The 52,927-nt window shown below is 45.9% G+C and overlaps 1 protein-coding gene across 1 annotated transcript; it reads left to right on the top strand.

Moving 5' to 3' along the window:
* Nucleotides 1–3,179: 3,179 nt before the first annotated feature.
* On the top strand, nucleotides 3,180–48,257 carry LOC121834690 (ubiquitin recognition factor in ER-associated degradation protein 1-like). The gene is made up of 12 exons (XM_042288418.1): nucleotides 3,180–3,265; nucleotides 5,939–6,056; nucleotides 6,160–6,192; nucleotides 6,649–6,770; nucleotides 7,725–7,855; nucleotides 8,586–8,658; nucleotides 9,351–9,419; nucleotides 9,952–10,029; nucleotides 10,117–10,158; nucleotides 11,502–11,590; nucleotides 43,611–43,689; nucleotides 48,067–48,257. Exons 1-12 carry the CDS (start codon nucleotides 3,263–3,265, stop codon nucleotides 48,139–48,141), a joined length of 912 nt encoding a protein of 303 aa, XP_042144352.1. The 5' UTR covers nucleotides 3,180–3,262; the 3' UTR covers nucleotides 48,142–48,257.
* Nucleotides 48,258–52,927: the final 4,670 nt, after the last annotated feature.

Here is a 52,927-nt window from a genome sequence, read left to right as displayed (position 1 = left end):
AAAAAAAAAAACGGTTTTTATTGCGGCATATTTTCCGAGGGAGGTTACAATTCCAGAAGGCGACATCACACCGGACTCCGATTTTTGGTATTTCAAAAAAAAAAAAAAAAAAAAAAAAAAAGGGCCGTAGTGCGTTCGAAATTGCGTTAAAAAACATGTTTTACGATTGCCGTTATTAAATGTTATAGAAATGTCGCCTACAAAGCTTCCGAATTTTATGATTTTTGATGTCAGGAATCAAAAGAAGCAAGGAGGCGAGGAGCGGGAGAGAAAAACGCCAAAAACAAAAAGGCGCGCGTGCGCGTAAGAATTTTTTTAAAATTATTTTTTGCGTGTTTATGACTACGACTTGCATCGTTTTAGACAATAAAAAAAAATACGACCCTTGGGGTCTCAGTGCCTTTCCCGAGTCGGCTGGACGGTTTTTCTGATCCAAGACGCCAGCAGGAAAAAAAAAAAAAAAAAAAAGAACATAATGGTGCTTCGGAACGTAAAACAACGACTATATATATGTGCACTCCCTCAACCGTTACATTGTACGTACCTGCCACGCCGAAAATGTCGTCGATCTCGTTCCAGTCCTGCAGCTTTTTATCCCGATCCTTGTGGTCGGGCTGTTGTAAAGTTGCCGCCGCCGCAGTGCCGGATGTAAACAAACGCACGCATCACTTCCGATGAGACTGTGATTGGCTCCGCCCTCCAGCGACTCGTTTTTGCGACTTGGAAAAATCGCTCAGGGAGCGACTGCCGAAAACCGGTCGCTAGCGACCTGCTTTAGTCGCTCCGCGACCCAGAAAAAAAAAAACCAGTTGCTAGTCGCTGGTCGCTCCAGCGACTGTCGCAAGTGTGAACGGGCCTTAAGAAATTTTATTTAGAGGTTTCAACAGGTCTTGTCTCTCTCGGTTGTACTCGGTTGCAAGTGTGTGAACGGGCCTTTACCCCAAACACACCTTTTAGCAAATTTATACCAACGTAAATTTACACACATTTAAAGAAAAAAAAAAAAGCTTTTAGGCCGCCGTTTCGTTGCTGATGATGGTGCAAATAGCGCGATCTCGCGCCCCCTATCAGCTAGAAAGTTTCTGTCACTCTCTTGGACTGTGATAACCTGCTCAGCACGATTCTCCACCTATGTGTTGCGGTTTTGCATTCCAAGTTTTTCGACTTCTTTGAAAGTTTCCACTTCATTTTTCTTATGCATGCTGTGTAACCGTCTTGTGTTTTCTTCCACTGTGATAAATAGAGGCCAGGGTTTAAAAGTGCCTGGCATTCAATCGTTTCTGCTTGATGTTCACGGGAAACGAAGGAAGGAAAGAACCTCAAACGGCCCTCGACGCGATTTTGTGAACAATAAAAACTGCTCTCCTCCCTTGGAAGAGATAATCCGCATAGTCATTAGTCAACACCAAAAATAGCATCTATTCCTTTGCCTTGGTGCTGGTGTGGTTAAAAAGAAAGCTACCCAAAACGTGCCCCAAAACGAGGCCCTCTTGTATTCCTTCCGTTCGTCAAGATGTCGTCGTTGACACTGTATAGTCCTGTGGTATCTGAGAACTTTTTCAATTAAATCTTTTTCGGACAACGCTGCACCGTGTGGTGCGTACAATGTATAGTACGAATGCTGTCACTGGCTAAATTTTATGTTCTATTCGTGTCCCGTACGCATACATCGGTAGACATGTTATTTGTGCTCGTGAAATAGGCATGGCATTCGGTTATCTTTTGTTGGAAATCTCTTTCGACTTTGGCGGCTGACATGGCTGAGCGGGCGGCGTTGTCGAAACTCAACGTAAAATAAAATAAGCATTTCAGTCGCATCGTTCTATCACGCGCATACCCCCCCCCCCCCCCCCCCCCCACACACACACACAAGAAAAAAAAGAAAAAAAATTCAGAATGCTTTTTTAACGTCACAACAAAATGGCGGACCAGGAAAGTAGCAGGACAGCTATGGGTTCGCTTATATTGTACTTCTACAATTAAAAAGTATTGAAAAAGGTTCTGGGAAGATTTACTTGCGGCTCTCGGCTCAGTTTGTTGCACTCTTTCAGAAATTATGATTAGCTGAAAACGTTCAAATTGACGCCGGATGTGCAGCCCCGTGATGCGTAGTGGTGCAGCCCCGCGCAGCATGCTGCGGCTGTGGCTACGTTTACATGAATGCGATCGTAGCGCATCGAATCGAGCAGGGACCAATCGCACGCAGCCTGTCTTCCTACTTCTTCCTCTTATATCTATCTGGTACCAATCAAAATAATCAAATCTCGATTCGATGCGCAGCGGTCGCATCCATGTAAACGCAGCATGTGTGGCCTTGCCGCGGGGACGAACATGTTATACTCTGTTTCACCTTGTGTTGTACCGCAGGAAAGGCTACAAGCACGAGCTCCTTGCTCTAGGGCGCATCTCGGCGGCACAAGCTCTCGTCCACCAAGGGCAGCTGCCAACGCTATGAGCTCGCGCTTCTAGCCTTCGCTGCGGTACAACATAAGGTGAAACGGAGTATAGCAAATTGATGTTAGCTTGAACAAACGTTGCTTGAACGAAGCTTTCACGTATTTTCTTTCACTTCCCGTCCCCGAGCGCGCGTGCACAGCCAGCACAGCAGGCCTGCTCAAGCTTCGGGCTCGTCTCTTGTAGCTTCTCATTCTCTTGCTCTAGGGCAACTTCGTCTGCTTCTCTTTCTGGTGACGTCAGAATGCCGAGTTCTGATTCGTTCTGATTGAAGCATATTGGGTGCACCTCAAAGCAAGCTTCCTCGTAGGGGCTTGCTTTGCCTATCCTTCAATCAGAGCCAATCAGAGCTCGGCGTCCTGACGTCACCGCAACCCCTGCGAAAGAAACAGACGAACTTGCTGTCCGCATAGCCCAACGTTGGCATAGCCTCACGTCGCACAAAATAGGTCACGTCTCGTGCATATTTTGTGCAAGAAGAAGCAGTTGGTTTATTCCCACTCTAGATTTAAAAAAAAAAGCGATTGAGCGCATAGTTTGAGTAGTTTCGGTTCTGATTTTGCTACTCTAGTTTACACATCTTTAAAAGTTAGCATAAAAGCTTTTTATAAATTACATTTTATATTGGTATAAATAGGTAACTAAAACCGTATTCAACACAAATAAATTCTTTAAGAAAGCCATTTTTGTTAGTTTTAGTTGGTTTTGGTGAAAACAAGATATCGTTTCAGCAACACTGTGTCCACTCGCTCCGTGGATAAATTTGTGCGTGAATGAATGATATTGCAATATTTAGATCGTTCTCAAAATGGTAAGTGTTTGCTTTTATTGCCTATTTCTAGGGAAGTTAGCTCACACACAGTGCCGCGAACGTACGTTCTTTATACATTCGTACGGAGCGACTGAACGAGGAACTTGACGCTGCGACAACGTCGATCCTGTTTGACGGGAACGTTGCAACCTTTATTAGAGTTTCAAACCATCCTTTATTCAGTTCGCGTGGAAGTGCCGTGCAGGCGTGATAACGTTTCGTTTTCCTACTTTTGAACATACTGAACACTAACTTTGTAACTGATACTGGACTGTGAAGATCCGTGTATTTGTTTGCATATGCTGTCCCGCGGAACGCATCCGTGGTACAGGCTGCTGTCTTTCAGCTGTACCGCGGCTCTACTGAGCCAGTAAAGATTATTACAAACATGACATCATTATTGTCCCATTCCTGTACGCTATGAGAACGTCGCCGATGAATGTGTCAAGGCGAGAGCTATCACTCTAAAACACGTTTGCGAGTGCACTGTCCTGCAGAACACAAGGAGCAAGCGAAACATCACGCTCATTGTCCCTGCGCATATCGCATCTTTTAGATCTAACCGTATTCTGAGCTTCGTCATTCGCTGAATTTTTTTTCTTGTTCGCCGTGATTGACTACCGCGGTGCTCCGCAAAAAAACGCACTCGCAGACATTTTTTTTTTTTTTAGTAAAGTTGTTTAGCATTGAATAGCATGTATATCACAATGTTATGATCATGTTACACATGTTCCTTCGCTTCACCAAAAGCGGGTTTTGTGACGTACTGGATGTCTTGTCAAGATGCGGAGCTTCAAGAGGAGACATCCGAGAAATTCGCAACTTCCAGCGATGGTGGCACCACGGTTTGAGAATCGCGCTCCCTAGTTCCTAGACGATCGGCTTCACAATAGAGGTGCTTGCTTACACTTTCCTGACAGGAAAAAAAAAATAATTAAGGCTCTATCTCGTATATATAAAAAACCAGAATAACTTATGCGTCGCAGTCCCAGCCTTGTACTTCCATTCTACGAGGATCATTCAGATGGCAGCCATTTTGTCATAAAGCCCCTCTATACTGAAAGTAGCGCCACTGATTGATCCTCTGACACACTCTCACCCTCGAGAAAAATCTGCCTCCTCTTCAAAGTTCCCCTTGCCACTACCTCTGATTGACCGACCATCTGTTCAGTTTCGGTTTGCCACTTCCGTCCGCCTTTTGTGCCCTCCCGTGTCGCAGCCTCACATTCTCCGGCCGCGTGCATACATACTACGTTGCTGGCCGCCCATCGAAGCTTTTTTTTATCCGTAGAGCGTACGTTGCGTGTTTTGCTTTTAGAAACGACATCGAACTGCCGCTATGATGTAATGTGACTAAATCGCTTGCACGTGTTTTACAAAACGCTCGTTCGCATTTCTCACTTCGGCATGTAAAGGCGGATACAAAAACTTCGCTCCGTTCACATCGTAAGATGGCGGCTTCGCATTCCATAACACAGACGTGTGCTATTTCGTGCTTATCTTATTGGCCCCCTGTCTGCTGAAGAGGAGATTGGGGCAATCTGTCTAACAGTTCAGTTTTATTGTGTGAATGTTTATAAAACGGAAGATATTGCATCTGATATCGAACCGAATGATCTGAGCAGACGCACAGCCGAAGCCTCGGAAAAGCTTGCGTGCCTGCTCCAGACGTGATGCAATTAAAACACATACCCCCTGTAGCCCAGACGATAAAGACACCAGTAACTCATATCTTAGCAAAAGCACGAAAGCTGTGAGTCGAAATCGCGCAAAAAACACTGATCTAGGGAGGGTTGGCGAGCAGTCACCTGTCGCAGCTCTTGGCAGAAGTGCAGCCTAGGTGGCGCTAGCGTCGAAATGAAAGAGGGAGAGACTCACGTAGAGTATGAAAGAGCGAGAGATTCTCAAGAGAAAAGGGCAAGGTGCTAGTTTCAATATAGAGGGGCTTATTTTGACAGGTGCCACTGCACCCCCTATAGGTCGGGAAAGTTGCCCATAAACTCTTAGCTCTGTTTGGAGAGGATGTGACGTCTGTGCGTCCCTCGCCGATACCACTACACACGTCTAAAGTAGAATATAGTGCTTTGTATCCAAAGCATTGCTTGCCCTTTGAATCACATTGAATGAATGTTCCCAGAATTGCTGTAAGTAGGGTTCCGTGTTTTCTGAGTTAGTTTTTCTTCCAATTTTAAAGCTGTTTTTTTTTTTTTTTTTTTTTTTTTTTTTTTTTCGGAATTTATTATTATTTTTTTTTATATTCTGTGTTTTTCGGCATCAATATCCAGTGCTGGACACAAGGTTGGTGTTTGTCTGGGGTTCATGTTGGTGCAAATAGGACATGAGCCTTCCCTAACCTCCAGTAAACATGTGCGTGACCCAAACACTTGCCAATTGTTTCGGTACCATTAAGAGTAAAAAAAAACTAGGTATGTTGTTCCCGAAGAAGCAGCCTAGCCAACAGTTCACAGGGGCCGTGTTCAGGGTTGACTCAGAATAACTCCATAAGTAAAAATTTTCTTCCCGCGAAGCTTGGGTTTTTTTCCCATAAGGACAGCTCCAATTCGGGGCTCTTCAGTCTTCTCTGATTTTGATGAAACAGGCTCGGAAGTTGCTTATCGAGTTTTATCGGTATTTATCTAAAGCACAAAACCCACATTTGTGTTCTCCTTTCAGTTCCCGTTCAACATGTTCCACGAGCACCTCACACGGCCCTTCAATACCCAGTACAGGTCCTACTCCGTCTCCATGCTTCCCGGAAACGAGAGACAAGACGTTGAACGAGGCGGCAAAAGTGAGCTTAGCATGGCTTTTGGCTCGTGCAATGTGTCGGTCATTGAGACTGCCAACGTCGTAACTCGACACTTGCGCTGCAAATTACTCTTCTTGTATTTCAGTTATAATGCCCCCATCTGCACTCGACCATTTAAGTAAGTCCCGATTCATAATGTCTCTATTCATTCCTTTGGGGTTTTTGTGTTCATGGCTTGCCAAACTGTTTCACTCCAAAACTGATTGTGTGAGTAAGGTAATCGAACTCCAACTTTGACTCACAATTTTAACTATGAACTTTTGCCATCGTGCAGTGTAGGCTGCATGGTAAAGCTACCCTTGACATATGCTTGAATGTCGAGCAGAATATGTTGTTGCTTAGACTACAACAAAGTTACCAGTTGTAATTTTGTTGGAGCCAGTTTGATGGGAAGTCACCTAGAAGGATGTTCAAAACAAAATAAACGCAAGTACTCGAGCAGCGTGTGGCTGGTAGGAGGACGTCCTTGCAACACATCATTTGCTTTTGAAAAAGATAGCTGGGGATACTCGGTACGTACAAATCTGTACTGCATTGGGCATCTGAATGTCCGGCTTTTGTGTTATTTTTCTAGCACGGCTCAACATTGTCTACCCAATGCTCTTCAAGCTCACAAACAAAAAGTCCAACAGGGAAACACACTGCGGAGTCTTGGAGTTTGTTGCAGACGAGGGAAAAGTGTACTTGCCATACTGGGTGAGTGGGGATCATTCTTGCGTATTTATTCAGAGTTTGCAGAGTATTTAAAATGTGAGACACTATGCAGCCATTATGCTAATGCTCTTTGACCCTTAGTATGGCTCAGAGATTACATTGACATAATCTTTGTCAAGGGAAAATTTGTTAAGTGCTGTTATTTTTTGCTGATATGATTGAATTCCTGGTATTACAGCTAAGTATGTACTCAAGATGTACACCCCCAGACAATATGAGCTAGATCTGCACTCTTACTACTCTTACAGTTCCCACGGGCTCTGTATTTTCTCAAATTGTGAAAAATTCAAAGATTGAGGCCTAAGCTGTGCATTCCAACACATGTTTACACCAAAGGTTCTTTAAAAACTGAGAGGTAAGCCAAAGAAGTAAGGAGGGCTGTTTCAGCTAATACTGTCCAGGGTAATCCGTATGCGGTATGATCGAGACAGAGAACTTACTTCACTGGCTCAGTTTTTCTGTTAGCCACTTTACAAAGCTTGTAGACACTTGATTATTGAACATGAGGGTAGGAAGAAAAGGAAGCGTCATACCGGATCAAGCCAGCCAGACGAGTAAATTCCAATAGAAGCCGGAAGTAGAGGTCGCGGTTGGCAAAAACGCCCCCGAGGGCAGCCAAAAAAAATTGTTGGCACCAAATCAGCTCACCTTTCCGTCCATAGCGCCTTTCGGTTTTGTTCGTTCTTGGTCATCGTTGAGGGCATGTCCCTCCAAACCTGAAGTCTCCCCTGGCTTCAGCTCTGGTGGCGTCATGTCACCTCCAGAAGATTCCTGCCTTCATGTTATTGAAGGCCTTGAAGATTGTACAGTTCACTTGTGTTTGCCATAGTTATGAGGGAATCCAGCACTCTGCATAACACCCTTCCGGTGGCTATGCTGGAGCAGGCATCTGTGTAGGTCGGGTTGTGAACTTGCCACGTTTTGCGTGCTTCACAGATGCAGAGAAATTTACTGCTCGACGAAGGGGATCTTGTCCAAGTTGAGAGTGCCACACTCCCAGTTGCAACCTTCTCCAAGTTTCAACCTCTCTCGGTTGATTTCCTCGACATCACCAACCCCAAGGCTGTGTATCCTTTCTAGTGACGCTTGTTTCAAAGGCGGGGAAAAAATGCAATGGGACAAGGAGTAAAAGCCTCTACCTGAGCAAAACACCACAGCCCCGAACATTATGCAAGGTGGACACTTTTTGTGCTTGACTGATTTTCATCACATTTTACTGTCCCGTTTAGGTTTTAGTACCTCCTTGCTGTAACAGCTGGCTGCTCGGTGATTGTGTCTGTTGTTCTCAGAATCTTGCACTTCTTTTTTTTGGCATCTGTAACTTTAGATTGTGGATATTTACGAATAGAAACAGAGGAACATATTAAAAATAGTGTCCCTGACTTGTTATGGTTATCTTTGTCCTTAACCTTTTGAGTTTGTTTGTTCAGCCATGTTCGATAGTTTGTCGTAGGTTTAGTACAACAATATAGAAGGCAGTCTATCAGGAGGTCCAACCACTCTTATAAAAAAGTGAAAAAATATATTGGTTACAAATTATGGGCAGGGGGGGGGGGGGAGTGGACAATGATTTGAAGCTTTCAGTGACGACTGGCAAGAAATTACTATACCTTGTTGAATCAGTCTATTTTGTCACCCTCCAGGACCAGCAGCAAGGGATTTAACCACTGGGGTTCAACGTGGGGCCAGTGTTGAAACTTTGTTATTAGGTTTTAGCTGCGTTCTATTAATGCAGGCTCACCTGCGCTCTCATTCTTTTATCATTTCCATTTTTCTGAGCCTTTGTCCCAACTTCAGGCTCGAGAACGCACTGCGAAACTTTGCCTGCCTTTCAACGGGCGACAGCATTGCCATCGAGTACAATAACAAGGTATTTTCGTAATTCTCATTACCGTAAAATCTTGTAAGGGCACCCACCCAAAATGAAGAGATAAATGTTGCAAAACATGAGGTGGGCTGTCTTTGGGGATAAGACAGCATAACTTTATAAAACGTTATGATAAACGCGGGCACCCGATACAAGCCACGTGACACGGGAACTAATATTGCAGATTGCGGTATCACAACGCTGTAAACACAACGGCATTCGCTACAAACTCCTGTGTCATGGGGAAGGATACTGCGGACCATGGATGCAACAGATATGTGCGTTTCACGGTGCGATCAACACGTGGAAACCGCTTGCGTGCCACTGGAACCAATATCACTCGCGCAGTTCACGGACAGAAAATGAGAACTTGCTACAAACTCGCACGGCACAAGAATCGATATTGAGCACGCAGATCGCAGACGAAAACGCAGGAACCCGCTGCAAACTCGCTTGTCACAAGTACCGGCACTGCAGATTGCCCGGTTGATGTGATTCCCGTCGAACATCGCATGATGTCTGAAGGAAATTGGGGAGTGGGCAATGTTTCGGAATATTTATATTACGAATATTTAACCAGAAAAACGGGATGGGCAATCTCTCAGGAGAGGGTGTCCTTAAAAAATTTTACGGTAAAAAAATTAATAAAATTTCCATACTTTTATATTTTTTGTTTTTCTTGCTTTTTTCTTTAGATCTACGAGTTGTGTGTCCTTGAAACCCGTCCAGGAAAGGCGGTGTCCATTATCGAATGTGACATGAATGTAAGTGCCTTTTGTCTTTCTAGAATGAAACTTGCACCTGATTTTGAAGTCTGACATTTGGTGATGCCTAGATTTTGATTAGGTTATAAAAGTTTTCAATTTCGCTGTCCGGCACATAATGAACGCACCCTTGATTTTGGCTTCACGAGCGTTGAATTTCATTTGCTCCGTTCGCTGGCTCATGCACCTGGGCATTCTGTCCCAACGCCTTCATCGAAAGTCAACTCTCGATAGTGTGGTCACTTCACCCAGATTTTTGCATACTAATTCGAAGCACGGGTGTGGTCCTGACAGTCATACTTACGAGTCTGCGGGAAAAGGTGTGCAATAATTCGAAGTCTTCCGAGTCTGGTTAATTCCAAGGAGTTTTGGGCACTCCAGAAGTCTGGCAACTCCGGGAGGACGAATGAGACCCGCGATTATGCCGACCACAACTGCTCGGCATAAGGAGAGGTCCCTTCTTTCAGTTCTCGGACAATTGTGTGTGAAGAAGATGTGTTTGTGCTAGTAGTATATTTTTCTTTGTTCGCAGGTTGAATTTGCCCCGCCCGTGGGCTACAAGGAACCTGAGCACCACTCCGCACCCAAGAAGCAAGAGAAGGAGGCCGAGGTATGTGGTATCACGTCCGTGCAGCGGTCTTTCTTTCAGGCAGTCCTGTGCTAGACTTGTCTCAGCACACGTTTTGCTTTGGTCTAGATGGACCTGTCTGCCTACGACGCCGAGGCTGCAGGATTCGTGGTGAGTCATTGCAAGATTTGTTTCAGTGAATCAGTCAAATCAGTAGTAGTAGTACTAAAAATATTCTCTAAACAACTTTATTTTTGTGGAGTCAATATGTGTCTTGCAAATCTTGCTAATTGGAGCTTTTTGGGAATATTTCGTGGTTATCAAATTTTGTGTCTGAGAGTGGTATGCTATACATTTCCTTACCTTGGGGAAATATATTTGTGAGATCTATTGTTCGCAATATCATTCAAATCATATAATGCACAAAAATTAGGTCCTTTCAAGAATTAAATCAATTACAGAATCCTGAGTGACTTAGTGGGATTTGAAAGTTCCCTGGAGTTTTTCTTTCTTATTTTTACTGTTTGCTCTTTCTTGTTTGTGCTACAAAATAAAAAAGATCAATGGGTTTAAACATCTTAAACATTTTTATCGAGGTGATTTGATGGCTTTTTTTGGTGAACATTACGAAACACAAATTGTGCAAAAAATGAGAATGAGCAGAAGCACACAGGGCTGGTGCTAACTAGCTTTAGAACATCAGTTGCTGGTTAGCACTTGTCCTGCCTGCTTCTTGCACTCCATAGAATGAAAAGTTGGTCGAACTGGTGGGTGTTAATAGTGAAGACAGCGTGAATAGAAATGCCGACGAGGGAGAAGAAAGGACAGTACCGAACTCGGAGTTCTTCTTATCCTCATTCATTATCCTATTTGCTTTTAGGAAAATGTTTACTAATGATGCAAATGCTGGTTGCACATTTTGACTTGACCTTGCGGGGGAGGGAATCGTACGACTGCAGCACTCCCCATTTTTTACATTCAAGTTGAATAGTTTGTCCAGTAACACAATACCGTAAAGTTCCTAGAGAACGCCTGCCCCCGAGAGATCGTCCATTCCGTTTTTCTGGCTAAATATCTGTAACATAAAAATTCTGATACGTCGCACACCTCCCGATTTCCGTCGGATGTCACGTGATGTCCGATGGGAATCGCATCGACTGTGCGATTTGCTGTACCGGCACGTCTGACAAGCGAGTTCATAGCGAGTTACCGCATGTATGTTGCAACGTGAAATGCGAATCTGCTGCGTCCGCAATCTGCAGTATTTGTTCCAATGACATAAAATCTTAATTTTTGATTAAGGTTTTATGTCTTAATCAAATTTTGATAAAGTTTTCCTGTGGCATCCCCAAAGATAGCCCACCCCATGTTTTTCACCCTTTACCTCTTCATTTTCGGCGGGCATTCTTTCGGAACTTTACGGTAAGTGTTTGATCAGCAAGGTTCAAACTCCTGAGCAGTCTTATCTTTTGTGTACACTTCAATTGGCATTTCACATCATTTGTTTTATATAGGCCTTTAGTGGGAAAGGGACCAGACTTGACGGAAAAGCACGCTCCCAGGAATCCACCTCGAATGACGTCGTCAAGCTGCCTCCCCGAAGGTGAGCTATGATTCTTTTACCACTCGAGGCTTTCTATGACAACACCGAAACAGTCCTAGGGTAGTTTGCTTATCTCTGAAGGTATCTAAGTTTTTGCGGCTAAAATAGCCCAAAGAGCGATTTTCTGATCACATGACAGGCTGTATGGGGACAAGAAGCCAAAGGTACCTAGCATTGCAGGGGAATGACTGCATTAAGTCCGTCCTCGCTTCGATTAATATTAAAGGATTATTCCGGGCACAAGAAAAGGGTGAAGAGCCCTGAAATGTAAGTGGAATCAACCCAGTTTGTGTACACTGGGAAGGAATCGGCATACAAAGTTATTTTTTTGGAAAAGTCGTGTTAAAGCCAGACGTTAATCCTAAAACTGAATTTTTTATTTATGCACGGATTGTAATGATAATTACAGTGTCTATGTGTTTTTTCCACCCTCTTTCCAAATTTGCAGTTAAATTCAAGACATCAATTATTTTTCGAGTTACGTAGAAAATAATAAAGCCTAATTACGTAGTTTTTTTACAGAGCTTTAAAGTCCTTTCTATTAAGTCTTTCTTTTTTATGTAAGTAATATGGATTTTTAGCTCAAGACCCTCAAGCAGACCTATGCTATTTATATTTTGTAAAAAAAGTTTATTTGATCAACTAAGCAATCATGTCAAGTACCCTATTTATAAAATGCACATTATCCCTAATAAAATTAGTTTGAGTGCATTCAGCCATACAAAAATACCATGGCTCTACAGTTCACTTTGTTCTGAATTAAGCGCTATAAAGCGCTTAATTCAGAACAAAGTGAACTGTTGATATGAAGACCCAGGAGCAGCGGCAGCTTCACAAAACTGAAGAACTTTAATTCCGACGTGCGTTCGATGCGAAAAAAGAAATGGTAGTAGAAAAAAAGTGAACGAGCTCCACACTCGCCGTCCACGAGCGCAGGCCCCGATCTCGTGTGCAAGCTTGCCATTGTGCTGCTCAACACTGCTTCGCTGGTATTCGACCAGTTTGATCTATTTTCAACACAATCCCGACCGCGAAATGAGTCACGCGCTGACCTCCAGGGGATAAAGGCGTTGAACTGGTCGGTCGGTAATCAATCCATTTTGCAGTTTTACCTGACAGGACCGTATGTTACCGTCTCTTCCTCTGTGGGTCTTCAGCACTCTTCCCATTTGCCACAATTGTCTCGGTGCATTACTATCGTGCACGAGAACAACGTCGTCTACACTTAGGGTTGACGCAAAAGCTGGTTGCATATGGTGCTCTGATCGAAGCTGCAACAAGTATTCGTGCTGCCAGCGTTTCCAAAAGTTGTCCGTTAAGCACCGTCGGTACTTGATCCTCTTGAGTAGGTCTGTTCTTTTGGATTGGTGCTCCGTCTCCGTTGTTGGGTCGGGCAAGCACGCCAATCTTTTCCCAAGCAATACATCTCCTGGGGTTATCGGCCTGGGCTCCGTGGCGTCTGTGCTGTCCATTGTTAGAGGTCGGGAGTTGACTATTCCTTCAACCTCGGCCAAAACAGTGGATAATTCTTCAGAGGTTAGGCATGCCCTCCCTAGCACTTTCCGTAGGGTGGTCTTTACCGTTCGCACGAGCCTCTCCCACCAGCCTCCCCACCATGGGGCACTGGGAACAATGAACTTCCGTGTTACTCGGTTCTTGGCAAGATGAGACGTAAAATCTTCTTCTTGCATCGCTCTAAACAACGCATATAGGTCCTTTGATGCCTTCTTGAATGTTGGTGCGTTGTCAGAATAGATCGTTGTTGGCAACCCTCTCCGTGCCGTGAAACGTCGAAAGGCCATTAGAAAAGCTTCTGTAGACATTACAGAAACAAGCTCGAGATGAACGGCGCGAGACACTGCACAAGTGAAAAGTGCAATGTAGGACTTCACACTGCCGCTTGCTGCCTTGACATACAAAGGACCTGCAAAATCTACGCCTACAACATCAAAGGGCGCGCCTTGCTTCAGTCGGTCAAGGGGAAGTGGAGCCGTTGGGGCAGTGTCAGCCGTGAGGCGGAACCTCTTGCATGAACAGCAGCTGAAGATCACTTTCTTCACCAATCTTCTCCCTCCTATAATCCAAAATCATTCTCGGAGTTGCGCCAACGTGTCTCGTGCACCTCCGTGAAGTACCTTGCAGTGGGCGTTCTGTACGACCAGGGTTGTAAAATAGTGCTCACTCGGTAATATGATTGGGTGTTTCACATTGTCCGATGCTGGCAGCATCTGAAGCCGGCCTCCAACCCGTATGATATTGTCTTTATCCAAAAATGGACTCATCTCTGCTAGAGACGATTGTTTGTGAACATTTTCTTTCTTCGAGAGACATTTTATCTCGTCTGAGTAAGTACTGTTCTGAACGTTGTTGATCCAGTATAGTTCGGCCACAGTGGTTTCCTCGGCACTCAGTGGTCCATTTGACGGTTTGCCATTTCGGCAGTTCCTCAGAAATCGAAGGCACCACGCCGTCACTCTTAAAGCCCGATGAAGTTTGCTGTACCTTGTCAGATCCAACAGCGGTTCGGGTGGTGTTGTTTGCAATATCACATGAACTGCTTTTCTCTCTTCTCTCAACAAGTCAGTCTCCGCTTCGTTACTCGACCTCAAATCAGGCCATTCATTTTCGTGTTCAGTCAACCATTTTGGTCCTGACCACCATAAATCACTCGACACCAGACGAGAACTTGTGATGCCACGGGTAAACAAATCCGCTGGATTGTCACTTCCCGGACAGTACCTCCAATGAGAAGGATCGGTGTCCCTTCGTATTTCTGCAACTCGGTTGGACACGAAAGTCTTCCACTTGCTGGGGTCGCTCTTTATCCATGCCAGTGTGATGAGAGAATCCGTCCACAACGTATAGTCATACGTAATGCATGGGATGGTCTTCTCAAGATATTTGTGGAGTCTCGATGCGATGACGGCTCCCATAAGTTCCAGGCGAGGAAGAGTTTGTTTCTTGATTGGAGCAACCCGTGCTTTTGCCAATAAAAGTGTAGGTTGTTCAGGTGGCGAGGACTTCGTTGTTACATACACTGTAGCTCCATAGGCAGTTGGGCTTGCGTCGCAGAAAATATGAATCCGGGTGTCCTTGCCCTGTCCTGCTTGGAATACGAATCTAGGGATGACGAGTGCATCCATCTTTGGCAGGTCACCACACCATTCGTGCCATTCGTTGTTCAGATCCTCGGGTAGAGCACTGTCCCAAGTGATTCCTCTCGCCCATAGTTTCTGAAACAGTGTCTTCACACGGATTGTGAAGGGCGACAAGACTCCCAGGGGATCGAAAATCCTAGACGCTGCTTGTAGAACAAATCGCTTAGTGCCATCATGCAGCTCTAGGAATTTTTGTAAAATTGACAACGCAAACTTCAAGACATCCTTCTCTGGATCCCAGACAATTCCCAGAACCTTCATTGTTCTTTGTTCAAGGATAGGCGTAGTGTTTTCTGGATTTGCCTCTTCTTGAAGTAGCACATCTCTCAGCGCTTGTGAATTCGTCGTCCACTTTCGGAGAGTCATTCCTGCGTTCTGCATAATAGATTTGGTGTCATGGTACAACTTGATGGCTTCCTCCTCGGTAGCTGTGCCAGTAACCAAGTCGTCCACGTAGAAGGAGTTACGAAGTACGTTAGCCACTTCCTCCTTTTCAGTCGGCAGATTTTTTAGGTGTTGGAATATCGTAGCCGTAAGAAGAAATGGACCACAGGTTGCACCAAAAGGAACCCTCTTCATCCTCGATGTCTGTACCTCTTCATCTTTAAAGGTCGAAGATGGTAGATCTTGAAACCAGAGAAAACGCAATGCATCTCTGTCCTTTTCTGCTACAGATATTTGCAGAAATGCCTTCTGGATGTCGGAGGTTATGGCGAAGCGGCTCACCCGAAATCGCAGCAATATTCCAAGAAGGTCTTGATACAGGTTGTCTCCTTTCTCTAAACATTCATTTAGAGACTTGCACCCAGCTGCGTGTGAGGATGCATCGAAAACAACTCGAAGTCGTGTCGTCAGCGCATTTTCTCTGATGACTTCGCGATGTGGCATGTAAAATAGTCTGCCTTCTTCACCAGTTGTCTCGTTCGGTACCACTTCAGCGTGACCCGCTATCAGATACTCTCTGATTGCTTCGTCGTAATGAAGTACTAGAGAGTCAGTTCTGTAGAGTCGACCTACTAGTTTCCTCAGTCTCGTCATCGCTACTTGCCTGTTGTCCTTAAGGACACCTATATTGTCCTTCCACGGTAGTGCCACTTCGTACTGTGTGCCAGACCGGCGAATGTTCTGCTCGAAATGGCGCATCACTTGGCTTTTTTCGGACATCTGGTCTTGTGAATCTGTGATTCCCAGGCTTTCTAACTCCCAGAATGATCGGAGAGCGCCTTCAACCTGTTCTGTACCGGTGATCTGCAGGATACAGACGACCAAGTTCGAGTGGGTTTTTTTGTGACTTCAGGATGGATGTCCGTCCTTGAAAGGTCCAACCAAGCTTGGTGTTTAATGCAACAAGGGTGCTGCAGGTCTTACTCCGAGTGACTTCGCCAGTCATAAAGCCCCACATTTGGTCAGAGCCAATCAAAATACTGATGCCTGTTTGTGCGACAACCGCTGGAAACATGAGGCGATCGGCAATAAACTTTCCATTTTTCTCCATGTCAGCTACGAAGACTGAATCCGTCGTTAAGGTAGCTATGTCTTAACATATCACTGAAATTTCGATCGCTTCGATCTTGCATCCGTCCATGTTGAATTGGCTTCTAAGTTCAAGCTCCACTACACGACGCTTCTTGCACTGTTGAGTTGAAGCACAAGCAAACGTGTTGAGTGCCATCTTGGTGTAGCCAACGCACTTAAGCTGAAGGTGTCTTGACAGATCCTCGGTGACAAACGTCTGTTGGCTGCCTCTGTCGATAACACCTCTAACATACCTACATGAGGTACCGCTGACAGCCCATGCCCGGAAGGTTTGCAGAAGTACCGCTCCGGACTCTCTGAATTCTCGGTGAATTGATGTAGTACAAACCGTCACGCTGTTTTGTGTGTCCGATTTACCTTCTTTAGCTTTGATCCGCGTCGGGTCACACATGAACTTAGCGTGTCTTCTACCGCATGTGGCACAGCTGATCTTTCGTCTGCAGTTTCTTGTTCGATGGCCACTTTGAGTGCATCTGAAGCATCTCATCTCTTTTGTCAAACGCTGTTTCTTCTGGTCCAGGGGAAGAGAGGAAGAACAGTCTGCACAACTATGGCTTGTTTCGTTGCAGAAACAGCATCTCGTTTTATGTGGTGAGGGTCTGTTGTAGAGCACCGATGAGGTCGGTCTAGACGATTCACGTCGAGCTATGTTGTCCTCATATCTTGTGGTCTTTGTGTTCTTCGTTTCTGGGATCTTAAACTCGCTTTTCTCCCGACTTTCGACTTCGATAGCTAGAAAATCAAGTAGTCGATCCAGTTCTGAGCAGTCAGGCTGGCTGCTTGGGCCAGGCATGGCAGTTGCCGCAGACAAATGAGCGGTTCTGTGGTAGTTCACGACGATGTCACGTGGAAGAGCTCGCATCAAAATATCGCAGAGCATCGACGAAAAACTTGACTTATTTACACCCAATGTCTGGAGGCCTCTTATATTGATTTGCACCTGGTCGAACATCGTTCGTAGAGCTGAGGTATCGTTGGCTGACTTGACAGGTGAAATCAGCCTCAGACTGGAGAAATATTCCTGCTCCAATCGTTTCTTGTCTCCAAAACGGCGATTGAGGATCTCAATTGCATCCGCGTAGCAAGTCTCTGTCCTTGGTAATCCAGCCACAGCTGCTTCCGCTTCTCCGCCCGAGTACATTCGAAGGTAGCCAAACTTTTCACTGGTGGACAGACTGGCGTTCTTGTGAATTGTTTCATCGAACTGTTCCCAGAACGCTGACCACTTTGATATTTCACTTTTGAATGGCGTAATGGTGAGCTTCGGCAACCTAGTTCCAGCTTGTCTGCTGCCTTGGGTGTCGTTCGGGTGACGACTAGGTTCCCTAGGGGTCCCTCGAGACGATATCTGATCTAGGAGATCTTTTCTGCATTGGAGGGCACTGATGGTGGCAGTCGCTTCATCTTCGTATTGGACGACTGCCTGAAAGTCGGTTTCGAACGAACCATCTGGTATGTGTCCCTCAAACTCTTCGTTCAACCTCCTGAGCTCATCGTTATTGGCGCGCAATCTTTCGGCCACGGTGGTAATCTGGCTAATCGTTGAATCTTGATTTTTTAAGAGAGCACTTGCCTCGTTGATGAGTCTTGTGTTTTGCGTGCGTCGGGTCGTTCTTTTAGTCTTCAGCCTTTCCATGGGGATCCACTGCGCTGCTGAGTCTTGTCGTGTGATGTCCCGAACCTTGACTCCCGGGTTTCGGCACCAAATTGTTAATATGAAGACTCAGGAACAGCGGCAGCTTCACAAAACTGAAGAGCTTTAATTCCGACGTGCGTTCGATGCGAAAAAAGAAATGGTAGTAGAAAAAAAGTGAACGAGCTCCATGCTCGCCGTCCACGAGCGCAGGCCCCGATCTCGTGTGCAAGCTTGCCATTGTGCTGCTCAACACTGCTTCGCTGGTACTCGACCAGTTTGATCTATTTTCAACAGAACTGTAGAGCTGGCTGCTGGATAAGGCTGCTGGACATTCGCATTCTTGGACGTCTGCAGCGAGATGACCGAATGTAGGCTCTCACTGCCGTTCTTGGTCTTGCCCTCGCTGCATTCTGCCAGCAGATCTTCATTGCCGAGCCTCGCAAACACGGGCTCAAGTGCAGCTCGAGCACAATCCGGAAGTGGGCTGTTGTGCAGTGGAGGAGGCTCACTGTTTGACAAGGCTCTGTCGAACCTGCACCAGGGCTCGACTCTGTTGGAGCACTTGCCATGGTCTGGACATTGTGTGTAGGAGGGCGGCCTCCACTGCCCTCTTCATCCCCGGAACATTGTTCCTGTTGCTCCTGAGAGCATAGCCATAGTAGTTCTGGATCTTTTTGATCTTATCCCGAGTCAGCTTGCCCCTTCCACCGAGTGCTTCGTTTTGAGCTTTCTTCTTGTCCACAATGTTTCACAAAGCGGCCCCCATCTACTTTCGGACATGATTGACACAGTCCTTTTCTTAACTTTGTTGAAGCCATACACTTCTGCCTCTGTCAACGCATGAAAGGTCTGACTGTCGCCATCTGAGGGAACGGTGGTGTAGCGCAGTCCATTCTTAGTCAGGGAGCTTTTAATTAAACATGGTCAATGCAGCTTCAACCTCCATGCAACCAGCATTACAGTCCATATTCTTTTCACACTCATGGGCTGCTTACCAGTCGCCGTGCCCCTCTTCCTCCGGGCCCGGTGCCAGGGCACAACCGTGGGAAAAGTTTGAAATCTAGGCTCAAATACAGTTCTACAATGCAGCCCACGGCAATGTGGGAAATGCATCCTCTGGGCCCGTTTTCTCGAACGCGAACCGTGGGTTAAAGTTAACTATTGTCCCTAGAAGAGGGAATTCTAGGTCACGTGACTGGGAGAGCAGGGGCGCCGAGGGAGGTGCAGGACCTACAAGCAAAATGGCTGCGACGTCGCTTAATCAGGGCTAATAGTTCTTCTTGGTTCTGCTGAACATTCATTTCGATCCGGCTGTTACATTAATGATGCACCATCAACCTATTAGCGCGTCAAGCAAAGCGGTAGTTCAGAGGGACTACTAAACTGACCGACGGCAGCATTCGGCGAACGCATCACTCTCAGCATTCCGGGATCCAAGACATATGACGGTACATAAGCCTTGCAAGTGTTTTTATGGTGAGTAAAAAAATATTTTGCGAACGAGTGTTGGTATATATCTATACTAACGCGTTTAATTTGTTACCCTATGCACGCGAACTCGTGAGCAGCGATTACTTTGCAAATAAAGGGGGTAATGCTCGATAAAGTCTTCGTTCCGGGTGAACAGCTGGGACATTGTACTGTTTTTTTGTTTGCAGTGCGCCGACAGTATGCCGACAGCATCGAGGTTTCTACATATCCTCGGTGGCTAGCAATTCAACGGGGACGAGAAGCTTTGCTCCTCGTCACCGGTGGATCGGTCGAGCAAAAGGAAAAGGGGGCAAACAGTTGAGATCAGCAGGAATCGCAGAAACGTGCGTCGCAAGGAACAAAAACGAGACTACAGCACCGGCGTTGCCAGACTGGAAGGCACACGGGAAAGTTATGCGTTGTTTATGGCGAGACATATTGAAGGAGATGTTTCTTACATTTTCGAATATTCGTCGGAAAACTCTAGCATAGTAGCTAAAATTTCTTCGTACCATCTGAAGCAAATAAATTGGTCTTCAAGTACAACACTACTATATTTTGAGTTAAAACACCATACTAGATCGATAACAACCAGAGAAAAAAAAAAGAAAAAAAGGATAAACAAAATGACTGGCTTGTTTCACGACAGATGGCGCATCTTACTGCCCAATCAAAAATAATTATTGTTGTTCTATGTCCAGCCGTTTATTACAGTACCTAGGTACTTTTTCCTTCCTAGGCACCGTGGTTTACCAAAATGGCTTTACCATTGCTTCGAGAAAACTGGCCCTGGTCATCCAGGATCCGTCAAAGACGACGTCAATGTTGGCAACAGGGTTCGAGAAGTCTGCGTACAGCTTCTTCACAACTGCCGCACTGGCAGCTTCACTCGCACTTGCTGAATTTTCGCAAGCTTGCACAGAAGTTTTCGAGTGTCCCTGAAGCTCTTGTTGTGCAGGCTACGGTGGAACAAGTTCATGCACGCACAGAAGTCCCCCACAGCTGTAACTAACTCCTTTGCCGATCGACCGAATTCCCTTCATGGCCCACGTGTTCACTTCGAATGCCTAATTCCGGACACTCTTGTCGAGGAGAACTGGTTTTTCTCGAACTCGCATATGGTGCAGCCAAGCAGAAGTTTGACTGCTAAGCCATACTCCTGTACGTAGCCTTGGTGATTGTCAGTGTTGCCACACCGCAGGTTCCACACTTCGTCTGGCGAAGAGGTCGTTCAGTAGTTCCATATTCACAACAATAAACTGTCTCCCAGCATCCTTTGTCTGGCCTCTTGCGTTGATGCCGAGAAGGCCAAACTTGCACTGGGTTGCCGACTTTTCTGACACAGCATGCTTGCATTGCTCCTCTTGTTGGGCATGTTGCGCCTTCTCAGTTGCGGAGTAGTATGCGGAGTCGACTTGCACCTTGCATTCAGAGCTCGAGAAAACGCCCATGGTACAGCTTGGACCCGCGACGTCTTCGGCAGGCGACCCGGCCGATATTCCCGGCAGATCTAACGATTCTGGCAATGCCGATCGCAGTGGCGGCATTGCAAGAGACTCCTTTGGCGTCTTGTTCCAGGCATGTTTCTTCCTTCCGGAAGCTTGCTGCGTGCTCGCTTTCAACCGAGCATCGGCCCACATCTCGAGAACTCAGAACCAAACAAGGCAATGATTGATGTTCAATCCAAGCCCGCAAACAGAAACTGAAAGCGTGCACTCGATCACTGAAGAAATAAAGCAGACGAGCCGACAGCCAGCAACACAAAGCAGACGACGGTTTCATCAGCGTGCGAACCGAAAAGAGAAAAAGAGCGGAGTGGCGCATCTCGGCCAGTAGCAGAAGTGCGAGATCTGGCGTGTACGCTCTGATGTGTACCGGCCAATGAGCTATTGCTATCGGAGCCTGGATAACCCGTGGAGTGCGGACATTCCTCGCGAATGTCACAACCAAGAGTAGAGTGGGGAAGAAGAAGACAACCAGCTTTGCAACAAGCTCAATATGGCTGCGATCCGACAAGCGGCTGCGGAAACCGAAGGTTCAACTACTTTTTGCTTCGAAACCGCGATTCAAGCGCTGCAGAGGCATCATAGTTAGCGTTTTTCTTGTACTTAGACATCGAATTGGGCATTGAAACTTTGCAGGCAGGTACTTTAGACTATAAAGTTGACTTCTGTTAATTCAAACATGATGAAACATGCAAAATTCGGTTGAATGATCCAAAAGTCTAATTAAAAGATGCCTGCAAGATTTTCCATATCTGGCGCTTTAGGTAATGTGAGCTAACATTTTTATAATGAGCCGCCGCACACCACCGCAAGGCAGCGGCAGCGGCCGTGTATGTCCGTCGCGTAAGCGGTGTGGCAACAGCGTGACTGGTAGCCAACAAACAACCTGTACCTTTCCAGTGGCTATGAGGCACATGTCATCGTTGCACGCATTCACGTCATCAGCGGCCCTCTCTCGTAAACAGGCAATCGGTGCTCGCTGCTCCGCAGTGGTGTTGCCATTTGTGTGGAGACCTGGCCATGTCCTCTGTCTCAACGTGTGCTCTCTTTTTCTATCTCTTCGCAATTCGGCACGCGCTTTAAAATATAAGAATGTTTTTTTTTGCTGATGGTCACTGCCAATTGTGCTTATAACTTGTCCACCGCATAATTTGGAAAAAAATAAAGGCCTGTTTTTGTACATTACGCATGGCCAATCGTGCTTGTAAGATTAAAATAAGTTTTTTTTTTAGAGAAATGTATGGGCTTTTGTCAGGACCTTTGAACAGGGTCGAATTAAACTATAAGTCGAATTAACCGAGCTTAAATTAATGCAATTCTACTGCATTCAATCCAAAAATATGAGTTTCAGAAGACGAAAAAGTTTGCATTTTTGATACTATATTAAGACTGACATTTTTTCTTAAGCAAAAATCAAAGAAAGCAACGAGTGAGGCTTACATTTGGTGAGTGGAATTGGCTAGAATGCTAGGTACTTTCTTCCCGTGGAGCCGGTCACTTCACCTAAAAATCCCTCTCATGGCTCTTTTACCCATTGGTTAAGGTAGTCACAGAGATCAGTAAACTGGTCCTGGAGTGGATAGTTTGATGCAGTATACTGATGTTTCTTGCAATGCTTAAAGAGATGCTGCAGTCAGCTTGGACTGTCTGTTTTCTGTGACGGTATGCATGTCTCATGGCAGATGCTGCTCAGAAATGAGAGCATAACTCACAAAAGATTAGCATACACTTTTCTTTTTTAATTCAACTACAAGCCTGCCATCAAACAATGGCAGGTGCGCATGACCAGGAACAGGATTAAACACCAGAAAACCCAACTAAAACTAGGAACATGTGCTAATAAAAACATAACAAAAATATTATTTTCATCCTCTTGTGGCTCAGTTGTGCATATGCAGTTCTAGCCATGCAATAAGAATGAATTTCAATACTAGATTTGAAGCAGTTTCGGAATAAATTTTTTTTATTATTTGCTTGTGCATACAAGTGGAAGTGACCTTTTAATGCTCTAAAAGTGTGAGCACAAAGTGCTTTTGAATTGCTCCAGATCTGCAATTGGATCTTTCCATTACTCCCAGGGCTGTGCCTATGAATATTGTTGTTTTCTCTGTTGCACAGTATAGATTGATTGAACTGCACATGCCAAAAATTTACTATCCTACCTTTGTTCTTGAGCCAAACTAAGAGAAAAGAATGTCTGTGTTTTGCGAATTATAAAAATTACTTTAAACAGTAGCATATGCCAACTTAAAGTTCTTGCCATCCATTGCACAGTTGCTTAGAGGGACACTGACACCTACCCAAAAAATGCTTTATTATATTTTGCCAGGCAATCCATTATGGTATTAGGAGACTACCCAATCTATATTTTGCTAGTGTCACATATATTTTTAATGAAGTAAAAAAATGCAACTGCTCGAAACCGAAACCGGACTGGAAGGAAGAAGAAATATAGAGGAGGAGAGAGATACGAAAAATCATATGGCTGTGCAGCCCTTTTTTTTTTTTTTTTCAATCAATGTAATTGCTGCTTTTTAGAAGCCACAAAAAAACAGATGTCACAATTTTAGGGGCAGAGCTCCTTAGGGGCTAACCATGTCCGTATGTCCGTCCGCCGTCGGGTCACGAGCACGTGAGCACGTGCTCTCGTTCTCATTTAGGGGAAAAAAAAAAACAAGTGCATCTCAACGTGGTGAATGATGTTGATTGGGACGAAGCTCTGGTGGGTGCTTGTCTGCGTAGACGGTGAGCCGCAGCATGCCGAGCCTTTCGTTCGTTTTCATCCATGCCAGAAAGAGAATGTGTGGTATGGAACGTGGTTATATACGGATTTGAGCATTTGACCGCAGTGTGACATGGATGAAACGAACGAAAGGCCCGGCAGCGTATTGTGAGACCCCCCACGGCAAAGCCCCGCGAGAGAGAAAAGAAGGAGGGAGAGGAGGAAAGGGAGGAGGGAAGAATACCGCGATTGGCTGGCGCAGTCACGTGGTACGCGCGCGCTACGGGCTGTTCTAAGCTGCGTGCAGGCCCCCTCCCCCCCGCTACCGCCGACGCGAGCAGACGCCCTGCCGTTTTGTTTTGGAGTACTCCACGCCCCAGTCGAAAAAGTGCATTGGTGCAGTCCTAGATATTGGAAGGTATCGTTACTGTGAAACTGGATAACATACGCGCACAGGTCTCAATGCTGACTGGGCAGCTACGCTACGGCCGTTTTATGCTTTCTGCCGTAACGTTCGCGTACTCCAGGGCGGAAGGGTGTGTTTAGGCCTAAGGACCCGTGACCGCTGCCAGCGTTCCGAAGTCATTTACGGCCTGGAAATAAACCCAGCTCGTTTGGCTTTCGCTAAAACGTCCAGTGTAGCTAATGTTTTATTTCATTCGAACGACGCGCCGCTGCGGTGTTGTGTAGTCTGCCCTACAGCGATGCCCAACTCGCCGCTTGGCTGCATTATTCACGGGTGTAACATCATTCGCCCGTTGCTGGCCTCAACAGGAATCGCGCCAGGTACGTATGAGACGCCAACGGAGCACAAGCGGTGATCTGGACCGCGAGTGCACGTCTGAATTGTGCTTTGCATATACACTGTCACGCCTCTTCGAGAATCAATCGCGCTCCCCGCAGCTAGTCGAAATGGAGAAGTGCATTGTCAAGCCTGTAACCCTGCGGCGAAATTGATCTATACCCGATGTCAGCTTTTTTGTGCTCCACTGGAAACGGTACTAAAGCGTGAACGCAGCTGCTTCGACCAGTGCTTTTTTTTTTTGCGCGATCACTCGAGGGGCTGGAGCATGTCCGCGGGCAGCGTGCACGCACTCGTACACCCACAGTGGAGTGACGCGAAGTGACGTAGCGATTGTTACAAATTTAGCGAAGGAAGCGGGCAGTGAGAAAATATTCCACAAGCCGACTGGCCATCTACTGTCATCGTCCTCACCTGCAGCGACGACTGGGCACGTGTGTGAACGAATTGGTTGATGTCAAGGGTCGTCCTCGCTGTGCTTACCAATTAGCCTCTGCAATGTGATATGCCCACATGCCCACTGTTATGCGTACGCATGCTGCAGACAGCAGGTGTCAGATTTGTCCTAGCTATGCTTACCTCAGAATATCTTCAAAGGATTGTATTCACACATGTCCGCAAGCCTCGGATAGTTTTGCCCGAGTGACTTGGAGCCTGTGCTCGACACAGGGGGGCTATGTTGCACGTTTTGGACTCCCAGAAGACTAGGGAGAAGGAAGTGACGTAGGTGTGAATGAACGTGTCTTGGCAACTTCTGCAGATACTGTCATCAGCGACTACACCAATCAACATCCAGCGAGCATTGTTGACGTCACTTCCTTCTCCCTAGTCTCCTGGGAGTCCAAAACGTGCAACATAGCCCCCCGGTGCGAGGGCTGGCTTTGCCTGCCTGACCTCCATCTTCCTTTGCGACTACAAAAAGCTGGCCCAACTGGCACCTGGCATTGGTGAATAGGTAGTCTAGACATAAAGGGAAACCGAGGTCAGCCAGCGTGAACTTTGCTTCAGCAACAGGGTTTCAAAATGCAGCCGCAAAAAGATGCACTACATGTTGGGCACATTGCCATTGACGTTTCTGTTTCCAGCAGCTACAAAAATAAGCACTCTCATCTCAGTTTGCCCTCTTTTCCAAACTTGGTGATGTTAACCACTTGCGAGGTTCCATCAACCCAAATTTCCACTACAGAATACTGACACTTCTGGCTGCATGACCTCCACTGGGCCATGTGCAGTCAAATCATGGAATGCCTAATTTTTGTGAAACCAGTAGGGAAAATATACGAGGCAAGACATTCTCAGATGATCAGCATGGTCGACTATATATGCAGCAGACCCGACAACAAAACTCCCTGCACACAACTTTAGAAATCCATCCATTTATTTCAGGCACATTGCACTTGCGAGCAGGCAAGCACGAAAGCAAGTTTACATCACGAGCACTGGCAGTGCAACACAAGGTGCGCAAATACGCCCAACAAAAAATATGAAGCATAACGAAAAAATAATGGTTATCTCATTATTGAAGACGGCAATAGAAACAAGGTTGTCGTGATTCATGTATGTGCACTACACAGTAAACAGCGTCGTGACAACAGGAAGGGCACAAAAAGTGCATTAAAAACAAATCGCAATAAGGAAACCTTGCACTCTATGCAACCAAAAAAAAGAAGAAAGCCTAATTCCTACCAATAAAATCATACTATTTTAAAATAAAATAAAATACTATTTTCTATCAAAAGAACAGATGCGATGCGAATACACGAGTCTTGGTCAGTCATGTATCGGAGCCGCTTCTAGCATCTCCCTTTCCACTTCCTTTCCTACGCCTTGCCACTTACACACCGTTCAATGCAGGTGAACATCCATAAGCTTTGCAGTGCATTGGCAGGTGTGATCCATAACCACTGATAAGTGAGGCCGCACTGATTACCATGCCTCTTACCACAAACCAGCAACTTAACCTTTGGTCCCGAGCATTGCAGATATTGGAGAACTTGCAAAGGGTCGTAATGATGACAACCACACAGAATTTGGCTGCTAATCTTTTCAAGCTGTGCAATATTTTATGTACACATCGCGACACTGTTAGCGCGAACACGACGTCGGCGCATTTTCGCATTTTATTCCTAAATAGTATTAGCGAGCACGAAATGTTATCGCTTACATTATAGAAGTTAATGAGCTCTTTCCATACCAATAATAACTTGGATGACATCCTTTGGTTTCAAAGAGAAACACTCGAAAAACCGGCGATCGCTTGTTCGCGCTAACAGTGTCGCGCTCTGTACATAAGGCATGACTTCAATTTTTTTGTGATGTTTCTTGAGTACAGTATTATGGCTTTTAAGTTCTGAAAGGGACAGTGACACCCCCCAAAAATTGCTTTTATTTTTTGCCAGGCAATACATTATGGTGTCGGAAGACTACCCTATCAATATTTTGCGACAGCGTCACATATATTTTTTATAAAGTAAAAAAATGCAACTGCTTGAAACCGAAACTGGACTGGGGAAGAAGAAATATAGAGAAAGTTACCAAAAATCACATGGTTTCGCAACTTTTTTTTTTTCATTCAACATAGTTGCAGCTTTTTACAAGCCACGAAAAATGGGCATCATATTTTTTGTCTATATTTAGCATTGGGTGTGTGCCTTCGATTACCCACGACTTTGATTATCTTTGGTGATTGTGTCTCAACCATAGAAATCGGCACGTGACCATGGAGAAGAGGGTGAGTGCGACTCAAACCGTCCAGTTTTCGAGCGGAAAGAAAACGAATTTCGAGCCGCAAATTGTGTTGTGTAGCCGCCGCATTTGTTCATTTAATGGAAAGAGTGTGATTTTATCAAGAGGGATTAGGCTTTTTTCTGTTTTGGTTGCGTAGAGTACAGGCAGTTTCCTTGTTCTGGTCTTTTTAATGCTCATTTTGCGCCCTTCCTGTTACATCATGACGCTGTATTTAGTGCACATACATGGATCACGACAATTGTTTCTATTGCCACCTTGAATCACGAAGATAACTTTGTTGTTGTTTATTTTTTTCCGAATGGGCTGTGTTGTTGTTATTCATCAAGATAGCTATGGCATTGTGCCACGTGTGTGTGCACTAGATATGTTTGCTCGGCAGAATTTTTCAGTAAACCTTTTAGTTGCAAGTTAGCGCTCGTTTTGCGTTCTGCTTCTTCTGTGTCCCGTCTTTCTTGTGCTACTTGTCAGCGATCCGGAAAAACGTAATGCCGCGCTCCTTTCACTCTTTGCGCACCATCTCAGGACTCTGTGAACGAGAGTATGACTCTTTTACTCTGGAGCAGCGTGCACAGAAAGTCGCTTTTTGCTGTCTAGTGAAAAGAGCGCAAGCTCGTTGACTCCCGGAGCCGCTACTGAGCGCATCTAATCATCATCTGCACTGGGGTTTTGCACCAAAAGTAGTATAGCCTCATTTCACTAGGGCAATAAACAATTGTTCCACTAGTGCAACAAAACAGCAGCCGTTCCACTAGTGCAACAAACAGCAACCAACGAAAACAAGCAAAAGAGTACACTGGATAGATTACCTGTTTGTCGGAGCTCACCAACCCATCTGGCGCACACGACGTAGAGCACACTGAATGCATATTTGTTTTTCTAGAGGGACCTAAGCTGGCAACAAGACTATGAAATAGACAAACAAGCAGTGTCGGATGACACGGCTTTCGTGTTTAACTCCCTGGGCGAAATGCACACTGACAAACGCAGTATCGGTAGAGGGAGTTGGTTTTCTTGAGTAAGGATTTTAAATCAACCACTTCTTTATGTGTTGTTGACTCTTCGCGTGACCAGTGTGTTCACAACGCCATTTTACTCGCACCCCAAGGTATCTCTACCGCCAGTGTTTGCAGACATAATGGTATGAAAGATGAAGAGGATAAACCATAGCAAATGGGATCATTGTCACTTACAGGTCTGCAATGTTACTAGAACATTCAGTTGGGAAACTCGCCGTCGAAACTTGGGCCCCTGGGGTCCACCGAGACCGAGCTAAATACGACAACAGCGCCACTCTTTATCATTTGTCTGTACTGTGGTCACCTTGAGCTTTTAGAAAGCATGTTTTTGCGTAAAAACAAACGGAAAAGACTCTTTTTGTATGAAATTTATTGGAGTTTAGTACCAAATGATGGGCGCGTGGTGTTTTTAAAATCTTTAGGTTGCAGGGTTTTGCAGCACAATTAATATTGTTTTTATACAACCATGCCTCACTGGTGCTTTCAGGTAGCGCGTCCCGACCTAGGTGCATTCTAACTTCAGTAGTAAGTCGCGGTGCGTTCGCTGGGGAGACGGGGGTGGCACCCCTGTAACCTCTTCCGCTGTATTTGTTTTGGCTCAGCAACGGCCGATTAAAGCCAAAATAGAAGTAACGTACAGTTCCTCCAGTGGCCGCTGCGGGAGAAATGGCGGCGTTGTGTTCGTCATTAGCTCGGTTCTTGAGGACAGATCGGGGCCACTTTTTCAGATTAGTCTCTGTGGCAGTTTTCCAACTGAGTGTTTTATGGCGAATTCCACTGGTCGTTTTGGAGCGCGCCGGGATCGACTTTTCTGGAGTGAGCCTATTTCACTGGGCGATCGAAATCGAGGCGACCCCGTTCGGATCGTGTGCTCCAGTCCGGATTTGGTCAACTGATCCCGGCGCGCTCCAAAACGCCCAGTGGAATTCGCCATTAGTAACGTTGCAGGTCTGGTTGTGGAAGGGTTGAGAGGCTAGTCATTTTTTGTGGCTTGTGACATAACTGGACACTGGAGTATCTACAAATGGAAGCTGACTGGAGTCATTGTCAGCACAATAAGTAATTGATCTCACGTTTCATTGTATGAATATTTAATATTAAAAAAAAAAGTTTAATAGAGTATTAATAGTCTCATCGTGGTCCTCAGTACAAGTTAAGGGAAAATAAACTTATCGTCATATATAAGCCAGCCACAGTTCTGAGTGCGAAAATATTGTGCCCAAACCTCGCTGTCAGCGTTCTTTGGTGGGACTGCCGCTCTGCGATTGCGACAATAAAAGTCAGATGGGCCTATTTTGTGCCTGTCGGGCAATTGCCGTCCTTTTTATGTTGCCTCTCTCTCTTGTGACAGCACGGCGCTATGAGGTTTTAAAATTAATACAACACGACAAACAAGGACTTGTTCGTCGTCAACCGTTGATCGGAGTTTGTGGTGATACGTCAATGTCTGAGGTGTCCAGGAAAAAATCGCTGTTGGGCGTTCCAGTAGTACGACACAATTAGAAACGACCAAGGACATACTGACTTTTGGTTTGCAGCTAATTAACATGTATAATTCCTGAGCAGAACGTAAGACTATCAAGGGGAATAACAGTGAATAACCTTAATAAAAACATCAGCGCGATATCCACCACAATGAAAAGCGATCAGACTGTACCAAAACTCCAGAAGGACAAAAAACAGGACCAGTACCTCTTTTTTTGTGTGTAGAGCATGTAGAAGTTAAAAAGAGACGGACAACGCGAGAACGAACCCGAAGACTGTTCGAAGAGCACCGACTCCGAGCCAAGGAGGATTCTCCGAAGATAACGGCGCCATTTTGTCCATATGGTGGTGATGATGATGATGATGATGGTGGTCGTGTGTGTCGTTAGCGTCGTATTTGCGTGTTCCAAAATGCACTCGATCTTACTCTAGTGTTAGGTGTTTTTTTTTTTTTTTACTTAGGCGTTCTAAAACCTGACCACGTCCCACCGTTACTAGACCCGCGTCCAACGTTATGTCACGTGACACAACCCGCCAGAGCACTAGTGCGCCAGAGTAACTCGAATTAATTTGGAATACGGCCTTGGTTTCGTTGTTTCGTAACCATAGCGTAATTAATTATTTAAAAAACTAAAACATTTAAATTTAATTACTAACACTGTTTACAAGCGTTTATTTGATTTTGAAATCTACTTAGGCGCCTTCCAATCCACAGAAAACTGCACGCACATCGACATTATCAATGGCGGCCGTCGACGGTTAAGCTGCAGCTGCGCTCCTCTTCTGCACTATAAGGTTTGGAGTGTGTTTTCTACATATACGGTTTAATCGCCTAGTCGTAAAGTTTGCTCTGGGGAAGGTAAGAGTGGGTGACCATTGTCCAGGCAGGTGTTTCCGCTTCTCGAGTGCTCGCGCAACAAAAGCAGTGGACGTAGCTTCATGTACGTACGTATGACACCTTCCCCAATAAAGCTCGCGCGCACGGACGCACACAATGTTTTGTTTGAATTTCTAAAAAGCTTTGAACTCGCGCCAAGGGGTGGGGGATCATGGTAGCTAGCGTGAGCAACGCAAAAGGAATAAGTCTCTTAGCGGAACCTTATATCCCTTTTTGAGGCTTCTACGAATTTCCTTTACAATTTTAGCGCTCTGCCTACTACAAGAAAAAAAAAAAAAAAAGAAGAAGAGAGAGAGAGAAGACATCTGAACAGTTGAACAAATGAGTCAGTAAAGAAGAGTGTGACATAATTTTGTTGACATTAAGGGCTTCAAACTGGGAGAGGCAAGAGTTGATAGTACACTGAGTATACTGAGCACCTCTGCAGTTTTAAGCGTTAAACGTGTGGTGTAATGAACAACCTGACAGCACTTGAGCACCTGCTGTGCACCTGCAGCTCCCACATAGCTCGCAAGTGTCGCCATTGCTGGGTACTGACAGATTGTTCCAGTTAGTGGTTTCTTCAAACTACAACTTATGTGGTGTGAAGCTAACACGACGAACCGAACGCTCGCGGCGCATAAAATATTGGCATGGCTGAGAATGACGTCACATGCAAGCTGTGTACCGTAACCACAGAAACATCCCAGGTACAGTCAGCATCAAAATGAGGTGGAGCGACGGCCAGATTCAGCTTACCCCTGACGGGATAAGCCGTGTAGAGCAAGACTGGAACAGGCTGCTGTGATTTTATGCAAGGGGGAGGTTAATGGTAATGATAAGCTGTGCATTTAGCCAACAACAACTGATTGTAAACAAAGAAAACATGACAGGCGTGATGATGCATCAAAACCAACAGCTGGCCCTGCAACGAGTTCTCCCAACCTTGGAGCCTCGCCTATGCATGAAATCTCGGTGGTCCGTTCCAGCCTCGCTCTCAGTGCTATCGCGACAGTGGCACCACATGTGAGATTTTTGCCACTCCGGCCGGTGTGGCGACAAGCCAGCTCATTTTGATGCCGCCTGTACAAGAGCGAATCCAGCCAACGTGTTGAAAGCCCATTGAACAAGCTGACCTAGCAGAGACGATTGTTGCACCTTTAGCAACAAATACAAAAATCGCACAACCGAATATGCTTACTCTTTGGCCTCCCATCAGCAGGAGGATGGTAGGACTCTTTGCTAAAAAATCACACTTCATTAATGTTACGCCCTCGCTAGCCTACACAAAAGCTGGTTACATTTTGAACAACATATTACTCTGATCATATCTAACAAAACTGATGTACACTGACTATTTACACCTCCACCCGCCCGCTAAATTTACCAGCCGTGTTTATTGTTTTTATCATGCCCTAGACTTGGAAGCAAGCCCTATAACACCTTCCATGTTAAGACCCGAAATCACAGCATGTGTGTGCTTACGCTAACTTCCTACCAGTCCAGACGAAAGATAGTTGCACTCTTAAAGGGGCCCTGCAAGGACTTTTTTTACTGGTTTTTAATTTGCACCGAACCTGAGCGCATTGAACGTAGTAACTCGAATTTCGCTTTATTTTAGAAGTTATAGGCAAATTAAAATTACAAAAACAAGCAAAAAATAACCTCCTTCATGACGTCCTTGGTCGCTTGAGTGGCCGTGAACTAGAGAAGGGGTAGCGAGCTCAGCGAGCGCTCACGGCTGCCGCACTCCGTTTTGACGGCTCAAGAGGACGCCACTAAAGCATGTTCTGGATATGAAGCGGGCAGCCAGGGTGGCTCGCAATACATGTGCTGCGCAATTAAACACCAATTCGGCATGACATTTCATTGGCCACAAACGACAGCAAACATACGGTAAAGATCAGTTCAGAACAAGAGCCACTTCGCGCTGCCATACCGCGCAACGGCCAAACCGCAAGCGAAACCTGCTTCGAAGGCCTTCAGAACGCTCGGAACCGGTTGTATCCTCGAGCCGGTATACAACCACAGCGCCGCCGCGTACATCCGGGACCTTTGTAACTCACTGCTCGTTCGTGCCTCATCCCACTACCCTTTTCTAGTATGCGCAGCCTTTTCCACTGCTTGGTGGCGGGTATGTGGACGGGTCATTTCTTGTTTCCGTACTTTATAAACTGCATTTGTTTCTTTTCTGATCTAAAATACTGAACAAAAGCTACTTTCATAAGTGATTGAAACAGTTGTCAAGATGTGGAAACCACAAAAAAGGTAGATGCTTAAATATGATTGCCGGGCCCCTTTAACAAACCACAAACTCTTACAATACGTGAAGAATTCATTAGATGCCTCTGCCACAAGTGTTATGCACAGGCTTAAAGTCGCTGGTGCAAAAATGATTTCATAGAGATGCCCCTGTGCATTGTCTGTTTCATGACATTGGCTGAGGTGGGGGGAGGGGGCATACCATTTTGGATGGTAAGAGCGACAACCTCTTCTGTCACCCCACACAAACCCTTGCGAAGGAAAGCAGATAGCGCTATGACTTTGCTGCGTAACTTGAGGCAGGGGCTTGTAGAGAAGCAGAGAGTGAAGTGTCTTCCAATACCAGCTATGACACTACCGTAAAACACTGATAAGAAACTACAGCAAACAAAACCACATATAGGCATGACTTGCCAACATAAACCCGTGTACCGTAAAATCCTGAGCAAGCGCCCACTCAAAATTTCTAGACATTTCCTCAGAATTTAGGGATGGGTGCTTCATAGGTCATCAATATGCAAAAAATATGTGTCCAACATATGGAAGGTTACTTAAAGAAGGGGATGGACAACAATGACTTCCAATAGACAATATGCGAAATTGTTTGAACGCCTGGCAACACTCTGTGCGCTGCCATCTTTGTTGCGTCGAGATTTCTCTGCTGTTTGTCACTTTCATAGCGTTGTCGGTAGCAATTGCGGCCTACTGCTCATTCTCATCGCTCCTCATTCACACCTGCGAGCTAAGGGTTAGTATTGTTTGACGCCTTTCTTGCGCATGTACATGCTTATTGCCACACCGGTCGCTGGTTTCTCGCCGCAACCAACATGGCAGACATAAACTTCAGCTTGAAATTTGGCTTTGAGTGCCGGCAAAGGCGCGGGCACGGGCTTGGGCTTCTGGTTTTCGAAAGCGCTTTCTCTGCGCGAATGTTTGTGCGAGTAAAGGATTTTTCAGAACTACGCTTTTGCACCCTGGCCTTTGCCAGCACCGAAACCAACTAGTGAGACAGAGCATGCTCTTCGGCGCCTCACTAGATGGCACTATGCATTTCGCATATTGTCTATTGGCAAATGCATTTACTGACCCGAAGTTCACATATATAGGTGAAGGAGGGAAAAGGGGAAAGTGAAAGCTGCCAGAGTGACAAGAGAAAAAAAAGTAATGTTTCACCCTCACCTCTTTTTCCTTCTCCTATATATGGTAACTTCAGGCCAATAAATGTTGTTGCAAGTTAGAAGTCATTGTTGTTGTCTGTCCCCTTCTCTGTGTTACCTTCCTTATGTTGGATACTGTTATCAAATCGCTTATTTTGTACTTAAAGGGGCCCTGCAATCATATTTAAGCGTCTACCTTTTTTGCGGTTTCTAAATCTCTTGGAGTTCGGGCAAGCCAGCGGGCACGGGGAGAGTAACTAAATATCAGTGCGCCACATTTTAACCGGACGACGCGGAAACCTCCTTCGCCGACGGGAGCGACCCACAGTACCGAAAGCGCGCAAAATGTGACGTCTTTGGTCCTGGGCTTACTACTGGTCAGAGCCGCTAAAAGCTTCTTTTTAGTCGAAATACAAAATGTAAGTGGCGCGAACCATTTTAATTATTTATAAAAATAGTTTTTGTTCAGTATTTTAGGTCAGAAAAGAAACGAATGCAGTTTATAAAGTACGGAAACAAGAAATGACCTGTTGACATACCCGCCACCAAGCAGTGGCACCGACACGGAAAGGTCCCGGATGTACGAGGCGGCGCTGCGGTCGTATGGACAGGAGGATCCGACCGGCTCCGAGCGTTTCGAAGGCCTTCGGCGAGAAGCTCTGTCTTGCGGTTTGGCTGTTTGGCGGTATTGCAGTGCGAAGTGGCTCCCATTCTGAACTGATCCTTACCCCATGTTGCTGTCATTTGTAGCCAATGAAGTGTCATGCCGAATTAGTGTTTAATCACGCAGCAAATGCAATGAGAGCCGCTCTGGCTGCCTGCTGCGTACAACCTATTCAGAACGTGCTTTGGTGGCGCCCTCGCGCTGTCGACACGGAGTGCGGCAGCCGTGAGCGCTCGCCGAGCTCACTACCCCTCCTCTAGTTCACGGCCACTCAAGCAGCCAAGGACATCATGAGGAACGTTATTGTTTGCTTGTTTTTGTCATTTTAATTTTCCTATAACTATTAAAATAAAGTGCATTTTGATAAAAATAAAGTTTAACTAAGTTACTACATTCAGTGTGCTCAGGTTTGGTGCAAATTAAAAACCAGTAAAAAAGTCCTTGCAGGGCCCCTTTAACTTTGTACAAAAATATCCTTAGCCTGTTTTGCAAATGTTGCAAAAAGTGGCGGTGGGGGGTTATTGTTGCATGGGCAGATTCTTAATATTTCACGGTAGGTAAAGAGAAAAAAAAAAGTGTCTGTGAGAAGTTGAGGCAGCTATGGTCGGAGGTGACAACAGTGTTCTTGCCAATCTCCTGTTTAGTGTCCGGTTCCGTGGTACTTGACGTGAGGCACCCACTCTTGATGCGGAAGTGCAGATCATGTACCTGCTTGCTCCTCTTGGTGCCGGAGCCTTTGGAAGGGCTGCCGGCGGACACTGGACCTGCGCCTCTAGTGATGTCCGGTCGACACCTGGCAATCTCTGTGGGCTGCACCTTGATGCATCGCCCGTGCTTCCTGGCACTGCTGTAGGCCGCTTCCAAACCAGGTGCAAAGGAATCGCCTGCAGCTCCTTGTGCGCTTCATTTCTAACAGCACCTGCTCCAGGCAATGGTACCGCCACTGTTCTTATTGAATCTGCTGCAGTACGTCAGCAGCATCCTTTGAAAGAAAGTATCATGGTGTATCTTTTACTAACAACCCGTTCAGGACCAGCTAATATTCATCCTTTCTTTGTTCCTCATGTGTCACTACTTTCCTCTCCTTGCAAAGTTCCATCCTCTTTTTCAACTACTGCCTGTTAAAGAGACTGTAACAGATATGTAGATAGATAATTGACAGTTGCCAAGGTGCTGCAGAACAAAAACATTGTGCAAGTTTTAGCATGTACAGAGAATATCATCCCATGAGTCGACTATGCCACACTTTCATACGATCCGAGGGCCGTTTTGAGGGGGTGCAGCAACCGCAGACGAGCCTGGAGGGGCCTCATCACGACCAGCATGTGTCAAAGGAACCAATTAGAAGTTCCTAATGGTGGCCGTGTAACCCATTAACATTCATACAATATTAACACAAAGTATGGTCTGTGACATATGAGCAGGGAAAGTAGGCAAAGTTTTTCCATTACCTTGTTGGGTTAGGAAGTTCCCAGTCCATGATCCATGACATATTCGTAGCTTGGAGGTAGCTTTCCAGCCACTGGTAAGTATCTCGGTCACTAGTGAGAGTGACGCGAAGCACGTCGATGTTGTCAATGCAGTTCTCGGTGTCCCATATCTGTCCACCTCGCACGTAAAAAATCTCAAAGTCCATCATCATCACAGGTAGAACGAATAATGGAATTCAGCTGCTGTAATGCAAAACCTTGCAATTTTCACGCCCTCGTGTCGGTAGGCACGAGTGTGTTCGCTGCTTGTAGCGCGCATGTTTAAATTTGCAAAAATAAAAATGCATGTGAGCTTATTAGTTGTAAAGGCTGAACTGCAAATTGTGCTAGAACTCTGATTGTATAATCTGTTTTCTTTAATTGAGAAGTTCTACTGAGGGGCGTCTGCTTTTTATAAATGGCGGGGCGTGCTGGCTGTAGCATGTAAGACCTTGCTGCGCAATCACGTAGAAATACAAGTTGAACAACATATTTAGACTTGCTTTGGTGTTGTATGATATGCTTTACTGGTGCGTTATCATAAATTATGAAACAATGCTTCCCACACTTGCGGGAACAGAATCTGCTCTAGAATCTGGTTAAATAATGCATACTCATCGATATCAGTAATGGTAACAACTATGAAAATAGCAAGAAATAGGAGGCGACATACCAACTCAAGGCGGCCAAACAAGAAAATCCCAAGTGAAGCCAAAAGTAGAGCTCGCGGTCGGTGGGAACGCCCCTGTGGAATTAGGGAAAGGACTCATTGTTTTTTAGTGTAACAGAACATGGTTTATTTCGAGTGAAAACTGATTTCAGTAAAGCAAGCGAAGGCACGTCCACCTTCGACCGTCGTTTGAACAAGAAGGGAGAAGTGGCCCCCAAGCGTGGGTAAAGAGGGGGGCTCGTCATTTATGACCCCGCGGTGGGGCGCGCTCTCCCTGCGGCTCCCCGTCCCTCTTCGCAGTTTCCTGAAAAGGGGCCGGTGCCTCAATCTCGGGTCGTCCTAGTCGTTTGCCGCCCTTTCTTCCCTGCTCGGGCATCTCCAAGTTCTCTTCTTTTTATTTTACAACACGTTCCCCCCAAAATGACAGCGTCATTTTTTTTTTTTGTCCCGTTATGCAATTTCAAGAGGGTGCAATAACTGGACTATAGGTTTTTTGAGCGTTGACCCTCTGGGCATCTTGAGCAGGCATGATCATACTTTGCCGTCTCTTCCCGGAAACACCTGCTGGATCCTAGCGAGTCCCCACTGCTGTCGGGGTCGCAGGCCGTTGCGAAGAAGAACCAGATCACCCCCTTCCAGCAGTTTTTCTTGGCGTTGTTTCTGGCTTTGCACATTCCTCAGTTCCGCCATGTACTCTTGGCTCCATCGGCGCCAGAAGGCTTCCGTTGTCATCTGTCGGTGGGTCCAAAACCTGCGAAGGTTGGTGTGAACACCTTAGACATCTTTCCTCCCTATGCTTGGCTGCGTCGTCAGTCGTCTGCCCGTTAAAAAGAAAGACGGACAGAGTGGCACGGGCTCTTTGGGTTCAGCAGGGCAGGCAGCTGTTGCACGGTTTTTTCTTTGCAGAAGAAACAGCTACCAAGTTTCGTTCATTTATGCAGTAATGCTGTGGAGGATTGATAGCGTTCTTCAGGACTTCCCTTCTTCTCGTTTTTCTTCTCTGCCCTTAATCCACGTGGCTGTTGCCTCGTGCCTATAGCTTGTTGTGTAGCTAGGTTCCCGCGGTTCTGGACTTCGACTCTCAAAAAGGCAAGCAGTCGTGAGATTAGTGGCACGATACCTCGTTCAATGGTGCTTGTCTCCATCGGCCGTTCCCGAGAGTCCTCAAATCTCGTGGACATCCCACCAGCTGAAGCGTCCAGCGTCGACACGTCTGATGCCTGCTCGTTCACGATCGTTCTGTTAAAATTCAGCAAGATTTCTTTTGTCAGTGCACGGTAAACCATTGGAAACAGAGGAGCACCAAAGGTCTGATGCTTCTGTCCGAGTGCCTCCAGCCTTTGGAGATGGGAGATGATGGTGTCGTAGAGTCGACGGAGACCCCGGACGTCGTCGGCGTTTCGCACTGGCTGTAGATTTAGGAGCTTCTGCATGTGTGTCTGAACGAGGATGTCCTCATTTCTGAAGCGTTTCTTCAGCAGAAGCACCGCGTCCTCGTAGCACCGTGATGTGAGAGGCAAACCCCTGATGGCACTTGACGCCTCGCCGGTCACCGCAGCCCTGTGGTACCCGAACTTGTCGAAGGTATTACTTGCTCGAACTGCTCCCAGAACTCTTGCCAGGAGACGCTTTTGCCGTCATACTTGTGCAGCTCGAGCTTCAGGTGCTTCACTCGACAGGCAGTCGTTGTCGCGTTTCCGTTGTTGTGCATCGCCGATGAATCCGAATTTTGTGGTGCCCTTGCTCGGACTTCCTTCAACTCTTCCTGAAGTGTTGCAATATAGGTGAGGACCTGATCATTGTATTCAATTGTTTGCACAAAGTTTTGCTCGGCTTCTTCCGGCACCAGTGGCTCGATGGCGGCGTCCACCTCGTTCAGTTGGGCTTGGAGGGCACCAAGCCTTGCGGAAAAGATGCTGAGGTTCTTTTCGTTTTTCTCATTGCTTTTGATGTATGAATCAATTTCAGAAAGGAGTTTGGTCACCTGTGTTTGCAGGGCAGTTCGTTTCCCCTTGAGTTGTTCCATGGTCCGGAGCTCGTTGCCTCAGCCGTTGGCGAATCCAAGATGGCTCCTGCCTTCTTCTCGTTCGTCTTTTTCCCTTTTCTGTCGTTGGATGTTCTGCGTTGAAGTCACGTCCTAATTTCCTTCATTCCCGGGTTTCGGCACCAACTTTTTAACAGTGTGGAATTAGGGAAAGGACTCATTGTTTTTTAGTGTAACAGAACATGGTTTATTTCTAGTGAAAACTGATTCAAGTAAAGCGAGCGAAGGCACGTTCACCTTCGACCGTCGGTCAAACAAGAAGGGAGAAGTGGCCCGCACAAAGCAAGGTCCAAGAGGGGGGCTCGTCATTTATGACCCCACAGTCGGGCGCGCTCTCCTTGCGGCTCCCCGTCCCTCTTCGCGGTTTCCTAGAAAGGGGCCGGTGCCTCGGTCTCGGCTCGTCCTCAAAGTCGTTTGCCACTCTCTCTTTCCTGCTCGGGCATCTCCAAGTTCTCTTCTTTTTATTTTACAACAGCCTCTAAAGGCGTCCTTTCTTGTCTATGGAAGTAGGAAGCTTCTGGAGGCGACATCAGGTTACCAGGGGTGAAGCCAGAAGCGTGGAGGGACACGCCCCCAATGATAACCAAAAACCAAGAGATGCTATTGGACAGCTGTTGAGCCAGCTCCCCTTTTCGTCCACAAGCGTCTCTTGGTTTTTGCTCATCGTTGGGGGCGTCGTGTCTCCTCCACAAGCTTCCTACCTCCATGCGAAACGGCGCTCTGTTGTTTGCAGACCAGTGGCGTCGCTGCGTTTCCATAGGAGCTAAGCCTTTTTCTTTCTTTACTTTTTCCTCAGGTAAAATCACTCTTTGCAAATTTTACAAAAAAAATGCACCATCCGTGGGCAACGCTGCACAAAGTCGTAGAGCGATAGGTTAAGAAAGCGAATTTTCCGGTCGATTTAAAGAGCCTGGCGTCTCCTTGTATCACCCTGTAGAATGCTTTCTTGCTGCACTTGTGAAGACAATTGTATCTGTTTTTGTATTTTATCCTCGCAGTACATGTATTGCAGTATTTGTGCTCCAGAATAGGTTTTCGAGTATATCTGACCAGCCCTGGCTATCTTTTTCCTGGTGGGCAGCTTCTATATAGCATACAGATGGTCTTCGTCCCAAATTCAGAGGCTAGAAGTATTCGATTTCATGTGGCAGACTACCTACCGAGCAAGTGCCCACTCAAAATTTTGAGATAGTCACAAACCATTGGGGGATGGGTGCTTGTTAGGTCATCATATTAACATGTATATATGTGTACTGTGCACATTTTTTTTTCTTTCTTTCAAATGTTATAAAATTTGGGGTTGGGCACTTGGAATGGGCAGACGCTCTAAGCACTAGAACAGCGACCACGATCATCATTCTTGACCCCAAGTACACATGGTTTAAACTTTCAATGTTATTTTACACTAATAGGTATGGGGATGGGTTAAACTAGTTGGTACGTGTCTGTTATATGCATTGGCTTGTGCAAAATACACAAACACACACAGGAAGGAATGGGGCTCTGACCGCTGTCTACAAACTAAGGCTTACTACTCCTTCCTCTTCATTCCTGTTTACTGGGACCACTAATAGTGTTCACTTTTTTTATGGCTACTTAAAAATGATTACCCCTCTCATTGGATTCATATGTGCAATGTTTGACAAGTAGTGAGCCTGCTTAAAAATAAGCAAGCACATTAGAAAAGAACCATGCCAGTGTGTAGTTTTACTTTTCCCACATCATTTTAACAGCAATCCATCGAGCTTGGCATGTTGTAAAATTGTGAGCCACCATTGTCGAGAAACATCACAGAAAACTTGGGCGATGTGACTTTCCTCCAAGACATTCCAGCTTGTCTCACTACCTGCCCCGCAGTTCCATGAATGTGACTTAGAACTCTTATGCCTTGGCACCCTACTCACTGGATCTGGCACCATCGGACTTTCATCTATTCCCTGCGCTCAAACAAGATCTTTAAAGACAGCCGCTCCAGCAAGGAAGCCGTCATAGACGCTGCACGTGAGTGGTGTGAGGACCAAGAGAAATTACTTTTTTCTCAGTGGGTGGGCTCCACTAGAAGTGCATAACACTCAAAGGAGACTTTGCAGAGAAATAATAAAGGGCCATTTGCATGTGACAGTCCCATCAAAAATAGGCTCACTACTTCTCAAGCTTCCCTTGCAGACAGGTTGTGTACCAATCTTTAACAACTTTCTACAGTACTAGCCCACAGTTCTTCGTTATGCTTCATATTTTTTGTTGGGCGTATTTGCGCGCCTTGTGTTGCACTGCCAGTGCTCGTGATGTAAACTTGCTTTCGTGCTTGCCTGCTCGCAAGTGCAATGTGCCTGAAATAAATGGATGGATTTCTAAAGTTGTGTGCAGGGAGTTTTGTTGTCGGGTCTGCTGCATATATAGTCGACCATGCTGATCATCTGAGAATGTCTTGCCTCGTATATTTTCCCTACTGGTTTCAGAAAAATTAGGCATTCCATGATTTGACTGCACATGGCCCAGTGGAGGTCATGCAGCCAGAAGTGTCAGTATTCTGTAGTGGAAATTTGGGTTGATGGAACCTCGCAAGTGGTTAACATCACCAAGTTTGGAAAAGAGGGCAAACTGAGATGAGAGTGCTTATTTTTGTAGCTGCTGGAAACAGAAACGTCAATGGCAATGTGCCCAACATGTAGTGCATCTTTTTGCGGCTGCATTTTGAAACCCTGTTGCTGAAGCAAAGTTCACGCTGGCTGACCTCGGTTTCCCTTTATGTCTAGACTACCTATTCACCAATGCCAGGTGCCAGTTTGGCCAGCTTTTTGTAGTCGCAAAGAAAGATGGAGCTCAGGCAGGCAAAGCCAGCCCTCGCACCAGGGGGCTATGTTGCACGTTTTGGACTCCCAGGAGACTAGGGAGAAGGAAGTGACGTCAACGATGCTCGCTGGATGTTGATTGGTGTAGTCGCTGATGACAGTATCTGCAGAAGTTGCCAAGACACGTTCATTCACACCTACGTCACTTCCTTCTCCCTAGTCTTCTGGGAGTCCAAAACGTGCAACATAGCCCCCCTGTGTCGAGCACAGGCTCCAAGTCACTCGGGCAAAACTATCCGAGGCTTGCGGACATGTGTGAATACAATCCTTTGAAGATATTTTGAGGTAAGCATAGCTAGGACAAATCTGACACCTGCTGTCTGCAGCATGCGTACGCATAAGAGTGGGCATGTGGGCATATCACATTGCAGAGGCTAATTGGTAAGCACAGCGAGGACGACCCTTGACATCAACCAATTCGTTCACACACGTGCCCAGTCGTCGCTGCAGGTGAGGACGATGACAGTAGATGGCCAGTCGGCTTGTGGAATATTTTCTCACTGCCCGCTTCCTTCGCTAAATTTGTAACAATCGCTACGTCACTTCGCGTCACTCCACTGTGGGTGTACGAGTGCGTGCACGCTGCCCGCGGACATGCTTCAGCCCCTCGAGTGATCGCGCAAAAAAAAAAAAAAGCACTGGTCGAAGCAGCTGCGTTCACGCTTTAGTACCGTTTCCAGTGGAGCACAAAAAAGCTGACATCGGGTATAGATCAATTTCGCCGCAGGGTTACAGGCTTGACAATGCACTTCTCCATTTCGACTAGCTGCGGGGAGCGCGATTGATTCTCGAAGAGGCGTGACAGTGTATATGCAAAGCACAATTCAGACGTGCACTCGCGGTCCAGATCACCGCTTGTGCTCCGTTGGCGTCTCATACGTACCTGGCGCGATTCCTGTTGAGGCCAGCAACGGGCGAATGATGTTACACCCGTGAATAATGCAGCCAAGCGGCGAGTTGGGCATCGCTGTAGGGCAGACTACACAACACCGCAGCGGCGCGTCGTTCGAATGAAATAAAACATTAGCTACACTGGATGTTTTAGCGAAAGCCAAACGAGCTGGGTTTATTTCCAGGCCGTAAATGACTTCGGAACGCTGGCAGCGGTCACGGGTCCTTAGGCCTAAACACACCCTTCCGCCCTGGAGTACGCGAACGTTACGGCAGAAAGCATAAAACGGCCGTAGCGTAGCTGCCCAGTCAGCATTGAGACCTGTGCGCGTATGTTATCCAGTTTCACAGTAACGATACCTTCCAATATCTAGGACTGCACCAATGCACTTTTTCGACTGGGGCGTGGAGTACTCCAAAACAAAACGGCAGGGCGTCTGCTCGCGTCGGCGGTAGCGGGGGGGAGGGGGGCTGCACGCAGCTTAGAACAGCCCGTAGCGCGCGCGTACCACGTGACTGCGCCAGCCAATCGCGGCATTCTTCCCTTTTTCCTTTCCTCCTCTCCCTCCTTCTTTTCTCTCTTGCGGGGCTTTGCCGTGGGGGGTCTCACAATACGCGGCCCGGCATGCTGCAGCTCAGCATCTACGCAGACAAGCATTACCAAAGCTTCGCCCCAATCAACATCATTCACCACGTGGAGATGCGGTTGTTTTTTGTCTATTTCTAGTATCGAATGTTTGCCTTCGATGACCCATGACTGATTTTCTTTGGTGGTTGTGTCTAAACCATAGAAAAGCGGCACGTGACCATGCAGAAGAGAGTGAGCGCGACTCAAACCAACCAGTTCTCGATCGGCGGTTTTCGGGTGGAAAGAAAATTAATTTCGAGCCGCAAATTGTGTTCTGGGTAGTTGGGTTCCCATATGTCATGTACAAATAAAAACCTTGGCGAGCATAAATACCCTGTCAGTGTCCCTTTAAACCTGGTGCAAATTTACTAGTATAGTCACTGGAGCATTTAAGGAAGCTCTGAACTCTATACGTTTCCACATGACAGAGGCATTCCCGACTACGACTACGAAATTGGGACGCTGCGATTTATACGGACAGCTAGACCGGCACAAGAAGATCCTGATGTGAGTTGGAATCATGGGTTTTCTTGGGGGTTCACTTGATTTAATGGGCACCTCTACAGACAGTGAAGTGTTATGTGTATTCGGTGCAATAGAAAGGCTGCAGTACTATAAATATACTACTGGTGTGTTTGTCTTTATACATATTCGAAGCTCTATTATACAGGGTGCTTAAATTTAATTCAAACAAATTTAAAAAAAATAGAAGTGGTATGAGTTACCCGGGTGTCCTCTTCATCATGTAGGTGTATATCAGGCTCAGCAGACATTAAATAAGCAAATAAGAGAGGTAAGTTGACAAATTAACTAAAATCTGTTAAATATTTGTTTTTAATATAGATTTTATTGCTCATGATGCAATTGCAGTATTGATCGAACTTACTCTGAAAGGCCAGGACAATTCAAAGAATTTTTAAAAAGTAATTGTTTTTTTTTAGATTAACCATTCTCACGTTTTTTTCGCCCAATTCCAAAAGTTCCGTGCAAAAAGAGCACCGCAAACCCTGCCCACGATAATGCTTAGGAGAGCGACACAATCATTTCAGTTGCATGGCCACCATTTCTACAGTGTGCCGTGGTCAAATGCACCAAGTATGTGCTTCCGAGATGGTGACGACATGATTATAACGACCACTATGTCATTCTTCCAAGCACCATTGCTTGGAAAAGTGGGCAGGGCAGGGCTTGTAGTGCTCTTTTTGCACAGATACTTGGAATCTGGCAAAAAAGTGGGAAAACTGATGGATGAATATCTAAAAGAAACCATTACCGTCTTGCAAATTGCAATAGTGATTACCGTCAATGCTCCCATAGCACCGTGACCGATATAGAACCTATTGAAAGTTCATTGACAAGTTTGAGTTAATTTGCCCACTTGCCGCGACTGTTATTCATTTATCTAATGTCTGCCAAGCCTGATAAACACATAGTGAAGACAGCTTCTTCGTAACTCGCTCCCTTTAATAAAAAAAAATAATAAAAAAGGTTTTAATTAAAACTAAACACCCTCTATGTACACTTCTTGGTTTGTAGTACTGTAAAATACCGGGGAGCACCCGCCCAACTTTTACTGAAAACTGGGTTAATCTAGACATGGGCACTTGTCCAATAAAATTGGGTGGTTAACGTGTAATTTGCTGAATTCCCAAGTTTTTGAAAGGTTAATAGTGCGCGCTTGAACGAAGTGGGCGCTTCCGCAGTATTTTACGGTACATCATAAATTATATCTAACTTTCACATTATGTTTCTGTACAACAGTAGTTCTCAACCCTTGATGTTTCGCGGACCCTTTGTGGGTTGGCGGAGGTGTTGGAGGGCCCCGTTCGTGGTGTGGTGAAGGGAAAGTCATAGGTTAATTATTATAATGGTTTGACAAATGGATAAAACTAAGGGCTGGCGTGAAGTAAACTTCTTTTATTGACTTACAAACGAGAAAACTCGCCCAAAGATTGCAATGTTTCTTCTAACTCTAAAAAGAAAATGTTTACTGCCGGGCTTGAATGATGAGGCGGGGCTTCACCGACCCCTAGAATGCCTTTGCGGACCCCCCATTTTTTAGAACCACCGCTTGCGGCTGAGATGGGATGTTTGCAAATTGACGCGTATCAAAAGGATTTTGTGGCTTTCATAAGTTCTTGGCATATCCTCAACCGATTTGGCCAAAAGCACACAGTGTAAGGAAATGCCCAGCATTTTGGTGTGGGCTCAGAAATGTATATAGGACTAAAATTGCTGGTACTCCCCCGGCAGACAATACGTGTGGAAACGCCCAATCTGGCTTGTTTCTGCGTCTGCGGTTCCCACGAGCACCGTTACATCTCAATTTGTCAAAGAGTCTGAAGCATGGGACCTCAACTTCGCACTCCGTTCCTAGTTCGGTCCAGGGCTCTCTCAAAAACTGGCGGGTACGGCAAAGAAGCATGAAGGACAGTTTCAGCTTGTGTTCTCCATGATAGCACTTAATAAGCAGCGGCTGTTCATTGAGATTAACTTGAGAAAAATTTAAAGCTTTATTTCCAGACAAATTCAAAAGCTTAAGTGAAATTCGGGGTAATGGAGTTTTAGTAGGTGGTTCCGACGACTCCAATAGCAATACCCGATGCTCCGCCGCCACCTTTGCGCACGCATCGTATCATTATCGGGAATCCTTATCCGGGGTACACACCTGTCAAGTCTCCCTTAGTATTACCCGGGAGACTCCCGAATTTTGACCATTTCGTATGATTCTATGATTGACAGAAAATCTCCCTCAAAACGCATGTTAACTGCCCCCTCCACTGCACTCCGGCATTTCCTAACACATCAAGGAACATCACCAAATTAGTAACCCAAAAATTAGGCCGAAATAATTTTTTTTTTACAAAGTTATTGAATTTAGATTTTTGGCCCTTACCCTTTTTTTTAAACTACAAGTCTCTACCGGCAACAATGAAGAAGTGACACCAGCGGAAGGCAGGGGTCCACTTTTTCGACTGTAAATTCGTTCCCAACTGATAGCAAGCAGTTTGATGGTGTCAAATGAATGCTTTGGAAGCTAGCTCCGGCACCGGCGGAACAGCACGAAACAAATGCTCGTCAGAGTCCATTTTTTTTTTAAATTTCCCGCTCGACCCGCTAGCCTGCCTTCCCTTGATGTCGCAACACTGAAAAGAGCGGGTATATTTGAATGTTGGTTTTTGGCATCATTTTCGTTTGCCTATTTCACAATAACCAATGTGAATTTCATGATACTAAATACTATAGTGGAAAGGGTAAAAGCAGGGCATTCACAAAATATAGCTAGTTATGGTAGCTCACAAGTTCGAGAGTACCCCCCTTTAAACAAGCGTTTGCCGTCGCAACAGATGGCAACACTGATAGCGAGACTTAGCTGTAATTGTGTTTAACAACGAAAAGAGGGAACCCCTGACGATACAAGACATTGTAATACACCTTGTTGGAAAATGCAAATATCTAAGTCTGGCTCAATGAGGGAAGAAATTATCTAGAGGAGAAAAAGGAGAATATAATTAGAAAAGGGAAAAGGAATTCATCTATTAGGAAGCTCAAGGCACTATGGAACTATAATAGATATGAAGTGGTCCGAGGTATATGGAAAGGAGTGATGGTACCAGGACTGTCTTTGGGCAATGGGGTACTGTGCATGAAATCAGAGGTTCAATCAGGATTAGGGATTCGATAAAGGAGCTTAGGCAGATTGGCACTGGGAGCACATGGAATGACACCGAATGAGGGAATACAGGGTGACATGGGCTGGTTGTCTTTTGAGAGCAGGTAGGCAATAAGTAAGTTGAAATTTGAACAAAGGTTGACCAAAATGGATGATGCGCGGTGGGCACTCTTCGAGGCGAGAACAAGAGTTTTGAGGACCAGAACGTATAGGGCCAAATTTCAGCAGACAGACACATTAGGTGCTGCCTGCCATAATAAGAGCGAGACACTAGAGCACTTGGTTTTGAAGTTCACGGGGCTTTGCCCTTCCCTCTCTAAAAGGGTAACCGATTTGGCCGGGGCCCTGGGTTTCACTGGCGACGAGCAAAGGACGGAAGAGAAAAGGATTACAGTCACAATGAGGTGCTTAGAAGATTGGTGGAAATTATCTGGGGAAAATTAAATGATGCACAACTAACTAGCACAGCTGGGGGCAGGCGGGACAGGAAAATTGGAACTGCCTCCCATGTGGCTCCAGCCCGAAGTCTCAACCCTGTCCCCCTGTGGGTCCGGTTCTGGGGTAACGCCGACAAGGTGACCACTCCCTCGCCGGGAGGAAGAAGCAGGGGGTGATGTTTTTTTAGATTTTTCTGCCCAATCTCCCAAAAGTTATCCCAGTGATATCACACACTGCCTGGTGGTAGTTAGGGGCAGAAAATTGGCTTAGAAGGGTGGGAGGAATCATATGTTTGTCTTTTTAGAGTTCGGCTAGGTGGTGCAAACTACCGCCCGTTAGAAAGGGTACAGCCGTTTACATCCAACATCCATCCCTCCATGTATTTTGCTAGCATGAGCAGTGCAATACAAATGTAATAAAGTTGTCTTTATTTCTATTCATTTTCAATATTTATTTTTAAAAAGACTGCTACCTGGCTTAGAAAACCTCCCAGATTTAGTTTCTCCAAACTTAGCAGGTATGGGGGTATCAGAACAGCCTACTAAACTCTTCAATATGTGTTGGTGACTATAGAGAATTCTAGTGTTTGAGGAAAGCACATTTCGATTGGCACTTATCTGCCACTTGAGCAGACAGGTAAGATCAGATACCAAAAGCATGCATATGTAGAATACCAGTGGCCGCAGGGCTGCTTTCTGGCGTGGTGCATCTTAGACAGTTTTAAAAAGCAGGAACCTCTTACCGTACACAATTCTTTCTGTTCCTTTCTTCAGAGCAAGAACGAAGAGCAGTTCGAAGCCTTTTCTGGAGAAGGACGTTCGCTCAGACAGCAGAAATCCAGGAAGTAGAGGAAGGGGTGGGGAAAGGGGGGGCATTTGGCACATATTTATTCTTTAAAGACCAATTTTGGGAACAGCAGGTTGAAAGTGGTTTAAATAAAAGTGACTTGAACACTGCTGCACAACCTTCCTGCATATCGGTCTGAAGTACTTGCTGGCAGTTTTCTATGGACTACTATAGCTGAATATGTTTTTCATATCATTTGATCAAACAAAAGTTTTGGTGGCCTGTTAGTATACTTGCTCAGAACATTGTGGGCTGTAACTCTCCGGTGATTGCGACACTAAATCGTAACTGTTAGCTCACTAATTTTAGAATTATATCTTAAAAGGCCTCTGAAAATAAAAATAAAAATGTTGTTCTTAGCAGTTTGGTTGAGACACACATGTCAAAAAATTAATTTTATGCAAAAAGAAAAATTTTTTAGAGCAATATTGACGGCGCGAGACACGATTTAGTCGGCAGTCATCTCATTTCAACTTGTTTTCTCTCTCGGCATTTCGGGCGCATGGAGGAGAGGTGGATCGACTTTACCTGCACGACCAAGATGGTCATTCCGGAATGACCCTTGATGTCATGGACTTCGCGCGCAGAATTTCAAATAAATCTCTCGCCGTCAATATTGCTCTAAAAAATTTTTTTTTCGCATAAAATTTATTTTTTGACACGCGTGTTTCGACCAAGCTGTTTAAAAAAAACTTCTTTTCTTTTTTTTTTTTCTTCTTAGGGGCTCTTTAAGTTGTCAGGGGGATTAGCAGCATCCAACAGTATATCCTTACATACCTGCCAACTCTTCCGAATTTTTCGTAAGATGTACGAATTGAGACCAATTTTACGATTTTACGAATCTTGCCTCAAATCTTACGAAAAATATATATATATATATATTTTTTTTCTTTTTGTCTTGTAACTCCGTTGTTGGCGGTAGCTTCACCGCCACAAGAGGACGATAGGTACCGTCCACAGCAGCGTCGTGGTTTTTACTATCCGTCTATCCGGTGGCCACGGATCGAAAGCCAATCCAAAGCTCAAAGCCTTTGTTCGTATGTTCGGCGGTGCAGGGGTGCACGTTGGTTCGGCGTGTTCAGACGTCGTTGGGCCTCGTTGTTTCGGTCAGTTTCGAGGCGAGAAGTACGGCGTCTGTGTTTGTTGCACGTGTAACTGTAGCATTCTCCTGGTCACTTTGGCTTCGCGGCGCAATGCTGAACTCAAAACTTCAAAAGAGGTACTTTCGGGTATTCCTGAAGTCCTACACGTCGAAATTTCCGTGCTTCGTGCCGCCCAAAAAGCGAGAGAAGTTCGGATTTTGGAGCACGTGCACGTGTGATGTAAGCGCTTCGCGTAACCCCCCCCCCCCCCCCCCCCCCCCCCCCCCCCCCCCCCCCGCAGCCGTGGGGACTTTTACGAATTTGGAAGTCCACAGGTTGGCAGGTATGTCCTTATTGCTTTTGCCTGAAATTGTATTTACCAAACTTCATTTATGGCGTCCCACTGCTAATTTAAAAATGCTAAATTGCATCAAGGGAAACAGACAGGAAAGTAGCTGAAGTTGAGTGTAATGTGCCTATACTTCATTTCACCTTGCGATGAACCGCAGAGGGCACTACAGGCCATTGAAGCCATTCCATTGCTGTGTCAGTGACGTGTGACTTTTGGAAGGGGGTGCAGTGATGTGTGGTTTCATGACACGTGTATGGCGCTGGATTGACTGGGACGACTTGTGGCATCTGCTGCAGTCCATTGTAAGGTGAAACGGAATGTAGTCCGAGTGCTGACCGTGTGAACCATACCCACATTGTTCCTATCAGTTCAGTGCTATGATTTACTCCCTTTGTTCTGTGCTGGTGGTTTATGAGACTGGGGCCGAGCTTAGTGGCATCTTATCACTTTCATCATATTTGCACTTGGTCCAGTGACATGGGCAAACATTATGTGGTCCTCATCTGTAGTCCTACTGGACAGATATCCCACAAGCTGCTCGTAGACGTGACAAATTGCATGCCTTGGCAACCTTTCTCACACTTGAGTATCACCAACTCGTAACAAACACATGATTCTGTTAATACTTTGGTACTTGGTGCTGTTGCTTAGGTTGCCAAAAGGCTGCTTTTGTAAAGCTGGTGCTGGTTGCTAGCTTGACTTGTGGTACTAGATCGTTCGGGTTTTAAACTCGTACTAAAGGACAGTGAAATTAGAGTAAAAAATGCAGGCGAGCTGGTGCACATCCATGTTGAGAAACTTTGAGACCAGGAACCGAAGGGACAAGGACGACACCGCCTCATATGAGACGGTGTTGTCCTTGTCCCCTTTTGTTCCTGGTCTCAAGGTTTCTCATAATGAAATAGAGGACAGACATGCATTACCAAGAACGAGGCAGTGGTCTGCAAATGTTAAGGTATTTATTGCCTACACTCCAGCTGAGTATGAAAGCAATGCTCTTATGCCTCTTAGAGGCAGCTGCAAGAACATCAACTGCTGCCATCCACCTATCTTACAAGAGCCGGTGCCGACAGAGTGGCACTGGCCAGTATACCAGCCCGCAAGGCCAGCAATGCTCCAGAAGGTAACCGGCACTCTTCGATGTTTGAAATACAAAGAAAAAAAACCTAGTCATAGCTCCACTGTACAAATAGGTTGCTGTCTCTGTGCTACCCTTTTTGCACCTTAGACTGTGCTGGAGTTTTTACGAACTCTTGATCAGCTTTTCAGGATGTGCAACAACTGAGGACAAGCACAGTGGGTAGAGAATGAGAAATATAGGAAAGAACAATTTCACAAAAAAATTGGGCCTCGTCGTAATTCGGTCCCTAACCATCTGGTGCATGTCGGCACTGGTCACATGGCGAAGCTGTGGGCGAGAAAATTACCATGGGAAAGCACTGTCTCTCTCAAGGACTTGCTCGACTGAAGCTATTTTTATGGTTTGTTTGCAACTTGAAAGCTCTACCACAGGACGTTTTCTGCCTCCAATGCGTTTTTTTATCCTTTTTAATGAAATACAGACCATAATGTTATTTCTCTGGGCATTTAGGAATGATCATGGGCTAGTCCAAATAAACTATACCGCACATCTCAAGATATGGAGACAGTTTTTGTTCCTTTCACAGCTGGTGAACTCTGCGTTGAAAGCTCGCAGTTCTCCAAGCAGGTGTGGGCATGGCTCTGCTGGGTCTTTCTTGAAACGCAGACGACACTAAAAAGGTTTTGTGTCCCGTTTCAGATGACTGTTTCGCCTTCGTAGTCTCCTTTGCTGTAGCCCTTGTACCTGTGGCTCTTGAGGACCGAGGCGTGATGGTTAACGCCATTCTTGGGGTTGTTGATGACTACCAGCGGCTTTGGTTCCCAAAAGTCTGTGGGCTGGTCGACGTCCATCTGGGGCTCTAGGGCTTCTCTCACTTTCTGCATTTGAACGAAAACGTGCTGTCAGATCTTGTGAGCGCACAGCGAAATTTTGTAGTTATTACTGCGGTATTTAATCTGTAATATGCCCTTTTCAAAAGGCTTAAGCAACACTGGTGGCTGCCATATTTTGGGCATTACTTCCTGCGCGAAGCATGTGACTGCAGCCGAGTTCGTGCAGACGCAGCACTCGTGTCGAATAGATTTGCACCTGAGTATGCGCCGAACGCCGACGCGGGTGCTCGTGTTCGATGTATGCACAAAGTGCGTGTCCTAAGTCTGGCGGTCTCAAAACAGCTACTGGGGAGCGTTCACTTTCGAAAGGGGTATCAAAGAGTATGTCAGTACTTTTGCAGTCACTGTGTCACAGTTTAAAGATGTTCCTTGTGAAACGTTTCTTTTCTGGTGCTTAGTTTGCGAACGCTCATGAACCTTTTCTGCCACTGTCCCTATTTTCTTGCATGTAAGCGAATCTTCATTAACATAATTTGTTGTGTGTGTTGCTAAAACGCAGAAGCATAGAGAGTGGCTTCGTCGACGACAGTTCAGCAAGTGTGATTTGGGTCATATCTGGGTCTCGTAAACCCCTGCTTGCTGCTTTTCTTTTTTATCAACTCGGAGTCGCCCCGGTGGCATTTACCGGGTCCATTCTTGGCCGTTCACACTCACTGATTTGCCTCAAAATTTATTCAACACATTAATGTACTAGTATTACAAGTCGCACGCAATAGTTCGTTTTTTCACGAAGGTTGTTGATTTTCTAGATTTGGTGTGAGGTTGAGGGGCTCTGCTGGCAGCACTAAAAACGTGACGTCAAATGTTGTAATAGGAAGAGGGGGCGACACAAGTTCTTCCCGACGCTTACAAGAAGTTTGATGGTGTGAAATGACTAGTGGGGAAGCTCAGACCAGCAAAACGAACAAAGCGCGCAAAATACCATATTTTTATATTGCGTGCTCAACCCAAGTTCTACAACCTGTAACGTGTCCCGATACCACCTAGTGGCTAAAAGACGAGGCCTGAAGATGATGTCATCGCTAGTGGATCCCGCACCCGTCCCAAGTGGCAAAGACGCTGAAGCTCGATGAGAGACGCCGCAAAGCTGCAGACGCGTCCATCTTGGCGTCTCTGCGTACTAGCGTCACGCGCGTAGTGAGACGCTACAAGAAGCGATGCTGATGACATTTTTTTTTTTTTGGAAAATGGGGGGGGGGGGGGGGGGGGGGGGGGGGGGGGAAGGGTGAGGGGCAGGTTTCGTTTTCCCAAGTGAATGCACCTGGAGAGCTCAAAAAAGTTTAAATGTTGGTTTTGGCCTAACCTTCCTGTGCCATTTTCTAATCGGATATTTTTAGGTTAAAGATAATAAAGAGCAACGTTGGGAAAAGTATAAAGCCT

Source organism: Ixodes scapularis, unplaced genomic scaffold (assembly GCF_016920785.2).
Source record: "Ixodes scapularis isolate PalLabHiFi unplaced genomic scaffold, ASM1692078v2 ptg003156l_1__unscaffolded, whole genome shotgun sequence".
Classification (NCBI taxonomy): domain Eukaryota; kingdom Metazoa; phylum Arthropoda; class Arachnida; order Ixodida; family Ixodidae; genus Ixodes; species Ixodes scapularis.
The sequence above is the reverse complement of the archived record's forward strand: the minus strand, read 5'-3'. Positions and strand labels throughout refer to the sequence as shown.

What these genes read in the sequence shown, in the direction of transcription:
- LOC121834690 (XM_042288418.1), top strand. An exon ending in ATCACCAACCCCAAGGCTGT is followed by an intron (nt 7,856 to 8,585) that starts GTATCCTTTCTA and finishes TCCCAACTTCAG; the next exon opens with GCTCGAGAACGCACTGCGAA. An exon ending in TTATCGAATGTGACATGAAT is followed by an intron (nt 9,420 to 9,951) that starts GTAAGTGCCTTT and finishes CTTTGTTCGCAG; the next exon opens with GTTGAATTTGCCCCGCCCGT.